The sequence below is a fragment of the Athene noctua genome, chromosome 26 (genome assembly GCF_965140245.1).
Source record: "Athene noctua chromosome 26, bAthNoc1.hap1.1, whole genome shotgun sequence".
Lineage (NCBI taxonomy): Eukaryota > Metazoa > Chordata > Aves > Strigiformes > Strigidae > Athene > Athene noctua.
Window position 1 is genome coordinate 1,567,217 of NC_134062.1, and position 66,986 is coordinate 1,634,202.

The window sequence follows — 66,986 nt, forward strand, 5'->3', positions numbered from 1 at the left end:
TCTTACCAGGCAGTCACGATGCACGTTTGGCTGCTTCCCTAAAACGGTACCTAGAAGAAGAGAGGAGGAACATGGCTGTCGTTCCAAACACGGATCATTCCTTTGGATATTGCTTGGCTCAATGGTTGAGGTAGATGGGGTTAATGTTTCTCCAGATACAGAGTCCCCATTTGCATTTCTGAATTTAATTTTCTAAGAATTGTGCTTCACTCCTACAAGTAGGAGATGTACCTAGTACTGCAGCTGTTGGACAAATAATAAAAGAAAGAAGGAAAGATAAAACTCAACAATGTAAGGTAACACTACCGTGCAGTCGGTGACTTCAAAACAGAATCAGCTAATGGGAGGAACAAAATTAAGTGGCAGATTCAACCAAGAAATAGTTAAAAAGCAGTAGGTTCTCTTCACTCCAAGACAAAGGATGCCACGTACCAATTTAATCAGTTTTAAGTCCTTGAAGTATGTTCCAAAAAAAAAATTGAGAAGAAAACATTGTCAATGCCCAATGACGATCACCTTAGAGAGCAGATGTCACTCTGGAGTAGCCTGTGCTTTAGGCAATTCGAATTCAAGGGAGATGCCACCAATAATAAAGGAAACAAATTTACAAGGTAACTAAGAAACAGGCAGTGTCAGACTGCTGGTAGGAAACAGGCTGTACACCTGTAGGCACTGAGGTTTCTGTAGGCACCGGAGAAGTGAGGTTAAGACATTTTTTTTTTTTTTTCCAATAAATTAGAAAGATTTCTAGAATCATTACTTTGTGCTTAAATAAAAGTGAATTAACCCATTGGCATTATTCTTCCAATCTACCAAGATCTGAGCAGGTCTTTCAACCTGCACTGGTTATCCAGCAGCCTTCATACACCTATCTAGCCAGCATCTTCAGTGCTGTAATTTTGTTCTTTATCCACAGCTTTAGTCTTTCATCAGTACGGGTCTTCCTCATCCGTGTCCTAAACAGGGAGCATGGAGAGAGAAATGGAGACCGTGTATGAAGATACAAACCAAGTTATGAGGTCAATGAAACGTTGAGCCTGCTAGGCTTCTGACAAGAGCACAACTGCTTTCCAAAATGCTGCTCTGCTCACATGAGCCGTGGGACTTGCAGTCGTGTAAGCGCTGGCAGCTAAATCTGTTTGACTTAGCACAGAGAGACAGGTGAACCGCCACTGGATAACCAACGTGAGAAGCAAAGTAGCAGCTAAAACTCAAGCAAAACACAAACCATAAAGTGCAGACAGCCATCTTTTTAAAAAGCACCACCAACCCCTACAGAGAAGGTCCGGTGCAGCACAAGTTGTTGTTTTTCAGCTACAACCAACCACATACTTTCAGATCCCCACTGTCTATTGTTTTAGCCACAGGAACCATCTGACAGCATCCCCACAACCCAGCTCTGCAGCTCTCAACTTGAAAGAAATTCAAACGTAGCAGCTCTGTAAGGCAAATCTCACTAACTTTCCAGCCATTTTAAGTCCAAACAGATTTTCACTGGCTTTGCAACTTTCATTATTTGGCATATTTAAGCATGAAAAAGTCCATTACAGAAACCTCAAAAATGTAGAATCAGTGAAGTGAGTGAGACAGGATGTTCAGAGACTCGGTAAGGTAAATATTTCAATATCAGGGAGCAAAGTATGAACAGATGACAAAATACTCAATCTGAAAGCAGCAGGATTACAGCATTCAGATTTGCCTTCTCTCAAGGGATGAGAAGACCTTTTTCAATTTTTAAAATCTCCACTGTCTGACAGCACTGGTCTGACTGAATCAGGGCTGGCAGCCTTTCCCCACCTCTCCACCTGCAGTAACACAAGGGTGCCTCCCTGCTCCCCAGCAGCCTTGCCAGCTCCCACGGCAACTCTCCCTCTTGCATAAAGCACTGTCTGCTTGCTGCACCTCTCAAAACTCTTTTTCCCCTACACTGCTGCATTGTAACTGCTGTGTCTTATGCAGAATTGTAAATATTTCATACGTAACTTGCATAATTGCTCGTTTTTCATTCTGTATCTAATAAAGCGTAAAACCATCGGCACACACCTGTCTGCATTCGGTACATTTTAAATCACTGGCATTAGAACAGTGTACCAAGCAAGACATTTGAATCCTCCTTACATACTTCCTGACCATGTATAAAAGATGTAAAGGTGTGTCTGAGGTAAGCTTGCTCTGCAGGACATCAGGAAAAAGTGAAAACACTCTCAAGTTAGGCATATTAGTGAGTTTACTCCAGAATGTGCCGCACTTACGGCTGTGGCTGCTAATGCCAGCACAGAGAACTTCAGAGGCAGATTTTACAAAACAAGTACAGCAGGTGGCAAAAACATTCAGTAGTTCCAACACAACACATCCCACTAACAGAAGCTTGCTGATAGGGTAGCAAGTGAACAAGCAGGATTAGAAGACAACCATCAGTTCACCAAACAAAACAAACAAAACGCCAGAAATAAAACAAACCACAAGAGTTTAGTGACAAAAACAGCGTAAGTAGGAGGATGTCCAAAAAGGAGGGAAGGCTGCACACTTCCACTTTAGCAAGGAACACAGCGGACTGAGGTATCACCCCCGCCCTGCCCCACCGTAGCACTGTCAAACCCCAAGCAGGTTTTGCAGAGCCCTTAAAGCAACAGCACAGCACAGTAGCCAGCACTTCAAATTCCGATTTTTCATCTTAAAACGTCAGCTTTGATTTCAATAAAGTCAAATGAAAAATCAATTTGGTGGATCTGAAGACAACCTCCCCTACCAGTAACGCAGTATTTCACAGAATCACAGAATCAGCTAGGTTGGAAAGGACCTTGAAGATCATCTAATCCAACCATTATTTCTTAGCAACACCCCCTACAGTTCTCAGCCCCTATAGCCCCTATGTGGAAAACACCAAGGAGCAGAAAGCTAACCATGTGGGGCGCTTCTCTGACATCCGAGGCGTTATGACAAGCTCTACCTGCTGCTCTTAGCACCTCCTCTGAGCACCAAAGTTGACAAAATCACTTACGAAAACACCAGCCTTCACTTACCACACAGTTCAGACACCAGCTTTTCAGTTTCCCCAAGCAGTTGTCTGTCTCTGTATGTTCAGGCCTGCAGAAAAAGCACAGGATTAGGTTGGACCTTTCCCGCAACACACATACCAGTATCCCCTACGGACCATGAACAGTACCTCTACCACCCTGAACTGAAGGCTTTTCATCACAAGGAAGAGCCTTCGACTGTCCAACAAGCCCAAAAAGAATAGAGTGTCAGGTCTGAAGGCAGACATTTCACCTCAGTGCCATGAAGAATATAACAAGAGTTGCTACTTGGCTGACAAATCTTACACCACTAATCAGAACACTGTATTAAAAACCCATTCTGCAAGAAATCGTCGTACTGAATTCCTTGCAAAACCAGGTGCAGCTGCAGCAGTAGCAGTGTTAACTTCTTGTTCTCACCACTGAACCTTTCCAGAACAGAATCCTCTCCAGTTCAGAAGGGAATTCAGTCTCCAAGGCACATTCAGGACCTGGCATCTCTGCGCAGGCCACAGGGGAACCAGTTGGCATTATTCAGTTTGTGTTGCTGTTACAGGTACTTCACCCCAAAATGCAACGCATAAAGCCCCCGTCAGCAAAATCTCTTGCTGACTTAGGCTGAAATAAATCAGATTACAGAAGTGAAAGACTGTCTAAACCTAAACTGCTTCAGTTTCATGACGTCACACTAATGGCAGAAAAAGAGGGATGTACAGCACTTAGTTTACGCTCCCACAAAGGGGTTTTTGAAAGCTTTCTGACCGCTGGCTATATTAAGCTCATGGAGAAGTAGATTTCACTGACTGAACTGCAGATGCTGAGAGCTATGAAATGAAGAACAGTGGAGAATCTGTCCTTTGGCTTGTATCGACAGGCCAAAGTAGAAATACAGGCTTTAGGTTCCAGCCAGAACTTACTCATCAGACACTTCGATGGAGGATTTCTTACAGCCAGATTTTTTTTTCTCCTTTAGCACACCAAATTTCCTTCCCATCCTGACCAACAGCAGAACGACCACAATGATGGAAGGGAGAAACACTAAAATGGACAGCAGCACCGCTGATGTTAGCTGGAAGGAAAGGCCTGCAGGAAAGACAAAGAACAGCCCAGCTGTACCACTTGTAAAATACGGCTTTCTGTGACAAATACTCATCCAGGACACAGGTTGCCAGCCTTTTCCTATAAAGCACAGAGTTGGCAGATTTGAAACAGCTTGTCACTGAATCCGTAGGACTCCTATCACATACCCAGCACAGCAGGGTGTTTTATAGGCAAAAAACACAAAGGAAGGCAGGTCACGACACAGTTCTATCAGCATAGAACGGATATCGGAGCAGCATACCGGAGCTGCAAATCTGGGGCAGGTCTCACACGCAGGGCAGATGAGGAAATTAAATATTACTGAGAACATGTGTTTGTGATGTGACAGTTATTTTTGGACCAGTATTTCCTAAATGTTTAACTTGTTCTACTGCTGCAGTACGTGGAGACCGGAATCCCTGAGCAAATGCACACTTTTGATTTCTGTTATCACCACAGCTTCCTCTGTTCCTTCCTGCCCTCAATAAATTCTATAGCTCTCAATGTATTTAGCTCAGAAAGAAGGGCTGAGGTAAGTTGCAGAAATTCTAACGTGGAACTCCAGGGAAGCCATTTCACATGTGATGCTCAGGCTTCTAAGATTCTGAGGAAGCTGCAGCGCAGCTGCACCACCCAGACAAGGACACGCTGTTGAGATGGAGGCTTACCCCTCTCCGTAACTATCAGCACTGTCTGGGGAATGTTGTGGTACACGTCTGGAGGATTCTTCACGCTGCAGATGAACGTCCCGTTGTCACTCATCACTGGGCTTTCGATAGCAACAGAAGCATCACCCCTGGCAACATTCCCAATCCAGGATATCCTGTCTTTGAACTTTCCCACTGTTGTTGGGTATGGAACAGACTGATAGTGAAAAATCTGAAAGGAGGCAAAGACAGTAATCGCGCCAGTAAACCGCTTGTCTGAGAAATCAAACTGCTTTCTGGGCTGCAAACTTAAGCGAATACACATTAAGAAATGAGAAGGAACACTTCTTATACAGGAGACTATTGCAAGTTCCTATTTGATAATTCTGAGTCAGTCCCATCTCATTAGATCTCCAACGCTTTTATCCACCAGGCTCAGCTCTCAGATGTCACCATTACCATTCTGAGCAACTTGTTCCCTTCTGCAGTTCTTCTGCTTTTGTTTCTTGCACCTTTGCTCTTGCTGTCCTATCAGTAGAGACTTGGCAGACCTCACTTCATACAAGCATCGACCCCCCCTGTGTTCCAGATACAAGGACACTCCTAAGAATTCAAACTCATCAGGCAGCAAGTCACTTATAATCTAAAGACATGCATTTTCTGTTTCCACCTTGAATGAGAGATTTCCAGTGGGCTTTCAGACGTACATATTTATGCTTAGATTTCAAAATGCTGCCAACAAAACAGCAAGTAGCAGCCCACAAACCTTAGAGGCTGTCATCACTGTCTTCAGACTGTCATTGCACACACGTTCTTACCACTCCAAGGTGTATCAGCAGTAGACTGCACGACAGAACTACTAGGGTACAGCTGCCTTCAAGAAGGCTACCGATCAAATGCTTTACAGTCACCCTATGCATAGCTACAGAATACAATGCAGCGCTTGGGTCAAACCCCAAAGTTTATCTGCTTTATCATCACCATGCTATTACGCATTTACAGAGAGTATTTTTTGCCCAAAGAATACTAATGCAATTTCACATGGGAAAGGCAGCAATGATGAGAGTCCCAAACCCCAAAGCGATGAAGAAGCACGGCAAGGCAAACAGAAAAAATATCATCAGATTTTCTGCCTGCACAGAGGCCTGGGCAATCTCCCCTAGAAAAGGACTCCCCATTTCACTTACTGTTTCCATCTGACCACCTGTGAGCGGCCGGTATGTCCAGTCCACCGTCAGGCTCTCAGTGATGGGAGAACTGGATTTGAATGAGCATTTCAGTGATACCTGTTCACCAATGAAAGCTCGCACTTTAGGACTGGCTTTAATTTCCAGGGAGAGAGCATTGCAGACACCTGATGGAAGAGGCACAAAAGGCAAGGATTAGACTCCTGTTAGCTGTGAGGTGCAGGAGTGATGATGTCCCAAAGGTATCGATGCATGTACAGCTCAATCACAGCCCAAAGACTGAAGCACAGCAGTGACTACCTCCCCCCTAAAGAAATGTAAAGAAACGCAGACAACTTCCCTGACCTATTCTCTGTGGGATTTCAAGTAGCCCCAATTAAATTATTTATCTGGAAAATACCACCCAGAGCCTACAGATATCTAAATATGGAAATAAAGCGATAAAAAACCAAATCAGCCGTCTCTGACAAAGTGCCAGCTTTAGACTATTTCTGGGCAGTTCTGGCTCTGCGTGTCTCGCCCCAAGCGACACAGCCAGGGCACACGTGCCGGGTCGGGTCACCCTGCAGCACCAAGCACTCTTACTTCTCGTTTTCCACGTGTGCAACAATTTCTGTCTCATTCCCCTGCTCGATGCTCCAGCCGGGGATGGGGTGAGCCTGCCCAGCACGCAGCAGGAGCATCGCTCCGGTCCTCCCTTTCAGGAATCTCCTCGCTTATGAAGATTTATTACGGCGATATTCCGCATGAAGTTCTGCTCTACTTGTCACAGCTTACTCCTCTGCTCTTTCTATTCAGATTCGCCAGCTCCCGTGCAAGTTTCTGGCGCTGCACACCTGCTCCGCGGCTGCCAGTGCGAAATGCAGGACTCCCCACACCACACTCCTTGCTGCCACCGCAAAGTCCTGAAACCTCGAGCGCAGCTGGCTGGCCCTGGGCAAAGCCGAGCCGGGAGGAAGGGACCCGAGGGCGAGCGGAGCGAGGGAAGGCGCTGCCAGCTGCCCGCCGTGCCCGGCTGCCGGGGCTCCCTCCCGCTCCCCCGCACTGACCCGCCCCGGCTCGCCCCGGCGCCCGCACAGCCAGGCCGGGGCCCGGAGCGACCCGCGACCGGCCGCGCCCTCCCGCGCCGCTCCGGAACGGCCCTTGCCGGAGCCTCCGAGCCCGCCGCCTCCCCGCGGACCATCTTCGCCCCGGAGCCGCCTCCCGGGCGCCCGCAGCCCGGCTCCCGTGCGGGGCAGCGATCCGGACCCACCGCAAGCGGAGCGGGGCACGGCCGGGCCGCTCCCGCCCCGCCGGGCCGCTCCCGCCCCGCCGAGCCGCTCCCGTCCCACCGCTCCCCACCGCCGCGGCGGGCCCCCGAGGCGGGCGGTCCCGCACCCGGAGCTACCCCCTCGTTACCGAGCAGCAGCAGCAGGGCCCCCCGCGGAAGGAGGAGGAGGAGGAGGCCGCCGGCCGCCGCCGCCCCGCCGTCCCGCATCCCGGCTCCGCTCAGGGCCGCAACATGGCGGCTCACCTGCGGGCAGCGCAGGTGAGGGCGGGGGCAGCCCCAAGATGGCCGCCGCGCCCCGCCATGGCGACGGGTCACCTGCACCTGGGGCGGCCGCGGAGGCCCCGGCGGGGCGCGGCCCGGTCACGGCGGGGCCCCGGCCCTCCCGGCGGCCAGCAGCCGCACCCCGAAACCCCCCGGCGGCCCGTGTCCGGGCCCGCCCGCTGCTGCGGTCTGGGTAATTTCAGAGCAGTTGCCCCGTCTGAGGCAGGACTGCGCGTACCCTGCCCCGGCGCTCGTGTAACACCCTCGCTGCGCTCCACCAGGCATGTTTATTTGTGACACGCGGGATAAGAAATGAAACCATACAAACAGATAATAACGTGGCCAGCACATTACAGGTAGAGTTATAAAGTCATAAAGATACGCTTTAAACAAGCAGGCTGACGTTTTGATTTGGTGCTGGTTAAACACCGCTGCCGTCCCGGTGATTTAGGGCTGCGTTTGCCTTGCAGAGATTAAGTCTGTGGGTGGACGGGGCATGTGCCGAGCGAGCGCGTCAGACTGGGCAAGATGCACCACCGGTGCCCCGGGCAATAATCGGCACCCGGAGAAAAGTGGGATGTTGCTGCTCTCCTTGGAGGGCCGGCACACGCTGCTGCCGCACCAGGCGGCCGCGGCACCGCTCGCCCGCGGCAGCCTCTGAGCTCCAGCTGCAGCAGCCGCTGCCGGCCAAAGTTTCGGGGGACACGCAAGGGTCGGGGTGCGTGAGACCGCGGAGCGGCGGGAAGGAGCGTCCATCCCGCCTGGCAGCGGGGAGCTCCCTCGGGGAGCAGGGGAGCGGGGCTGGGGAGCCGAGGGGCAAGGACGGCAGCGCCGGGACGCGCGGGCAGAGCGGGAGGGGAAAGGAGGGGACCTGCCCGCGCGCTCCGCAGCAGGAGGCCGTGTCCTCAGCTACCGTGGTTACAAAGCCTACAAAAGGTGCAAGAGATCAGTATGAAAAACACACCCACTGGTAAATTTTCCCTAATAAGAAACAGCATCCATTCCCCAACTGCAATACTTCCCATCTAAAGTAGCCAAGAGATACAAAGTACGTTGTAGCGACCAGCTGCTCCTCTGATCCCCATGTAGTCAGTCTTCCTTTTCGTGGTGTCAGAGGAGTTTGAGGGAGGAAAAATATGGCAACACATATGCACCTTGTGGCTTTTAAGGTGCAAGAGTGCATCTGCTCAAGACACTTTGAATCTCTCTCTTCAGTCAGCTATCTTTGCATTTTGTTCAAGTCTTTTGGCATTTTTTCATCTTCAGAGCAGCTTCTTCACATTCAGCAGGTGTGAAGATTAAGGCAAGTTCCTTGTTCATGGGGCAAGTTCCCCCTGCTTTGCTTCAGTGAAGGAAATACACAATTCATGCTAATGTCATCCTCTTTCCTTGCAAGAATTTCAGGTTGAGCAGGGATACCACACTCACAGCATGAGGCGTCTGTAATTCAGCTTTGTTTTAACATACAAAATTACAAGCTTTCACCATCTGTTTTAGAAGTACCTAAGAAGAAAGATTGTAAGAAAAACAAACCAGATTAATTACTCAGAATTATTGTTGAAAACACAAACAGCAGAGGCAACTGCTGACCTCAGAAACTGAGTGAGTGAAAATTATGCTGAAACATTTCAGCAAAGCCAGCAAATCTGGAAACAGTTTCAGTCTTCCTGTAGCAATTTTAAAACAATAATGCATCAAAAAGCAGATTCAAAACTGGTGAAAGGAAATGAATTCATTCCTCTATCCACAGAGCAGGCATGTCACGGAAAGCAGCAACAATGCCTTTCCTACCAATGATGCTCAACACGAGGTGGAGAAATCTCTTCTACAGTTAAGAGGTAGTTCTGTCTCCACTGCCTGTTCAGTTGGCAGTCTGTCTGAAGGCTCTGCAAGAGCCAAGTGTGACTCTGGTCTCAGTTGTTTCCATCTGCAGCTACCATGGCCATAGAAATGAAATACCTAAGTAAAACTTCTTGGAAAGTCTGCAGTAATTAGAGAATGTCTGAATGGATACCTGCATTGTATAGACCACTGAAGACCTCTAGTCTTCTAATGAACTGGCTTCCTTTTCTTCTCTAATCTTCAGATTCTCCTTTTCTCTACTGTTACAAAAAAGGAAAAAAAAAAAGAAAAAAAAAACAAATCAGCATCAGATATTCTGAGCAGCAGAGTCACCTTCTAAGTTACATCTAACATACATAACATATAAAAAGAAGTTATATGAGAATAAGCATGCTACATGCATGGCAACCACAGTGTCAGGCTCAGGGAGAAAAGAACAGAGTGATCATCTGCCAACTACCACCACAACAGCTGGATCCTTCTCTGAGTGAGGAGCCACTGCGAAGGGCAAGAGCAAAACGAGGACTCCAAAGCTTGCTCATCCCGCGGCTCTGTTCTGACTGCAAGTAAGCAGCCAATTACTGCTAATTGCGCTGGCAGTTTTGCATTGTAGACGCTTAGTGCAGGGTCCAAGCCAATGAGTCAGAATAGCTACAAAGACCCATTTGACAAGCTTTCCCAGAAGCCTTGCTCTCTCTCCTTCTGTCCTTACAGTTCAGTGTCTGCCACCTCGATCCTCTTCACTTGCACTTTCTTCCGATGGTGTCGACAGATAATCACAACTGTCACCACAATGATCATCAGAACACAAGCAGACCCAATGGCCACTGCCAGGAAATGGATTTCTGAAAAATGCACTGCATGAAGAGAAACAGATAAATGAGTAAGAGGGGCACACAGAAGGCTCTTGGTATGAGGCTGAGAACCTGTACCCGTGAACATAACCTTTCCTCAGGCTCCTTTTTAACTTGTATCCATTAACAACCCTCGTGCTTTCTCTTTATAATCCCTTTTCTTCCATGTATTTTCCCAAATGTGGAGGAAGACCTGCCAATGCTTCACACTGGCTAAATTCCCATGACCTCTGGTGGGGTTCTCGACCTCTCACCTTTCTGCACAACTCTGAGTCGCACTTCACCAATTGTGCCATCAACATCTGGTGGGTTCTTCACCTGGCAGGTGAACGTCCCGTTGTCAGTGGGCTGCAAATTCCAGATAATGATGGAAACATCATTACGCTCAATATTCCCATCCCAGGTGACTCGCTCTTTAAACCGTCCAGCAGACAGCTTGTAGGGCTCCTTCAGATAATAAAATACCTACAAGAAAGAGAGGAAGCTGTCATTCCCACGTGCTGGGCAGTCAGTGTGATAGCAGCAGCGTGTGAAAGTGGCGTGGCACCAGCTGAGGCACGTGGCCTAAGCTGGGGAGGGCTGTGTTGGCCCAGTCGCTCTCAGATGAACTCTGAGGCCATTTCAAAAGACGGTGCCTCGTGCATTTCAGCTGTGCCCGTACCCACACCCGGAATTTCTGCAGTCACTGGGCTTACCCAGTGCTGGACCTTGGGACTGGTTTGTTTGGGCAAGCGTGCATCAGTGAAATAGAGCGTGAAGGTCTCACTCACCGGCTCATGAGAGCTCAGGTCCTCGGGCTGGAAGTTCCAAGTCACTGATAGGTGCTGGCTAATAGGGCTGCTGCTGGAAAAGGTGCATTTTAGCCGCAGGTTAGTGCCGTTCACAGCATCCACCTCCCTGGAAGTGTGAACTTCCACGGCTGCCGCAGGCCACAGTGCTGCAGGGAAAACAGCAGGGGTTAGAGGTCAAGAAAACTACTGTCTAGGAGTAAGCTCATCACTTCTCCTTATCTGCATTTAGTCTATGCAGGAGCCTGCCTTATCTATCCCTGTCAGTGTTTAAGCCACAGTCACAAGCAGAGAGTTGTAATTACTGAGGGGGCTGGTGCTGGGTATCCAGAATCCAAGAGATCCCTCGTGCTTCACAGATGCTGTCAGTGGATGTGCAAGCTGCACACTGCTGGTTTCAAGGGAGTCTGCATTGATCTGAACTCCCGGTACAGTGCTTTCTTTGTGGTTTTGTGGCTGAGCAGTTAAATCCTTACAGATCTGAGAAAGGACCACTGCAAGGACTTGCCTATAGAGACGATAGACTTTGTCTTGGCGGGGAAATGTCCCCCTTCAGCCACGAGCAAACTTGACATCTAGGAGTTGCAATGCTGTTGTAGATGCAGCCCCTCCTTAAATACACACTTGCTCCTGACTGGCACTAAAGATGCCATATAACTTTTCACGTGCTTGTCCTGGTCACGTTTTCACAAGTGACTACACTCTACTGCACTCAATTCCCCAAGCAGATTTCTTCAGAAAAGCAGTCCTGCCATTTCAAGTAGGACTGCTGAACCTCAATGAACAATTGCTATTGCCCATGCTAGAACTTTCCTTTATACACATCTTGTGTTATAAGCCTGAGTGTCATGCACACCGTGATGAAAACTGCTCTTGCTGATATAAGAAGTGTCTGCAACAAGGTTAACAGCCCAGCTAGACAGCTACAATCAAATATAGTCAGGTTGAGGAACTCTGCAGGAAATCCTCAAGGTAAAGCTGTAAGCATTTGTTTGCCAAAGAAACATCCTCTGTTAACCAAACCACCACAGCTGCCGCTTTAAAACTAAGTTACACCGCTAACTTGATGCTACCCTGAGAGAGAGACAATCAGCAAGAGAGCAAGCATGAAGGCACAGAAAGAAGAAAAGTGAAAACAGGAAACCCAAAGGGTTGCTGGTGAGGATGATGCTCACGCTTGAGCTCCAGTTGTCCTCTGGCTTGCCCTGCCATTCCAGACAGCGTTCAATTGTTCTGGCAGATTGGTGGTGCTCTTAAATTCTTGCTTTTTTTTTTCCCTGCAATCACTGTGTTGCTTGCCTGACTGCTTTAGCTCTCCGAGGTAGTGGGTTAGTTTCTGCAAAACAGCAGTGCTGAGCCTAAAATCTTGCTGCTGCTGAAAGGGACAGTCTTCCCTGTTCCTGGTCATGTGCTCCCATTATTTTCCTTTCCTCACTGGTCAGACTAACCCCGCAGAAAAAGAAAATATTAATAATTTCCTTTCACTTTAGGAAGATGAGTTAACTCATCCCACTGTGATGCAAGAATAAAAAAAAAAAAACAAAACAACCTCATCTGGAGCTGTAAAATATGGCGTTATAACAAAGACAATCAATACATTTCCTGTGTTTGAAAATAATTTATAATCAGAGAACTCCTTGCCAAATAATTTATTTTCTCAAAGGAGAAAATATTTCAAATGCCAAAACATTGAAGGTGTTTACATTTCAGAAACTTCACGGACAGAAATCACGTTTCTCATCCAAAGACTCAGCGTCAGATCTTTTAATTTTAAACTCCTTTAAAAGAACAACTGTGGGAAAGAAGTGTAAAATACTTTTTTCAGGACAGATTACCGAGTGTGGCCATGTGCTGATGGATTTGGGAAAGGAGGCCGTGGTGTTCTTGGATTCCAGCTCTATTGATATAAACCACTGAGGGTTCAAGTGAGTTTATTGTCAGCCTGGAATCGTTGCCGTGTGAAGGATCTAAACCCGGAGCTGCTTAACAATCTCTGATTGTCTAGTAACAAAGATAGTGAAAAAACCATCTAGGAGTAAAGTCCAGATTCCTGGCAGGAGAGGAAAAGAAGCGTAACCAGAGCTCAGAATGAGATCAGTGTTCTTCCTCCGCTTGAACACACCTAAACCTGTTTGTCGGAGAAATTCAATCAATCCGTGTGACTTGCAGCAAAGCCCGGACTGAAAGAATCGCAGCAATCGTCCACAACAAGTATCCGAGACTCCTATAAATAAAGTCACTGCCTTAATGAGGACGATAATTAAGGGATTAGAAGAGGAAAGTCAAGATGGCAACGGAGGGCAGGCAGTGCCCGGTTCCCTTACCTCGGAGCTGCACCCCGAGGAGGAGCACAGCGCCCAGCACGTCGGGGCCCTGCATCGGGAAGGCGGGTCGGTTGAGCAGTGCTCGAAAGAGAAATTTGTTTCAGGTTCTCGATAACCGGATGAAAGACGAGTCTCCCGAAGCCTTCCCAGCACAGTAGAGCAGATTCTTTCTCTCAGCTTGGCCTGCGAGGCAATGCGAGTTCTTCCTGCTTGAGTCAGGGAGCACCGACAGGCAAGGTGGGGCCAGCGCAGCTCTGTGGGCAAACCAGGGAGATTTTCAAGGTAAGATTAATTTCTGCTGCTTCCCATATTCCTTTGCTCTTTTGTGTTGCAATCATCCCTCCTCCCAGATTCCACTTGAAACCACTCCCCTCTTTGTGGGAGGTAATTTTGCTCCTAAAAGAAACTTTGCCTGAAGGTGTTTATAGATAGCCTGAAGCAAGGAGGGCCATTTGTTTGGCAACACCCTGCAAAGAATCCAAAAAAAGCCATGCAGAACAGCCAGTCTGGAAGCAGTGCGGACACACCTCCAGAGGATGGAGACGTTCTAGTGAAACACCGATAGCTACGGTGCAGTGAAGTGATCCTTATAATGTGACTTGGCTGCAGCCATCCCGCTGAAGAACTGGGAGACTGCATCGGCTGGTGCTTGGAAAGTTCTTGGAAAAGACAAACGACAATTAACACTGGAGATGAGTCCAGCTTGGTTGTAGTCCAGGCCCAGCTGGGGAAACCCCACGGTGCTTAACAAGCAGCACAAAGCTCAGTGTGACACCAAATATTTTTCTGGTGGCACGTTGTGAGAGCATGAAACCGAGTTGTGCGTGTGTGTTGGCAAAATAAGGAAGTTTGCATTTGAAGACCATAAATCACTTTAACACCAGAATCTGCTGCTGGCTGTGGCTGTGTTTGTGTCTGGTCCTGGTCTAGTTCCAAGAAGTCATCCCAGGTGATAAGCTTTCATTGTGACTAATGTTAATTTTCCTTGCAGTGCTGCTAAGGCAGGGACGGGGAGGATGCCCTAATCTCTGGGTGTTTTAAAGGGCTCCCTTCAGCTCTGAGCTGAGGAGTGGAGGGTGGGCACGCTGGCTGGGCAGCAGTGTGGGCTCCCATTGGGAGGGTTTGGATCACGGACACACTGAGAGGATGTTAGAACCGGCCAGGACACAGTTTTGGTGGACAGAGGACAGCAGTGGGACTGTCAGGCTTCCTGCTAATGAGCACCCATGTGGATGTCTCTGCTCCCGTTTGCTGTTGTAACATCCTTGTGGCAATTTCTGAAGAGTGCTGAATTTATTTTTAACTTCTAAACTCCAAGGTACAAATCTGGCAAGGTCAAAAAGCACTGAGGCCATCAGTCTCACAGATTGCCCACAGAGTGGCACAGAGAATCTTGTCTCTGCTGATAGCTCTGAGATGTCAGATATCTCTATTTTCACAGGAATAACTGCCCTCTGTTAACCCTTCATCACTGCATCCCCCCCCATTTCCCCTCAGTTACATTTCCAAAACATCATCTCCATTTCTTTCATCGCCACCATCAATATTTATCAGGCTGGGGTTTTTTATTTGTTTGTTTTGCAAACAGAGGATACTTTTGCCTTCTCCAATTTTATTTCAAGTATCTGTAAGGCAGTGCTCAACAACTGTTTTTCTGCCACCTCCTAAAATTGTCTTTCTTCAGAGCGGCAACTTCTTATCCTCCGGCAGCCCGCGCAGAGTCCAGCAGGACACGTGTGTTTCTTGCTGTAACGCCCTTTGGCCGCTCTGACCATGTAGCGATGCTACCGGCTCGCACGTAAGACCACACGTGTGCAACGCACGGGACTGGGGCGAGGGTCTGTTCTGAGCTTTAATTGGAGACTTTTACTAACCTGCAATATCTTGTTTCAAAATAGGTTGACTCTAAAGAGAAGGCCATGTCCCTGACACCCTTATTAGTAACATAAATGCTCTCGTTTTTCATTTTGAAACAGAAATGAGTAAAAGAGAGGTCTGACAGCTAAGGAGAGCACCTCGATAAATGAAATAAGAGCCCGCAAGATTGTGCTTAGCCATGGCACTGGACGGTGGAAGGGGCAAGAAGGCAGGTGCATCCTTCAGGTGCCTGAGAGGGGTCCCCCGGGGTGCGTGCGGCGGGTGCCCAAGGGCCGCCGGGGAAGGAGGGAGCCCGGGCTGGCTTTGCCACGTCCGCTCCGGACACGCGCCCTCGGTCCCCCCATGCCCGCAGCGGAGGAGCCGCTCTGCATCCCGCAGGCTTCGAGCGGAGGCGCGGGAAGGGAAAGGCGGCGGGATCCCGCCGGGCCCCGGCAGCCCCGCGGGGAGCCAGGCCCGGGGAGCCAGGCCCGGAGAGCCAGGCCCGGGGAGCCTGGCCGGGCCCACGGCGGGCGGGAGGCCTCTGTCCGCCGCAGCACGAGCTCCGGGGAGCAGCGGGACACGAGGGAAGGGCAGGAGCCCCCTCTAGCGGGGCCGGGCCACGGCCACTCGTGTCGGCAAACGCGGGGACGGGGCGCGCAGAGGAGGCCCCGCGCAGCCCCGGGGCCGGCGGCGGATCGGGGCGCAGGGTCCGCGCTCTCCTGCCTGCGCCGGCTTCGCTCCTCCGCGGTCCCTTCTGCGGTCGGCAGCTTGTGCGAGAGGCTCTCAGCAGACAGCCTCCCCCCAGCACCTGCCTCCTGGGACCTCTGCTAGACTGGGGGCAGGCAGCCATAAATGGGATTTAAAGAAAGCAAGCTGATTTTATTGCAGGTGCAATTTGTAACGCGAGTACGGGTGCTGCATGAAAAATGTGGAATTGCTTTTGCAGTCTCGTCCTGAAACTGAAGAGAAACAGCAGCGCCGCTGAGCGAGTTCCCTCCTGTCCGGGGAGCACGTCACGGCTGTCCGCGGGAGCGGAGCAGCAGGTTCGGGTCAGGGGTTGCTGTACTTAGCCACTGCTTTCCCTCGCCCTCAGTGTGTCCGACTGGCACATGCCACTTCTGAAGAGGCAGCAGGAATGAAGAGATTGTGTCAGGGCAAAATAACAAAAGTAGAGTCCAGATTGCATCATCGGTGACTAAAACCCCCCGGTTTTACAGCCTGGAACTCACAGGCTCCTTTCTGCTGCTGTACAGGGTCTCCGGGTGTTCTTGTAGTGTTTCTGCCCCCTTTGTTCCCTCCAAGGTTAAGGTGCTTGCAGTAGTTTGAACTTGAGAAACACCAGCTTCGAAAAGTTGTGAGAAAGGTCCCGATGGCAAATCTACTTCCGGCTTGTTTCTCTCTCCTCCTGCTCCTGGGGCAGCTACAACAGGTCTGCGAGGCTTGGGCCGGGCTGGGGCAGAGCAGCCACCCCTTGCTGTCAGTGACGCCCCGTGAAGACGTTTGAGCCTCCGCACTTCCTGGCACGGGCTTATTTTATCACACGTGTTCTGTGTCTTGGCTGCTCGCAGGTATCGCTGGAAACAGTGAGTCTCCCCAGCATGGCTCATTTCGTTGCCGAACACAATTCTAGGAAAAAATCTTGGGCCTCTTTCTTGTAAGCGACAACTTGAACAGCCAGTGTGTCCTTTCCTCCCTCGCAGGCGGCCTCGCCGGTGCCAGTCTGATGTGAGAGAGAAGAGAGGAGGAGGAAGACGAGGATGAGGCTGGAGCGGGCCTTGCCTCTCCTGGGACTCCTGCTCTGTGGGGGTGAGTTCTGCTGGCCAGGAGCCCCGGGGACACAAAGGGGGGTGCCCAGGGGCCGCAGGGGGGAGGCACAGGGCGGGCAACTGGGTGTGCAGAGTGCCGGCAGCCTCATCGTCTGCGGCTGGCGTGTACGGGGCCCACGGCGCTGTGGCATTCGGGGGAAGCGTTCCCCCGAGTGCAGGCTGCAGGGACGGAGAAATGGGAATCCCATCCTCTCGAGCCGGAGAAAAGAACCGAAGGTCCCTGGTGAATTTTTGCTCACGGGCTGAGTCACTAAGACAGCTGGTCTCCAAACTTCACACAGCAGGGTTGGAGCCTGACGCACTCACTGTTTCCTGCAGCAGTGTGAACTATAAGGTTCTGTGGGTTTAATTTTATTTTTACGCTTTATTCCCACACTTTTCTTGAGCTGTTTTGTGATCATGGGTGCATAACTTCAGATTCCCTGTACTATCACAGGAGTGTTAGCAATTTCCACATTACCAGAGTGTGAACTGACCAGCATTTAGAAATCTGGTTTATGATAAAGTGCAGAGTATCTGTAAAGACTATGAAAAAGCTGATAACTATGAGAGATAAGTTTGAAAGATAATTAAAAGATACTACAATAAGACCACAGCTACTCTGCCAATGTGCTGCAAATACTATTCTTTGAGAAGATTGAAAACATTTGGTTCAGCAACAGCCTCTTCTTTTTTCAAATTTAAATTGATCTTATATAAGGAAAAAAGCATCAGATCACGTTCTCTCCAGCCAAGTCATATCCCTGTGGAATTTCAAATCTACAGTTTGGTTTTAAGTAACTCTTACTGTAAAGCATTATCTGGGATGAGACAATAGCACTGAACACATGAATACAGGTAATTCCTTTATTTACCTATGTTACTTTTTATCGACAAATGTCTGTAAAGCAAATCACAAGTCTGATTCAGACCTCCTAAAAACTGTGTCTATAATACTCCAGCTGCAGAGGCTTCAGTGGAGCTACTTGTTTCCTACCAAGAGAGACAAATCACACGGATAAACTGCTTTACAGCGTTAAATTGAGCATCGGGGTCCAACCCTCCAGCGAGTACACTGTTGCAGAGGAGAGTTTATTTCTGCAGAAACCAGGCGTGATTCTCCAGCAGTCTTTGGTCCATGATAATAAAGCAAAATTGTTGGGTGCACAGCTTACAACAACTTTTTTTCTAAACTGGGTCAGAAAATTGTTCGATTTCCATTCTGCATTAGTCCGTGTTAAAAATGGCTTCCAGGGGCCAAGACTTCATTTCAAAGCAACATCCTGTCTCAGCTAACAGAACGTTTCTAATGCCTTTGGCACAAACACAGGAGTACAAACATCTCTCTCAAGCAGCCGAGTTCAGAAGAGACATCCTTGAAGTAGGAAAGGCGTCTGGTATCAGCAGCTAAATTACTTAACACTTACTTTTCTTTCTTTTGTAGTTGGAACCGCAGCTCAGCAGGGTAAGTGTATTTTACCAGTCTTCTTAACTATTTATTATGATAAAAAGACCAACTATGCCTCACAAGTGAGGACTAAAGGTCAAATAGAAATATTTGAATTTTGCAAACGTTGCAGGATAGGAAAAATTCCCTGTTCATTAACTGTTAGTGATCTCGCTGATTTGAAAATCTGGCTGTCACGAATTGTCCCTGGTTATCGCTAGCAATCCCCAAGCAGAGTTGGGTATTTTCCATCAGCAACAAGCAGTAAGGTAATAGCAGGCTGAATTGTTAACATTTATGATTCTTCCCTTTGCAGATGATATCGAAGCACAGAAGGGTAAGTGTATTTTACTAGCATTCTTAACTATTTATCAGGATATAAAGACTGCAGATGCCTCACAGGTGAGGACTAAAAGGCAAATAGAAATATTTGAGTTCAAGTGGTATTTTAGAAGGAAAAAATTTTCTGTTTATTAGTTGCAACCGTCATCACCAATCAGAAAAATCAGCTAGGAGTTGCCCCTAATTAGTGTTAGCAGAGACCAGCAAGCAGAGGGATAAGCAGAACAGTGAATGGCAGGTGGCCAGGCTCTCTGACATGGAGTCCAACACTGTGATGGTGTTTTGATACTGGTTAGCGTTGCAAAGTATCAGTGTAAAAAACTAAAGGAAAACATGCGTGCAGAAGACACATACACAGGGAGTTTACACCACGAAGTGAAAGGTTTGGCAGAGCCAAACTGTCGTGGTGGAACCGGCCGGGCAGGGAAGGTGCCTCAGGAGCTGTTTGTAATGCTGGTTCCCCCTCTCCTCGGCCCATCTTCCCATGAAGAATTCCTGGTGGAGTTTTCTGGAACCACGGTGACAATCACATGTCCCTTGACCGAAGGCAACATATTGTGGGAGTTCAGAGGTGATAAACTCACCACTGACGAGAGGAAGTATGTTGTAGAGAATCACGACAGCTCTCCTGCCACCGTGAGCTGTTCATCAGGTGGACAGAAGTATGAAATGCACCTGCATGCCAGAGGTGAGTGAAGACGCCCTCCATCTGCGGGCTAGAGGTAAGGGCTGCACACTTCAGTGACAGGTGTGAGGAGCTGAGACCTGATGTTTAGCGCTGCTGGGCTGGGTGAACGTGGGTCTGCTGAGGCCCTTCCTGCTTTGTGTGGGCAGAAAAAGAATCCAAGAGCGCATGTTTGGCAAAAGGAATCTCCCTGCGCTCTATGCCTTTCCTTCCGCTGTCCCCAAGCTGGTGGCATGTCAATGGTTCCCACGTGTGCAGTGCACGATCTTTTTTTATGCCGCTTCTGCCATGAGACAGGGCAAGAGTTAACGTCTCACAGAGGCCAGAGGCACTTCTTGCCTTGCGGAGTGGAAACCTCCCATCTGGAGCACACAGCCTGGTTTCTGAAACCCACCGACGAGGAGGAGTTGAGCCCCACCCTGACAGAGTGATTTAAGTCTCTGAGCCATTTGAAATTTGGGCAGCTGCTCTGCATTCAGGACTTAAGACTCCAGCATAGGCGGGGGGGGGGTGGGCAATGATCTAGGAGACGTTTTGCACCCTCAGGCTCACGCCGTGCAGACAACAGAGGGTAGTGAGGGAGGTTACACACGCACCAGCCCCCTGGCCGCGTCTGTTTGCAGACCCAAACGGCAGGGCGGACAGAATGGCCTGTGCTCTCCCCTTCCCTTTTGGCTGCCCTTTCCTCCTTCCCACCCAGAAGTGCATCTTTTCTGCTGGCACTACCGGGGGGTGAGGTGGGCTTTACTTGCTGGAAAGGAGGGGTGCCTGTCTCCGAGCGCCTTCATCTCTCCTCCTGGCAGTGTGTGCGAACTGTGAGGAGCTGGATGCCTTGGCAGTGACAGGGATCATCACTGCGGATCTCCTCATCACCTTCGGGGTGCTGATTCTGGTCTATTACTTCAGCAAAGACAGGAAGGGGAGAGCGAGCGCTAGTGCTGGCAGTCGGCCACGAGGTAAGAGCTGTTTCAGGCGTCTCTGCTGATGTCTGCTAAGCGCTAAATGAAGCACCTTCCCCTGCGGAGTGCCCTCTCTTCCCCCAGATCTCCAGTATCTTGCCAGACAACGCTCCTGCTTGCTGCATCTGTGGCTCTGGGCTGCCCTCTTATATGCCCTGTGGTGTCCCAGGCTTCCTGCCCATAGGGCACATTCCACAGGCCGCAGCGCTGGGTCTGCGCCGCAGCAAAGCCCGTGTGGTGGATGCTCCCCTTGCAAGTGTGGCTGCAAACCCAGCCGGGCCCCGGCCCACTCAGCTGCTGTCTCAGGCAATAAAAGACCAAGAATTAGGCCCACACATGGACCATGTGATTAGAAATCGCGGTGTTATTAAAACTATAAATTTTAATTTCTGGCTTCTGAGGCCACGGTTTGGTGACCCAGTCGGTCCAGCAGTGGGGCTCCTGGGTTAAAAATGTGAAAGTCCCTCGTGCTGTGTTGTGTGAATTATCACCAAGGATGACCTCTCTTTGCCGCTGTTGCAGGTCAGAAGATGCAGCGTCCTCCCCCTGTTCCAAACCCCGACTATGAGGTATGGAGTACCTGCATTTTTTCCATCTCTCTTCGCTGGCTGGGGAGGGATGGCCAGAGCTGGGAATCTGTAGCATTTATCCAAATTGCTGCTTTGGGGAAGTGTCCAGTCAACCTCCAAGCTTTCCCAGGAGCAGAGGAAAAAGGTGGTGCGGGTGGAGCCCCTTCTCCTGGTGCTGCCACAGGGAGTGGGGAGCAGAACTGCAGCTTCCTGAGCCCTGTGCACCCGCCAGCGCAGCGCTGCGCCTGCTCCCTCTGTTGTGGTTTTCCCTACGTCATGTGGGGACTGGCACCCTGGCCTGGTTTGAGGGTGTGCTAATAAGGATTCCCGAGCTAACATCCCTGCTGTTCCCACAGCCCATCCGGAAAGGCCAGCGGGAAGTGTATGCGGGGCTGGAGACCAGGGGCTTCTGAACTCCCCACGGCTGGTGGGCTGGAACACGGCAGCGGAGGGGCCGAGCGCTCGTGCCCAGCTCGGTGCGGGTTCTCTGCAGGGCTGCCGAGGCCCAGGCCTTTTGGGGTGACCTACAGAGGACAGGCACCCCGCTTCCACCCGCTGTCCCACCCTGATGTGTTCCTTCGGCCTCCGGTTTGACATTAGGGAAAAGAAACAAATGAGCACTTGGCAAGAGCCGTTTTCCTTCTCATTGAAGGACTCTGCAGCCTCACCTGTGGGCCTCCTGTTCCCTCGCACTTCTCTCTCTGCTCCACTTGCATGCTCTGGTTTTCCCTCCCATTTAATTTCTGCCCTGAGTGGCTCCACGTGCTCCCTGCGCCTCCTTGGGTAGTTAGTGGGCAAAGAGTGGGCTCTTCTCAGAGTTACTGGCCTCTGACCTTGTTCTGCTCTCGTGGCCTCTTCATTTTGCTGCCCAGGATCGTAACAAAAGGAACGGGGGTGGTCAGCGTATCAAAAATAAAAATGGTACATTTTCATAAAAAAGCTAGTGCTTTGAATGAAAATATTTCAGTCACAAAGAAGAGTTTTCCTTTAAAAGAATGAGAAGCACTTCTACCAGCACATGCAGACTGACCTGGCCATCCCCAGCCCGTCTGTGGGAAGTGAGTGGGGCTGCTCCCGCGGCGCATGCAGCGACCTTTATGTTTCAGACCTTCGGCAGAACATCCTAACAGGGACACGTGAAGGTTTGGCACCTTCCCAAGCCATCTGAAAGCCTTCTCTTAGGAAGTTTAAGTGCTTGGCTTAAATCTTTATTGCTATTAAATATGGGGCTCTTAAATATTTCAGCTACGATTTGAACCCCCAATTAGCAATGAGTATCAGCTTCGCAGTCTGAGACAACACAACCGGGATTTTCATGTTTCCCAGCCTGGGACCGAGAGCCTTTGGCTCAGCCCCAGGACTAGCACTCTGCTCTGACACAGCTTGTTTGCTGGAATTGAAGTTAATCTATTGGGGCCACAGAGATAAAGCCCAGGACCTACAAAATCCAAGAGAACATCAAGCCCTTTTTCTAGGCTGTCCTCACCTTGGAGACATCCCTCTGTACTGGTATGCTACAGTGCAGTCTGGGACGGACACATTTCTTTGGGTCTGTTGTACCCTAAGGCCTGTACAAGCACATTTGCTGCTGGAGTTTCATTTTCCAGAGGTATCGCTCTTAGAGATTCTTACGATTTGTCCTTTGCTGCTGCCCTTTCTCTCCCCATTTCAGCTCTGTAACTTGAGTTCTGCCAAAGATGATGGGTTGCTCTGCCACTGGTGAAGATCCATTTTAACTTTTTTATATACATTTTAAAATTGTAATATATTAATAAAATGGGAACAGCACCCCCAGGTATGCATTGGAAAATATTTCCCCCCTTGTTTTTGTCTCTGTTAGAGAAAACCAGTTTTTGTTAAGGGGAGTTCCCAGGTCAGGAATAGTCCGAGACAGCGAGAGCTCCCGTGGGCCTGTGTTGACTCGCCTCGCAGCAGCCTGGGAGGGGTTTGGGAGACTGTGCCAGGCCTGGGGGACAACTCCACGTACAGAAATACATCGCTGTGCCTAGGAGCATTTTGGGGGGGCCTGAGAGCAGGGCAGGGGTCGGCAGGAGCTGGGCAGTGGGGCTGGGGCTGCTGTCTGGGGCCAAGCGGAACAGCTGGGGTGCCATGCACTCAGCACAGGATTTGAAATCTGCCTGATGCTAAGGGCTGTGGTTTCCAAAGCAGCAGCAACGGGACAGGTACTTAAGAAGGGCCCAAAAGATGCTGTGATGCCTGGGAACATTTCTGCTCTAACACTGGCTGAGCAAGCCACATTTCTGTTGCTCTTCAGAGCAGCAGTTCTGAAGAAAGGAAACAGCAGCAGTGATGGGGGCTGGGGGTGGTTCAGCCCTCGAGTTTCAGCATGGAGAGGTGAACACCCAGCAAGTTTTGTGCTTCAGGTTGCTGCGCTTACCCTGCAGGATGTGGTTTTAAAGGCAGCACAGCTGGGTTTACCGTACAAGGCGTTAAACATGTAGGAGGGAGATTGCAAGATACAAAGAGCACTAACCCCTGGCAGCTCTAAAAAGACTCTGGGCCACGCTTTCAGCTTCTGCAAAACATCACTGCTCCGGGGACGCTGGCCCAGGCCAGCCATACAGCCTGCTGCCACGAATGGGGTGTGAGAAACTCCCACCAGTCTGCGTCTACAAGGTCTAAAGTTTGCTTCAAGCTACACCCCGAGGCTTCTGCCACCACTTACGGGGCTGCATTTGCCCCAACCAGTGCCCTCCCCCACTGTCCTCAGTGCAGTGAGATCCGCGTCCGTCCAGGGACAACCCCTTTCTGCTCCGTGCTTACCTGCGCTGTAGAAATATTTCTTTGTCCTCCCAAGGGTGAGATGCTGAGGAGCCTCTCACAAATAAACCAGATGTAAGTGCTGCCCCTGCTGTGCCCTCCATTTGTGCAGAGCATACCCACCCACTCTGCTCCGGGCTTCTCCTGCTCTCTGGGTGTGGTTACCCACTTTGGCTCCCTGCTTCGAGATCTGATGGTGATGGAAGTGCTCTGATCTGGGCAGGCTGCTGGTCACTTTTTTACAAGGTCCTACCCGGATCGCTTTGCAGGTATTGGCATATTCTACCTGCAACAGCCATAGCAGGCTCACCCCTCACTGGAGCGGGTTAGGACAGAAGAACCACTACGGAATTATTTTGCTCCTGTGAAGAGCAAAATGTCACGTAAAGAGCTGACACGATAGGAAAGCAGGTCCCTTTCTTGTTCACCATCCGTGAGGCTGATCACACCCTGATTCCTGTAAGGGCATGTGGGGTGCACCCACAGGTCTGCACAGCCTCTGGCTTGTTTGCTGGGTCAAACGTGTCACAGATTTGTGGCCAGTTTTTACTGAGTGTTAACTCTTTTGGTGCTTACCTTATAGTAGAGTCACAAGGCAATTCACAGCCTGGTGCTCTCCAAAGCTGCCACCCAGATTCTTAGAAAAGCAGGAAAACACAACCTACAGGTGTGGGCAACTGGCACATGAAGGGTGACCTGGTTTCTGAGGTTTCTAACTGTGAGCTGATGCTGTCTGTTATCTGCCTCCCGTTTTGGCCAGTCAGACCTCGTTACCTGTTTCTGCTCAGAGCTGGGGAGCGGGGACCTTGCCAGGAGGAGCTGGGTTGGTGTGGGGAGACCAAGGACTGCTCGGTGTCTGGAAAGGTGGTCGAGCTGGAAAACGGTCTGGAAGTTAGCTCGACTGTGCCCTGTCCTCAGCACGTGGGATGGCTAGTGAGCCTGAAAGAGGGGTTGCCAACGCCTGGTCACAAAGGCGAGTCACTCTCCAGTGGGCTGCAGAGGCAGAGGAGGGCGCGGGAGCCTCCCAAGAACGTCGGAGGTGCGGGGTGTGGGCTGCCTCCGGCCTTTGCTGCCTCACCACTGCCACGTGCTTTGCACAATCTCGGCTGCAGTTTTTGTCCTCTCCCATGTTCCCATCTCCTCTTTGGGCCCAGCCCCCAGGAGCTCTTCTGGGGCGCCAGCACAGCTCGCTGCTTTGCTCCCTGAAGTGCTGAGGCAACCTGCAGGCCGGCTGGGTGCCAGGCTCCTGGCAAGCCTCTGCAGTTTGGAGACTGCGATTAGATGCCAGGCCCTGCACGTGCAGAGGAAATGTCCTCCTGGCCTCCTTCCTGCCAGCCCCCAGCTCTGTCCAGGGGACCAAGGCACGTGGGCATTTTGCAGAGGTGACACAGGCCCTGCCGAGTGTCACTGGGCTCCTGGTGTCCCCGCTGCCCGTTCTGGAAGGGGAGTTCAACCAGACAAAGGCTCTGCCAGTGTCAGGGGTGGCAGCCCCCTCCCTGCACAAGGTCCCCCATCCTCACCTTCAGCAATGGACCCCCATGTCCTTTAGGCCCTGGCACAGAGAGGTGGCACGGATGTGGGCGCCTGCCTGCGCTGGCAGCGCAGTGTCCCGGCGGGACAGGCAGGAGCCTCACGGCTCTGCGGGCACCCAGGCAGGTCGCACCCGGCGACTGCGAGGCTCCCCGGGCCTCAGCACAACCCATGGAGCAGCGAGGCTGTGGGATCGGCTCGTCTTTAATGAGGAATACAAAAGTGCAAGAGGTCGTGGCAAGAGCAGAGCGCTACAAGCAGCCCACCCTGGCAAGGAGCTGGAGGGCTTTCTAGGCAAAAACCCGCATGTCTTCTGCCAGCAGTGAGCTCAGGAAGGCAGTGCCAGGGCAGGGAACCGGAGCGCCTGGGCACTGGCGGTGGCTTTGCTGTAAAATCCCTCCCGGTGTGAAGGAGTCACACGCCCCAGCATCTTCCCACTTCACTTGCGGGCCTTGGCAGGGGTCAGCCGGCTGTACTGTCCATCCTCCCGCTCGCCAAGGGGCTAGGAGGAAAAAAAAAACCGTGAGATGAGCTACAGCTGTGTCTGTCCAGTCCCGGGAGGGAGGGTGCAGGGGAAGCTGGCCCAGTCCTCTCCTTGCCAAGCTTTTGGCAAGCTTTCCCTCCCTGCCCCCAGAGCCTGACAATCCCAAAGAGTAAGAGGCAGGGGGGGCTGTGAATGCCCCAGCAGGGAGTGATCCCCAGCGCAGCTCAGTGCATTGAGGCACCGAGCAGCCCCCAGCAGCCCCCCAGCACCCATGCTCACCTGGTAGAGCTGCTCGTTGGCAATCAGGTTCTGCCTGTCAGAAGCTAAATGAAGAAAGAAGGTGGTCAGGGATCAGGGGAGTTGTAGGCAGGGTGGTGAACATTTGCCAACAAACCCAAGCAGCCAGCTGGTTTCAGCCCTCTGCTTTTACTTCCTCAGGGAGGTTTGGTGGAAACCCCCCGCGAGGCCTCAGATGTCCCCGTGCCACCAGCTGCTGTCCCTGGGATGATGTTTTGGTTGGCCTTGTGCCTTCGCTGGCTTCTCCTGGGAAGCTGAGCTAGGGGCAGGACGGGGACACACAGCGCCCACATGGATCCCTACCCCAGACACGCTGTGTGCTGGCTGCCTGCAGTGACCGGGCTCTGCGGGCAGCGCTGGAAAGTCCCTGGGTGCACAAAGCTCCTACAGATGCCCAGGCACTTCCCATCCCCGCCCGCGGGCAGCCAGCCCTCCCCTCACCTCGTGACATGCGTCCCTTGTCCTGGCCAGTGATGCAATACACAGCAACCGCCAGGAAGACGGTGGCGACAACATCTGCAATCACGATCCCCGAGATGGTGGGAGCGTCCACTTCGATGCAGTTCTGGCACACTGGAAGCCCGAAAGGACACAGACACTGAGAGCAGGGCCATGACCAGGACCCTGCCCCACGGCCGCCTTCTCCAGGCGCTCAGACAGCTCTCCCAGTCCAGGCAGGCTCCAGTCCCAGGGCCAGAGAAACCAGGGATTAAGTCTGGCTTGCTGCGTGACCCAAAGTGGGGGCATGAGCTGCCACGTGTCCCCAGTGCTCAGGGCAGGCCACAGCAGGGCCAGCAAGTGGCCAGCAATGGGGCAGTGTGAGTGCCAGGTTATGGCACTAAACGAGCCTGGGGAGCTCTCACGGGCACACCAGATGCCGGGGAACGTGCAGCTCGGCTGCTCCCGAGGACGACCCAGCCCTGGGGCTGTCACGACTTTGCAAATCGGTGGAACCACCCTCAAACCCTGGGAAATCAGTAGTTCCCTCAAAAATTTTCTTCAGTGAAAACTCTGAGCAGTTCTGGCTCTAGAAACCAGTTTTGCAACACTTACTTCGATAGTACACCTGGAGAGCGGGGCTTTCCTTTCCACGTTCTGGTCTACATGTGTAGATGCCTCTGGGATCATCGTAAACTGCACCTAAGTCCAGCTGTGTTGTGTTTCCTACAGTATTCCCATCTCTCAGCCACGTGACTTGACCTTGGTTGGCTGTTCCACACTGCAGGAACACCTTCCCACTGGCTTCTTTCACAACTATGTTCTGTCCTGTAAGAAAAAAACAGAGCAGAGAGCTTCACAGCTGAGTTCTCAACCCTCACAGTGGTGCGGAACTCGGAGATCTCACTTGTAGAGACGGTTAGTGTAGGCAGCATCCCCTGAGCAGCAGAAGGGACACCACAAACAAAAAGCTCTGGGAAACGCAGACTATCCAGAGGAAAAGTAGTCTAGTGTTTGACTGGTGGCTCCATTAACACAGCTCTAGGTAGTTTAGAGATCCAGCTTCCCTTAGAGTGAGAACTAACCGGAATCAGGCGTCTGCCTGGGCTCCACTCAGACCGTATGTGCGTGCCCCTCATCCTGCACAGCAATTGCAGATACTGCAGTGCAACTGCAGCGAGAGACATTTCAACAGAAAGTGAAATGCTTCCAAGAGCAGGGACAGGAGCTGAGCCCAAAAAGGGGGGGGGGGGCAAAAACCCATTTGGGTTTTCACCCAACAGTAAAAAACATTTTCAGTGAAAAGCGGCAAAAAACCACACAGAATCGCTTCCTTGGCCCAAAGGCATCACCTTCAGAGCCTGCACATGGAGAGTAAATTCCCTGTCTCATTTGCTAAGTGCTGGAGCAGAGTATAGAACAGAGTCCCCTCTGCTTGCGTGTCTGTGCCGGGCACAAAGCCCGTGGCTGCTTTGGTCTAACACCACGGCGCTGCCAAGGCCAAGTTCAGAAGCTCTGTCACTGCAAGGCGGGTCTGAGCCCTCACCCAGCCGCGGAGCATCGCGCGCAGCTCCGGGTCACAGCAACGGTCTGGGGCAGCGAAGCCGTCAGCGCGATCCCGTCCTCGGGAACCGCTGCTCGGACTCGCTCCCTCTTCCCCATCACCATCTGTGAACCTCACGTCGAGGTGATGGAAAATCCCAGCAAGCCGCAGGGTCCCGCTTCCCAGGCGGTGCCCGCGGTGTCCAGCGACAGCGCCCGCTCGCCCCAGGACTTACCTCGGACGGCCCAGCTGGCCAGGGCCAGGCCGGCGAGGAGCGCCCAGGGCCGCGGGGCCCTTCCCCGCCACATGGCACAAAGCGGCGACGGCTCTTTGCTGCGCTTGGAGGGGAGGACGAGGATGTGGCGAGGGCTCCTCAGCACGACAGCGCCCGCCCCGGGGCTCCGTCAGGTGCCGGATGCTGGAGCCTCCCTCCCCCAGCAGCGGGGGTGTCGGAGGCGCCCCGGGCCTGGCTCCTCACCCCGGCCACGACGCCCACTGAAAGGCTGCTGGGCCTGAGGCGGTGGGTCCCCCCGCAGCCATGGACCCTCCAGCATCCACGGGTCCCCCTGCAGCCATGGACCCCCAGCATCCACGGGTCCCACCGCACCTGTGGACCCCCAGCATCCACGGGTCCCCCTGCAGCTATGGACCCCTAGCATCCAGGGGTCCCCCTGCAGCTGTGGACCCCCCAGCATCCACGGGTCCCACCGCACCTGTGGACCCCCAGCATCCACGGGTCCCCCTGCAGCTATGGACCCCTAGCATCCAGGGGTCCCCCTGCAGCTATGGACCCCTAGCATCCAGGGGTCCCCCCGCAGCTATGGACCCCTAGCATCCAGGGGTCCCCCTGCAGCTGTGGACCCCCCAGCATCCACGGGTCCCACCGCACCTGTGGACCCCCAGCATCCACGGGTCCCCCCGCAGCTGTGGACCCCCCAGGATCCACGGGTCCCCCTGCAGCTGTGGACCCCCCAGCATCCAGGGGTCCCCCTGCAGCTGTGGACCCCCCAGCATCCACGGGTCCCCCCGCAGCTGTGGACCCCCCAGGATCCACGGGTCCCCCTGCAGCTGTGGACCCCCCAGCATCCACGGGTCCCCCTGCAGCTGTGGACCCCCCAGCATCCACGGGTCCCCCCGCAGCTATGGACCCCCCAGCATCCACGGGTCCCCCCGCAGCTGTGGACCCCCCAGGATCCACGGGTCCCCCTGCAGCTGTGGACCCCCAGCATCCAGGTGTCCGCCCGCAGGCACAGCTTTACCCCACAGCCCCCGCGCCCCCGTCCCTGGGTCTCCCCGCAGGGCGGGAGCCGCCCCGGGCCCCTCTGTCCCTCGGCGGCCGCCGTAGCGGCTCCGCGCCGCCGCCGTCCCGTGATGCTCCGCGGCGGCGGGCGGGCGGCGGCGGCCATGGCGGCCCCGGCCATGGCGGCGCCCGCGGGGTCGCTGGTGGCGGCCGTGCTGGCGCACTCGGGCCGCCTCGACAAGGAGGACCTGGGCACCCGCATCGGGCGGCTCTCCCGCCGCGTGGAGGAGCTGAAGGCAGGGCCGGGAGCGGCGGCGGGAGGGAGGGAAGCTCCGGGGAGAGCGGGCGGGGGCCCCGGCGGCGCCGGGCTGCGCGGCTGGCGGCAGGGCCCGGCCCCGGGCGGAGCGGAGCGGAGCGGAGCGGCTGCCCCGGGCGCGGTTCTCCGGGCGGGTCCGTGCCCGCGGCCCGGCTGCCGCCTCCGGGCGGCGTTGCCCAGGCCCCGAGGGGCCTCTCGCCTCGGCCCGGGAAGGGGCGGCGGGTCCCAACGCTCCGTCCCCGCAGGGCGAGGTCTGCGCCATGATCAACAAGAAGTACCACGAGTTCCTGCCCAGCGTGCAGAGCGCCGAGGACTTGGTGTCGCAGGTGGACGGGCTGTGCAGCAACATCGACCTGCTCAGGGCGGGGATCGAAACCGAGGTGAGACACGAGGCGACCCGCGGCCCCCTCGGCCTCGCCCCGCACCTGCAGGGCCCGTCCCGGTGCGGCGCGGGGGGGCTGAGGAGGGGCCCGGGGTGATGTCACCCCTCAGACGCCCGGAGGTGACACACGCTGCAGAGGTGTGTCGCGTCGCGGCTGTAAGGGGCCGTCAGTGAGGGCTCGGCGGTGGTTCCCTCCCTGTGGGGCAGCTGGGAAGTGCCAGGCGGCTCCTCCAGGAGAGAGGAAACAGCCTCGAGTATCGGGGTGAGGTGTGACACGCGCTGGAGACTAAATTGCCTTACACCGCCTTTACAAAACCCTGTAACGTGTTAAGAGAAGCCAGTTTAGAAGCATCTTCAATGCTTGTAAGGATCTTCCTAGCAAGGAGGAAAATGGATGGAGCCTTTTTCCACCTCACCAGATTATTCTAGTACAGAAATACTTTAAATCTCACGTTGTTATCACTTTTAAGAGGAAATTTGTCTGATTAACATTTGCTTGCTGTAAATGAACTGAAAAGTTTGTTGCTTTAGGTTCAGCGAGATCTAAATGTGGCTGTTGCCGAATTTACCGAATTGAAGCAGCAGTTGGAGCGGGACACGCTGGTTCTGAGTATTCTGAAAAAGCTGCAGGAGGTGAGGAGGGGAGGTGGAGCAGTGGCTTGAAGTCATCCTCTCTGCCTCCCAGCCTATGGCATTATTCTGGGCTTCGCTTCTGAATAACTGTCTATAGCTGCCCAGCCTCTAGCTGTGGTGTTTAAAAAATTGTAGTCTAATAGCAGCTATAGAGTGACCCGTGAGTCTGTTTGGTTGTTGCAGTTTGATACAGCTATGAAAGAGTACAACAGTGCATTGCTGGAAAAGAAGTATGTTGTAGCAGCTCAGCAACTGGAAAAGGTAATAATGACTTCTTGAGCATGTGACAGTGTCGTTCGTGTATTTCCCAAGATGCTTTTCATTAGCAGGGGCAGCAGTTACCCATTGTTTTGTGTTTGGTCTTTACCACCAGGCACGAAGCTGCCTGAAGATGCTGGAATCCCGCCAGGGCTTTGAGCTGAAGATCCTGAAAGCACTAGGCACAGAGCTCACAGTGCAGACACAGAACACGCTCTACCATCTAGGAGAGGAATGGCAGAAATTGGCTGTGTGGAAGCTTCCTCCTTCAAAAGGTATTCGCCACTCTAGCTGGCGTCACTGGTTTTGCTTCGCTGCTGGAAATGCCTGGTTCCAAGCACCTACAAGATAAGAAATACAGTAATGCTGTTGAGCTGAGGTTGGTTTGAGGAGCTCTTTCTGCTGTTTGCATAACTGGGTGAATGGGAGGGACGAGTGGTCTTTGGACATCACTCTACTCCTGGAGTATTTAGGTGCTACCACAAGCAATCCGGTGTAGTCAGAAGATTTTTAAACAGAGTCTTGAAGGTTCATCTGCCTCATGTGTGGTATTTCTTAGAAAATGTTGAAGCAGAGATCAAAACAGTTACCAGCCTCAGAGTAGTTTTTTAGTTGTGTGAAACACCAGAAAAGGGATGTTCCCTTGCAGAGTTTCTGCTCCTGAGGAAGTCAGCTGGGCCAAAATTTCAGGTTACTCGTTACTGAATACCCAATTCAGCATAGTAGCTGGAAGGATTTTCTGAAATTCTTGTTCAGCCTGAACATGTCTTCCCACTAGATTAGTTTTAAGGATACTTTTACCTTCTCTGGTAGGTTTTCGGGCTGCCACTTTATTTGCAGGCAGCCAACTGCAAGAACTGCCTGAGAGTCTGTATATTGCTGTCTTCAGTGAAACACAAACTCTTCCTTTGGAAAAGGAAAAGCCTTTTCCTTTGGATCTGACCTGAAATGGGGAGAAGAGTGGAAAGAGAGCCATTATCACTGAATGTCACTAAATTGCAAGGTGACTGAAATGGCAGGTCCGGATCATTGTAAGAGACTGATTCTCGTGCCCTGCACCGTAACACAAGGAGCTCTGTAGCGTCTTCCGACGCTCTTCTGCAAGAGCTGTGTTTTGTGGAGATGGGGAGAGGTAGAACGTGGCTTTAGCTGCTGCCCGGGGAACGCAGCAGCCTCTCAGGTCTGTGTATCTCAGACCACGCTCTGACGGAGAGATGGTTCTTCTTTTTTCTTTAGAAAGCAGCAGCCTGGAGTCAGTGATGAACTCAGAATTGCACTTGCACACGGTGCCGTCAAAAGAGGAGGAGATTGCTGGGCCACCCGTTGCTTCTGTGCTGCAGGCATTTGCCGTCCTAGGAGAACTGCACACCAAGCTTAAAATTTTTGGTAAGACAGACTGTGGGTCCAGATAAACTTAGCTGTAGCAGCCCGAGAGGGTATGAGTTCAGTCTTGTTTTAAGATGGATGTCGAGATCCAGTTCACTTCAGCAGTACACTGGAAGACTCCTTTCTCTCTTGGCTCGTGTTTCCAACTGAGTTCTCTGCTTCTTAATAGGAAATTATTTATCCTTGATTTATCACATTACTTATCTGGAATTAATTATCCTTTCACGTCACTTTAGAATACTGCTCTGGTCTGTGGCCATGTGGTTTCACGATCTGATGTTTAAAGAGTTTTTCCAGTTACAGCCTCCTCATCTACCAAGAACAAGACTGATGGTTTCAGGCATTCTCAGCATTCAGGTGCTGATCAAATAAATCAGGAAGTACAGCACATACTAGGACAGGACTTCATGCTTCCAGCCATTTAAGTTGTTTTTTGCTTTACGTTAAATACGCTGCTCTTTATTAGGCCTCTGTATGTGTTTTCCATGAGTAAAATGGTCTTTAGTGAAACCAAAGCCGGCGTTTTACCTCATCACCTGGTCCCTGATACAGCTAATCAGGAGAGTGTTTCTTCCACTTCACGTGAAGAATCTCTACAGCCTCCTGCTGTTGGAAAACATTTTTTTTTTTCGTTTCTCAGGCCAGCTGTTGCTGAAATACATCCTCAAGCCACTGATTTTGTACCCGTCTCTTCAGCCATTCACAGAGGAACAGCCGGATATCTTCATCCTACGGTTTAAGTCTGAGGCGCTCACCTTGGATCAGTCCTCTCCTATAGAGGTTTTTGACAAGATCAAGCTTATTTTTGAAGTTCTCCACAAGTATCTGCTGAGTAGGTAGTTTCTCCCTTTTGGACGGTACCTTGTTGGTGTGGCCGGAGCGGAAGCTTTCCAGACCGGTTGTTAAGCAGTGTTGAATCGTGTGTGAGGTCTAAGCAGCTTTTAATGTTAACTTGCTATGCTGTGCCCGTGGCACCTTGTCAGACCAGACTTAGCAGTGACCCAGCATTCACAGAGCTGGGAAGATGAAGGAGGAGAGTTCTTTGTCTCAAAGGGATCAAGGAGTTAATTTTTTGATAAATGTTTTTTCTTGAGAACCGATCACTGCCTTTAAGATCTTTGCGTGCCACAGGTCTAACAGGTGGAAATCGTGAGGCAGTGCAGGGAGTTCCCTCAGTCAGGCTGGTCACCTGCAGGATCTGCCACGGGCTACAAAGTGCCCTGGGCTGTGCTGGCATTTCATGAAAGAAACACGCTGGGAAAGCAGGCTCAGTTTGCTCATGAATTCAGTTGTCTTTCGGTTGGGTGGGTGATTCCACAGGCCCAGGACAGGGCCTGGATAAGAAGAACACCCCCGTTACAGGGTTACGGAGCAGTTGGTAGATGCAGTTCTGACAGGAAGGACTGAATGAACTGCTGAAGGGTCTGGTCCAGGAGGCAGGAGTATTCAAATCCATTTCTGTTCTCTTGAATTCAGATGTGCCTCTTGAGCAGCCTGTGGAAGATAAAAAGGATTGCAGAGTTACGCTCGCAGAACTGCTGGGTGATATGATATGGGAAGAGTTATCAGACTGCCTCATTCAGAACTGTCTGGTGAATTCAATCCCAACCAATAGCAGCAAACTAGAGCAGTACATAGAGGTAGGTCTCACACATCTTTCGGCTCCATGTGGAAATGCCAGATGGCCAGCTTGAACAAAAAGCTGTCTTTTGCTAATCTAGAACTGTGTATTTCTCTCAGTTAAGCTGTGGCTTGTGTTTCCTGTCATGTAAAGTATGCAAGGTCTCTGATCTGTGGAACTCGGGCCATGTTTAACCAAGAGCTGGAGGCTTTCAGGGTCTGCGAGAGGTCTCTGTGAGAGGCTGAAGCTGACAGTGTGGCAGAGCCGCGTGCCCAGCTGCCTGCCTGAGGATGGATTGCTCTGTTTCTGTTGTTAATGATCACAGGGGTTTCTTGCGTAGGCCACATAATTTTTTTGTAAAGCTACATATATAAACCAGAACCTGCTGCTAGTGAAGGATGCCAAAAGCTCCTTTTCCAGGAGAGGGGGCTGTTGCAGAGAGGAGTCCTGCAATAAACCTCCCAGTCCCTTTGCTCCAGGTGGTTCAGTGTAATGAAATTTAATCACCTTGCTCCACTGGTTTTTGAATTGGGTTGCCAGCACAGTCAGGGGGGACAAACCTGCAGTTCAAACACTGTTGTTGTGTGATCACAGCCCCCAGCTGAGCCAGCTTTTCCCAAAAGATTGAAAAGGCATTGGATGGTTAGTGCCCTCTAAAACCTAGTTTCCTCCTTTGCTTTCAGCTGCGTGGAAGAGCTTATACCCAACTTTAATATTGTCCTTTGACTTCAGGAAGCTATGTTAATGTGGAATATGTGTCCGCTCTTCACAGGTGATTAAATCCACAGAGGAATTTGAAAAAGCCTTGAAGAACATGCAGTTTTTAAAAGGAGACACGACAGATTTACTAAAATACGCCCGTAATGTCAATTCCCACTTTGCTAACAAGAAGTGCCAGGATGTGATTGTGGCGGCCAGAAACCTGATGACCTCAGAAATACACAACACTGTCAAGGTGACTGTTGATGCAATACACTGGTTTTCTCTCTGGAAAAATAGCTTAGCTGTTGAGGAAAGCTTGTCTAGAACAGTTGAATCCTTTTTTTTTTTTTTTTGTGGAGCACTGAATAGTCTTGATTATTTGGTGATCTTGGCAAACAGCAGTTTCAAAACCTTTCTGAGCAGTGCTCCAGGTTATTTCACTAACAAAGTGTTTCTTAAAATACTTGAAGCTTGCTTGCACAGGCTTTTCTGGCTAGTGTTATAAGCTTAAGAAAAATTAAACAATTACTTATAGAGTTGCTTCTAGGCATGCAACACCTTATAGACTGTTGTGTGGTCTGCTGTGTTGTTCATAAGCCAGGAGACTTCCAGCAGTCTTAGGGGACTTCTGCAGCCTTGTGTTTATCTTGAGTCTTAAAACTCTGTCGTTCAATGTTTTTTAGTCTTGCCCAGTCTCCTTTCTGTGGGCTCTAAATGATATTATACCTCTCTCTTGTTTTCCCTTAGATCACACCCGATTCCTGTGTAGCCCTACCGAGCCTTCCTGATCCTGGGGCAAGAGATCACTTAAAACCACAAAAACCTTCTAATCTTGTGCGTAACGACATGGTGAATTTGGAGAATGAGACTAAACTGAGCCGGTACACGTTTTCTCTGCCCACGTGCCGCATCAGTTCATCGGTGGAGAAGCTGATGGAGTTGGCTTATCAGACGCTGTTGGAGGCTACAGCCAGCACAGATCAGTGGTAGGAGTTGTGTATCAGCGGGTAACTCTTGGGTGTCAGATACTTACTGCCTTTGGCAACACCAAATGTCTGTTGATAAATTAAAAGAACTTTAAAAGAACAGAAGATACTTGAAAATGAGAATCAGTCATTAAAGTTTGTGTTTTGGCTGGAGGATGCACCCCTGGGTTCGTGCAGTAGACTGGTACAGCAGGAAGAGCTGCAGACTCTGTTCCCTGCAATAACACGGGGTGAAGCAGCCTTTGGGAGTTCCGTTTTCAGGGAGCATTCAGGTAGACTTTATGGTATTTTAGCTATTGAAGCAGTGAAGGCGTAAACCCCTCACAGTGCACAGGTTCATGGCTTCCTCTTAGTTGGGAGAAACACTACTGCAGTGTTTGCTTCAGTGTTTTGTCATATGTGAGCTGTCACTTGTTTAGAAAAACCAAAACCATCTCTTTTTTTCAAGCCGAATGGTAACTGTGGTGGCAGCCATTCTGAGATGAGTTCTTGCTTTCTTTGTGCTGAGTGAAAGCAGAGAAAACGGTTAAACAGCATACAGTCTGCTTTAAAAAGTGGAGAGCACAACCCTGGAGGAGGAGGCTTGCCCGGGTGCTGAATGCCCTTCAGCAGACCGTGGCGGGGGGCAGACTCTCTGCACACCTGGTGGGGAAGGGACACTGTCCCCTTTGTGCCTGGGCTGTCACAGATCTCCCTTCTGACACGTGGTCTTCTCCACACTGAGCTCTCAAGGTCATCACAGCCTTTGTGAATTTTCCAGAATGTTGCCTTTGTTGCCATCACTGTAATTGAACCTGACAATCTACTCTTTGTGCCAGTACTACTAATAAAACCTCATTTGGGAGAAGGTTGAGGGGCACTTGTGAACAAGATGCTAATTTTACTGACAAACTAACGTGAACCTTATTTTCCTTGCAGCTGCATACAGCTCTTCTACTCTGTACGGAATATATTCCAGCTGTTCTATGATGTGGTGCCAACATACCACAGGTAAGTGTGTGTGTATTACCTGGGGCCCGTTTTGGAGAGAGAGATGCTCTTGGAACAGCCCCACTTGTCCCCAGTTTGTCCAGCACAGCCAGAGATTACTACGGGCTTCCTCCAGCAGCAGAAGGCCAGTACTCCTAATCGTGACGTCGTACCTGCTGCGAAGGAGGTGCTGGGGAGTGTCTGAGTTGGCGGTCAGGACAGGTAGTTGCAGTTCTTGTAACGGTTGTGTTTGAGTCCAGCCACCTAACTCTGACCCCAGGTCTGATGCACAGATTTTTCGTTGTGTTTTTCCTGTAAGAAAGAGCAGCAGTGAACATTGAAAGTCTGCAGTTCTGTCAGAGGACACTGGGGTATCACTGGAAATCTCTCTCCTTTCCTCATCATAACTTCCCTGTTTGAAAGTCCACTGCTAGAAACACTCTGGATGCAAGAGATGGTTTGAACACGGAAGGGCCTTTTCTCTGGCCATGCAGCTCCTTTCCTGTTAAGTTCTTGTGTGCCTGGGACAGGAGGTTAAATGCTTTTATTCCAACTGATGTTTTTATCAGACGTTGCCCACCGTTACTTACCTGAGACATCCGAGACAGACCGAGAGTTTCTCTAGGGTAGGCTTGATAATTGTTTTAACAGAGTCAGGTCTAAATAAAGACATTTCTTTCTTTTCTCTTCTCTTCCTCCTTCCTGGGACAGGGAGAACCTTCAGAAATTACCCCAGCTGGCAGCCATTCACCACAACAACTGCATGTATATTGCTCACCACTTGCTCACCCTGGGACACCAGTTCCGGTACCGCCTGACCAACATCCTCTGCGACGGAGCAGCTACTTTCGTAGATATGGTACCTGGTTTCAGGAGACTTGGCAAGTTTATCCTTCAGTATTGAAATACGTTGATGGATGATGTAGTAATTAATCCTAGCATTTGTTGCTGAATGATTTAACGTGTCTACTGACTGAAGCAGCAGATTGTTATTTAAGAGTTCTGGACAAGTAGCAAGGGCATTTTCTAGATTGGAAAGTCTGACAGAGGATTAGGACCCAAGCAGTAAGCTTGACTCTTTGAAACCCAGCTCCTCTTGTCCAGCACATAGTCCCAAGAGCGGTTTGATTATCCAGTGAGGTGTTGTGGCACTCAGATATTTTGGGATCTGCTGCTCAGCCCTTTCCTATGTTCTTATGGAAACAGATTCTGCGATAAGTTTGATTGAGCCCATCATCCACAGCTAATTCTGCTCCTCAGCTCTTTTTCAAAAGTGTTGTAGCAATTCAAGCTGTGTAAGAGCTTACCAAATACGTGACTGGGCCTGGTGAAATTTGCTCTGAGTCTGTTTAGAGACTGCAAATTCCTTTAAAAATAAAACACTGTAGCAAGCTCATTATTCAGCACTTAAGATGTCTAAATTGGCAGAGCAAATTTAGTAATTGCTTAATTGCTTCTCTCTGCTTGTTTGTGCTCCTAAAGGGATGGAGTGTTTTCTGGCCCAGATGCGAGTGCAGAGAGGAGAAATCCTGGAGAGGTTGTCAAGTGCCCGGAATTTTTCTAATATGGATGACGAGGAAAATTACTGTGCAGCAAACAAAGCGATAAGGCAGGTAAGCAAATATCCCCCTGTCTGTAGATGTCCTTGGGAAGGTACAGTGTGTAATCTCAGTCCTGAGAACTGTGCGGTGTTTCAGCAGGGTGGAACTTTTCCAAACAATTTTCTGGCGTGGCTTCTTTTTCCCGGGCTGTATCTTTTTGTAAAATTGAAGCATGCTGAGTTCAGTTCCTCTTGCTCCAAATTGAAATGAAAAGCTGCTTCATCTTGAACTTTTTGTTAACAGTACATTTATAATGGTTTTTCATTTTTCAAGGAAAAGATCTGTCACACTGTTGATGAGCCTTAATGCAACCTGACACGTGGCATCTTCCCCAGGAACATCTGCTCTGTGCGATAGCAGGATGCTTCGTTGCCTTGTGCTTCTTTCCGACTGGTTTCTGACCGTCTGTAGTCACCTTATTTGGTGCCTCTCTTAACGTTCTTTTTGATAAGATGTAGATAACACTTAGCTGTTACCTTCCAGGTATTGCATCAGTTGAAAAGACTGGGAAAAGTCTGGCAGGACGTCCTTCCAGTGAACGTGTACTGCAAGGCCATGGGGACGCTGCTCAACACGGCTCTCACGGAGATGGTCACTAGGATCGCTGCCCTGGAGGTAACTGCCTGAGGTGGAGGGGCCAGGAACAACTAGTGCTTGGGACCTCTCGAACTTCCTTCCAGGGTCAGGTTTCAGGGGAACAGTTTCACAGAAATTATAGTAATGATCCCGTCGATGAGAAGTGTTCAAGGTGCCACAAACAGCCCCAGCTGAGACCGTACATACTCTCACAGCAATTCCATGAATGTAGTCGAGGGCAGAGTCAGGGAAGTGGCTGTGATTTCATCCTAGTTCGGATGTAGGTGTGTCCTGCTCTAAACACTTCTGTGAACTGATCTCTTTGTTCAGGGCACGAGATTTAACTGTTGTCTTAGACTCGGGTTATTGGGATATATTTTCAGTCTGTGCATCTCTCATGACCCTCTGCATCCCACCTAGGTGCCAGAAATACCTGTGGCATTTCAGACTGGAATTCTTCTCTGCTTAAACCTCCATTTGGCTCCCAGTACTGTGTTTAAGTGATTTGTCAGGTTACCTTGGGCCAAGTACAACTATCCTATTGCGTTTCTCAAGTACAACTACCCACCCTATTACATTTCTTAATTAAAAATACGTTTTCGCAGCAAATGATAGGAATGTATTAGTGCATCTGTTCCAGTCACAATCTACATCCAGAGAGCCTTCTCATTCTGCATTAGGCCAGTAAGTTCTCTTTTCCCATAACGGGTAGTTTACAGGGCACTTAGGCTTTCATCCTGGGGCTGGCAGTGCCTGAGCACTTTCCTTGTAGACTGCTCAGAGCACTGTAACACCCCCCCTCACAGTGGAGCGTTTGCTACCACGCTGAGAGTCGCAGCTTAGAAGCACAACCAGTGTTCCGGGGCAGGTGCTGAGAACCTGCTGAAGTAGCTATTCCTGAAACAAGTCCTGTTAGCTTGAGAACATTACATGTGATCTAAACCGCTGCTTTCATCTTCACACACACAGCCACCTTTTTTCACTTCACTTACTGCTTGGCACTCCAAATACGTATCTAACTGCTCCCCTGTAAACATTTGTTCGGTTCTAGGACATCTCTGCAGAAGATGCAGATAAGCTGTACTCCCTCTGCAGGACTATGGTGGAGGAAGGGCCCCGAGTTTTCACTCCGCTACCTGAAGATGACAAAAATAAGAAATACCAAGAGGAGGTTCCAGTCTATGTGCAGAAATGGATGACGTTCAAAGAGCTGATGATCATCTTGCAAGCCAACCTCCAAGAAATAGTAGATCAGTAGGTGTCTGTCTGCCTCCTGCCTTTTCAGCTGGTCCTTTACCCCGGTAACGGGGAGTGGTCTGACAGCAGCCGGGCGCTGCACTCGGGGGACTCTCTTCACGTGAAAGGCAATCACTGTTACTAAGGATCAGGTGACTGCTCCTGGGGCTGTTTCTTGGCTGTGTGTGCTCATAGATTCAGCTGCTTCCTGCAAAGGAAAGGGCGACCCAAGGGAAAACCCGAGTGCCACGGGAGAGCCAGCCCCAGAGTGGCGGCGCGTCCCCCCGGCTCCGAGTGCAGCAGCACTTCACGGCGAGCAGCCCGGCGTTCTGCCTGCTGCTTCTGATGTGAGCTGTGCCTTGCTGCTGCACTTGTTCCACATGGTTGGCCTCTGCTTTTTAGATGCTGGTTCTTGTTCTTTTAACTTGCAAGGAGGATTCATCTGAATTATACATGAGAATTTGCATAATTACTTCTATTACTTTAGTTGGCACACGTTGTCAGGAGCTAGACATTCCCTGTTCACAGCTGCCTCACGCACACGTCTGAAGCTGCTGTCCTCAGCAGGAGAGGTACCAGCCCTGGGGAGAGCACAGGGAGGGCAGTTCCTTTGCTGCCCCCTGCTCATTGCTGCTCTTGGAACCCTGTTGGACACCAGAGGTTCCCAACTCTTACTTCTTCCTGGGCATAAACCACTTTTTTTTTTTTTTTTTAATTTCCTGTTTGGGAGGTGAATGGGAATTTTGCAGACAGGCTTTAGGCTTATTTTGGAGAAGGAAAAGGTACAGTTTGTAAGGAGTGCAAAAGTCACCTTCCAGCCTTTATAGACAGCTAAACAATTGGGGGCTCAAGCTGCAAACAGCTACTAGGCTGCTGGCTGGATTTGGTTTGCCTTCAGACTTACTACTGTAATAGGTGCTTGGAAGACTTGTTTGAACATGACATTTCTGTGCAGTTGGGTTAAATAAAGATCTTTCTCTCCCACATAGGTGGGCGGACGGGAAGGGGCCTCTTGCAGCTGAATTCTCAGCAGCTGAAGTGAAGAGTCTGATCCGAGCCTTGTTCCAGAACACAGAAAGGAGAGCAGCAGCACTGGCCAAAATTAAGTAACTGCACTTACTCCTACGTGGTGCATCTTGTGATAAAGCAAGAGCAAACTTGTCTTTCAGATGTTTTTTGGATTTGACCCTTCTTCTTTGTACTGGTATCAAAAAGCTTAGCATTAGGTAAGTGCTTCCCGGAGGCTTGACTGAGGGACAAGAAACATTTCCTAGCTCAATGTTTGTAGGCAAAGAGGATGGCTCTGGGAGTCCGGGACGAGAAGAGCAAAGGTGGGTAACACACGGACACTAAGTGCTTATGCTCCATCTGCCAGGGAGACAGAGTTTGGGCCTGAAAATTCCATCTCCCGCCATGCTCCCCCCAGAGACGTTCTGCCCCGATCCAGGTTTTCCTTCCTGAGCTGGTGGGTGTACAGTCCTGGTGAGGAAGAGATGCTTTCTGTGATGTTTGCTCATTTCCATTCTCGAGGATTTCATCTCCCTGTTAAGCCCAGCATAGGGAAATACTCCGAGTCTTGTGTCCACATCTCTGTGTGAGCACAGCCACCGCTGTCCAGTGAGCCTCTGGTGCATGGTGCTGGATGACTTCTTGAGCTTGCTTGAGGGGCTTGTAGGGGATTTCTGTTTCTCAATAGTGAATCTTATCTATGCAGTTATACAGCAGGGGGCATGTAGCCCCTTTGTGTCTTACCTCTGTCCCTCCAAATTCCACATGAAACCCACAGACTGTGATAGCTTTTGATATCCTTCTAAGAATGCTGAAGTGCCAAACTTTGCTCCTTCCCACCTCGGCTTTCCCTGGAGAGCAGAACCTCAACGGAGTGAAAATTTAGGGGGGGTGGGGGGAGAGGAGATCCTGTTCCGAGTGAACTGTTTATCAAGTCACAGGGTTTTGCACAACTGGCAAAATTCTTTGTGGCTTTATTTCTCATGGAAAATACCTTAAAACTGACTTAGAACTTTTCAATCTCACTTTACCAACTGTGGAAAGAAACCAGTTCAGCTCCTTCCTTCACCTTTTTATTATGTGTGAGCTAGGTTGTCTCTGTTGTCTTTCTGGTAGTAAATTTTCTGTTCTTTAAGAATAAAGCAAGAAATGTAAATAAATATCAAAAGGGAATGAAGTGTGCACTCAGCATTATCTTTTAAGTTACAGAAGGCTATGTCTGAGTCTTTGAGAAGGGTACATTTCTTTTGAGAAAGCATTAAAATACAGGCAGAGGGCAGGATGTGCCAGTTGTGAGGAGCCCCTTCTGTTTCTGGCTTAAACTGGCCTAGGGAGGGGGAAAAGCAGTCCAAGTGGCAGTTCCACCGAGTCCAGCACACGGGAACGCAGCAAGGGAGGGAGATACTGAAGCAAAATCTGACTGCCACTTCAAACCCTAGTCTTTTCTTCCTCCTCTAAGTAATTTATCAGAAGGCTGAGAGCGTTCCTGTAACACTTGCATCTCATGGGATCCTCTGCCCCTTTACAATCGAAAACCCCACATATTTTGAAAAACACCACTTCTCCCATGTGGATTTTCACAGAAATGTAATTTGCTATTTTCTTTAATAAACTATTTATACTGAACACATTTTCTAGTGGTGTCTGCAGACTCTGTTAGGGTTATAGTAATACGCTATGAATTAGTCCTGGACCGTTCCCCACTTACTATGTGGAAAAGGCAAAGTCTTGCTCTGTGAAGTCTCTCCTTGCCTCATTTCTAGTAGATCTAGTAAAAAAAAAAACCAAAAAGAAAACAGGAATGGTGACCGTAAGAGAGGTTGTCCCAGAGGCTCACAGGTCAGGGAGGGTTCAGAGGCCGCTGGCACCGGGATTTGTGCTGCGAGATGCGTGGCCGCGCGTCAGGCTCCCGCTCACCTCGGTGACGCGGTAAATCCAGGGCAGGAGCTGAGCCACGTTGGCGTAGACGCCGGGGCGGTTGGGCTGAGCGCAGCCCTGGCCCCAGCTCACGACGCCGACCAGGCGCCAGGCGGGGCCGTCCCGGCAGACCAGGGGGCCCCCGCTGTCGCCCTGCGGGAGCGCGGGACTGGTGCAGCAAAACCGGGGCGCGCCGGCCCCCGCTGCACGGGCAGCCCTCGCCCCCCTCTTACCTGGCAGGCATCGACTGTCCCCCGCAGGTGGCCAGCACAGAGCATCCTGGCCGTGAGCTCCCCCGCGTACACGCACGAGCTGTTGCACCTCTTGGTACCGATTAAGGGAACGAGAGCTTCCTTCAGCGTCTCGGTAACCTGCGCTGGGGAGGGAGAAAAGCCAAGAGAGGAACGAGATCTGCAGGGAGCAAGAGGAAAGGGCAGGGCACCAGCTGGAGAAGTCAGAAGATGGGAAAAACGGGATTACTTTCTGGGATTAAATAGGGCCAGGCCCAGAGGGCTGCCGGAGCAGGGGTGGGCTGAAGGCAGGACATTTGCGAGATCACAGGCGGCTCGGAAGGGGCTGGAGGGGAGCAAGGGGGAAGCCTGCAGGGCGCTGAGCGGTGGGGACGAGGTGGGAGCTTACCTTGGCCTGGTCTGGTATAGCCCCAGCCTGAGACCCAGCACTGCGTGCCCTGGAAGAGGTCCTGGTGGGAGCGGGGCAGGCACACCGCACGGATGGCATCTGGTAAGAAGGTGACGGGTGAGTGCCAGCCCAGGATGGCTTTGCTCTCTGCTGAGCAGCCGGGAAGGGGCTGCGGAGCCATCGGCCTGCAGAGCCCCAGCCTGGCGCGTGGGACCGAGAGCTCCCACAGCCTCCTTCCCTGCCACTCGCAGCTCAGGTGTGACTGAAACACAGCGCTGCCGTGCCGGGTGCCAGCTGGGTGGCCTTAAAGAGCTGCTCTGGAATGGCAGGGTTTGGCCAATCTGTCAGCTGTGGGATAAGACAACTCCACAGACGGGAGGAGGACACAACCGCGTCACAGCAGCATCTTACCTGTGAAGTTCAGGGGGACTTGGAGCTTCATGAGAGCGATGTCGTAGTCGAGACTATTGTCATTATAAAGTGGGTGGTAAATTATTTTCTTTACTGATAACCCGGCCTCCTGCTTGATCGAGCCATGGGTGATAATGCCAGCGAAAACCAGCCAGGCGGAGGCTTGAAGCTGCCTGTAGCTGAGCAGAAATACAGTGAGCTGCTTACTCCAGGGCAACACGAGCCAGGCAGCTCTGGCAAGACGCAGGTAAGAGCGGAGGCAGCGCCCGCGGCCGGGCACAGGACACCCCCGGGTACCTGTGCACGCAGTGAGCCGCCGTGACGATCCAGTCGCGTGCCAGCACGGAGCCTCCGCAGCGGTGCTGGGAGCCGTGGTACACGCTGACCTGCCAGGGCCACCGTCCCGGGGACACGTCCGTCCCCCCCACCACCCGCGCGGTGCCAGGGCGCAGCCCGCACTCTGCAGGGCACCCGGGAGCAGGAGTGAGGGGAAGCTCCAGGCACGAGATCCTCGTGCTGGAGCGTGAGGGAAGCGCGTGGAGTGGGAGCGAAGGACCTGCTGCCTGCGGGAGGAGATCCTGGGGACACGGGGGAGGAGCAAGGCACTCACCTGAGCATTTCAGAGCCACAATTCGACCTGAGTCACAGCTGCTCCTGCACAGGAATAAGCCTCCGGTCAGAATACACGTGAACCAAAATCCCCGGGGCACTAGGGCGCTCCAGGGCAGCCGCAGCAGTCCCCGGAGGGGCTGCCTACCGCACAAACCCAGGACAGTTTTCCCTGCCTGACAAAAAGGCCTCGTTTCAGCCCCACCAGCAAACTCTGCTTCCCCCAGAGCTGCCTTACCTGACCTGCCACAGGTCTTCCAGGCTGCCTTCCTGGTGGGGTCTCACCTGAACAAACTCCTGTGTGTCATTCACCTTGATGTCTGTCAGGTTCACTCCTTTCTGATGGATCATTCTGCAGAAGCAACAGTAAGTGTCCCAGGAAGGGGCTGGGGACCTGCTAGGGGATCAGGAGCGTTACCCTGCCATGGGAACAGCAGGCCACAGTCCTGCTGCTCTGGCAGCCAGGAGTGAACCTCCTTGGCAGGGATGCTCTTCTGCAGCTCCCCCGCCCCCCCGAGCCCTGCTTTCCGCCCTGCATTCACCAGGGCCCTGTGAGAGCTGGCTCTGCTGCCCTGACAAACCTCCTGGCCTTCAGGCACCTGCTCTTGCCCAATTCATTCCCCTCCGAAAAGGGTGAGTAGGGGTTGAAACAGCCGCCCCTGCCGTACCCACCTGAGATAGCCAAGCTGCCGGCAGAGCAGGGTGCCCAGGGAGAGACTCCAGCGCTCATGGCATGCCAGGAGCCAGCCAGGGCGGCCCCCCACCTGCGCTTCCAGCAAGGAGTTTGCCGTGTTTATTCTGAAAGACACTGAAGTCATTCCATTAAGGACAACCTGCAAATTCCCTTCCCTGCAGTGTTTTGCCCAGGGCCAGCGCAGTGGATGGTCGTGCACATCTAAACCGAAAAAAAATCCAAACCCCAAACTCCAGAAAAAAGCCATCTGAAGCAATTAGAAACTATACATGAAACTATTTGCATGTTCTCAGTGCCCACGTGGCAGCTCTGCCGAGTGATTACACGCGAAGGAGTCCTGCAAGAGTCGCCTCTGCAGCGAAGCCGTACTGCCGGGGGCTGCAAGGCTGAGCGAAACAACCACAACGTGCAGCCGAAAGGAGGCCGTGGATCAGCAGGAGATATTCATTATTAAAGAACATCTTTTCTGTTCTTGCTGGGCCTGGCAGGCACTGTCCTGCACAGCGCTCCACCCTCCCCACCCTCTGGCAGGCGGCAAAGGGGCAAACCTCTGCTGGGCGTCCCCCGGACCACAGGGTCTTCCTCTTCCCCGTCGCCGCACGCTGGGATCGCAGCCGGCTCCTGCAGCTGGGTGAAGTCCTGGTCTGGCTGAGGCTGCTTCAGGTGTTTCACTTCAGGAAACAGAGGAGGGGTGGAGGTGCCCTCACACAGCCTGGGCAGCACCCGCGGATGCACCACACCGGGAACAACCCCGCGCTGGCACTGGAAGGGTGATGAGCCCCTCACCGGCTGCGGGTGCAGCTCGCTGTCACAGCAACCAGCACCAGAGCACACCCCAGCCACATCCCCCGGCCCGAGCCGCAGGTCACTGGCCACGGAGCTGCCCCCCCAGCACCTCCCTGCCCGCAGCCCGGGCTCACTCGCCCCTTCGGCGCCTGGGCTCTGCCCGCAGCGGCCGGGCTGGCCCGGAGCAGACACTGACCTAGGAGCCACGTGCCGGCCGCTGTCCCCGCCAGCAGCCCCGCAACCCCGAGCAGCAGGAGCAGCCTCCTGACGGTGCAGAGAGTCTCCAGAGATGCATTAGCAGAATCTTTAAGAAACAGAGAGGGAGAGAGGATTAGCATAGTCTTGTCCGTCTCTCGCAGCACTGCCAAGCCCCTGGTGAAGCCCCCGGGTCATTATATACCTGTTTCTAGGGCTCACACGACCCCTTCCCGCAACACCAGGAGGGGGGGAGCTAAGGCCATGAATTCTGAAGGAGGTGAAGACTCGAGGGGCCCCCCCTGTTACCAAAACCCACAAACAGCTCACCCACCGTGTCCCGGGGAGGCCCGTGTCCTCCTCGCTTCCCTCCTCGGCTCGGCTGTCGGGCTCTTGTGGCTTTGCATGGCACCCCCAGCGCCAGGAGGGCTGTCAGAAAAGTGCTCAGCTAAGGCTGGGCTCTGGGAAAGCGGCGGAGTCCCGGGGAGCAGATCAGCGCCAAAGAGCGGGACTCGTGGAAGGGGCCAAGCTCCGAGCGGTGACCCCGCTGCCCAGGCTGGCTGCTACAGCAGGGGGCGAGGCAGGGAAGTGCCCCTCACCATGACACCACGGAGCCAGGCAGCTGCTGCTTTGGGCTGGTGCTGAGCCACGGGCGCCCAGCACAGGGGCGCCCAGCACACCGGGCTCCCGTGAACCAGCTCAGGTTTCCCTCCGCACGCTCCCGCCGCGACGCCGAGCACACGCACTGCACGGCGCCGGCTGAAGGGAGCCCTTGTTTCAGGGCCCCCCGCCCTCCTGCTGACAGGGCCGATGGCTCAGCCACCCTCCCCCTGCTCCCAGGATCATGCTGCCCAGGCTGGGGAGCCCCGGGGGGACGCTCCCACCCCTCCCCAGTGCTGCGCCGAGCGAGATCAGCAGCTGTCGAGCTGCCTCAGCTCCCAAACCCATCTTCCACCTGCTGCCCCCTCCCTTCCCCATTGTTTTGCTTTGCTGCCCTACGAGAAACACCAACTGAAAAGCTGCTGAGGAGCAGCGGCAGCCCCCGGGCCCGGGGGGGCTCCGAGGCACGGACAGACCCCGGCACGGGCGGCAGGAAGCTCCGGACCAACCGTTCCGTGTTAGCAGTTACGATCAAAGAGACAAGACCTGGGGGAACAACATGTCCTAAACTGGGAATAGATCAGAAAAGACAGCCTGCAGCTGCTCTTTATCCCCCTCACGGCTCACGCCAAGCGCCTGCCAGCTGCGATGTGTGAAGCACAACTTCCCTGCCCGCAGGCTGCGTTAGGCGGGCCCTGGCAAGGGGTGGTGGGCCCCCGTCACTCAGCGAGGTCCTCCCCACCCTGCGTGCGTGGAGACCTCCAGGGTCAGCCCCACCGCCCTGGGCGCTGGATTGTCCTTCTGGTCTTTTACCTCTAGCACACAAAGAGCAATAAAGGTCAACCAGCAGCTCTCGGTTCAGCTTTGGATTTTAGCCGCACCGCCTCGACTGCACCGGCAGCTCACCGGCTGCGCTGACTGTTCCTCAGGCTGACTACACCCTAACCAGAAATATTAAGACAATCTTCTCCAATTAAGGGAGTGAGAAGCCGAATGTCCCTTCAGGAGAGATGAGACTGAGTACAGCTTTCAGCGTGTCTCAAAAACAAAAGGCAGCTGAAGCAGACTTAAATAGCTGCTTCAAAGAAAGGCTTTTCTTATTTACATACTTCTCCATCCCCGAAAGATACAGCTGATGTCTTGTTGCTCAAAATATTGATGAATTTTTAATGCTGTTTACTCAAGGAAACTCCCATGAATATTTCATGACAGCCCTGTCTTGCAGGTTGAGGCGGGGGCTCTGCGCTGCCGATGAACAGCGTCATGTCGCGGGTGTCGTGCCACGGGGCGAGGCGGTGCCGGGCGCGGCCGTCGGCTCGCAGGGAGCAGACAGACAGACAGACACACACACCAGCTCCCCGGGACCCGCAGCACCGCTCAGGGCCTCCACAGAGACCCGTTACACATTCCCTGAGGTTGGGCTCCCTTGACAGCCTGGCACCTTGCAACCGCTCAGCTAGAGAGAACTAGGGAGGGAGTTGTTGTCTGGTTTGGATATTATTTTTCTCCAGGCCCCCTCTCTCATTTAGCGATTCGGCCAGAAGGCTGAGAGGCAGCAGACGAGACTGCAAATATCCCCCAAATCCCCTTGGCTCCACAGTTGACCCCTTCCTGGTCCCCGTACCCGGTGGCACTGGAGCATCTCCTCAGCCTGCGGACGACTGTAGATGGTGCTGGAGGACCAGGAGCACCGGTGGGAACGGGAGGCAGCGCCGAGGGTGCGGAGAGCAGCCCGAGGGTCCTTTGCTGGCCGCTGCCCTGCTGGGGGGCTCAGAGGAGCGGAGGGGCCCAGCCTCTCCTCCCTGCTGCCCAAGGTCACTGCCGGACCAGGTCAGGCCATGCCCCGGAGCATCCCATACCCTGGGGCTGCTGGAAAGCCAACTTCTGCCAAAGGTAGAGGAAGACACAGGCTGTGACTGCAGCTGGCAAAATGCAAACACCTTTGCCGCAAGCCAAAAAAACCAAGTAAGTACCAGTCTGGGCAAGGAAAATAATAAACCAGAGCTAATTCCAAGAAGATACATCAGTAGCAGTTAAAAAATAAGACCCATCAATCAGTCTATACTACCTCGCTACTCTGAGTCATGCTCATTTTTTTCTTTTAAAACTCACTAAAAGAAGATCAATATTTCTATCAATTCTGCTTGCCAGCAATAAGAAAATAGCGACTAAAATGAGAGTGCTTTCAAAAGTGAACATTGACACAGATGTAAAAAGTAGGAGAGAGAACAGCAGTGTAGCTTTTCCCTCCCAGCTTTCATCCTTTCTCTGTGCTTCTTTAGAAAAATAAAATAAAAAAGAAGCAGTAGTGATTACAGACACTGAGAACCGCTGAAATGCCCATGTGTTACGTGAACACCTGGTAGAGATGCTGTGGAGCATAAGACATTTCCTTTGTCATTTTTCTAACTTATTCCCGTTGAAATTCCCCTTCCCACCTGAGCAGAGCACAGCTGCAGAGCAACAAGCCAGATGTTGGTAACACCAAAGCTGATAGACTCACGGCTGCGCACGAAGATCTGGCCTGCAGTTTGTCAAACGACATATTTAGAAAAATTTTGCAATAACCAGGAAAAATTCTCTCCAGTCACTTGGTCAGTTCTGCTGAGATTAGCAAGAAAGGGTCAGGTCGCTTATCGGCAAATAAAATTGCATACTGAACACCTGACCCAAACTCAACTCAGGGGGGGCTGCGGGGCATTTCCAAGCCGGGATATGATCCAGAGCAAGCCCAGAGCCTGGCTCTCCTCCAGCCAGCCACTTCTCACCAGATGCCCTGCTCCCCAGGTCTGGCAGCCCAACAGCTTCCCAGCAGCGTCCGTAGAGCGCGGCCGGGGAAAAGGGGCTGCCTGGATGTGGGAGGGGACTTTCTGGCTGTGGACTGTGGCTGCTGCCTTTGTGGCAGCGTCACAAACTGGGCCCTTTTGTGTTGGGTGCCGGACAACTGAATCGAGAACTAGTCTCCTCCCAACAAGCTTTCACCTTCGGGTGAATTTTAGCCCATATGCCCAAAACATGAAGTTTTCAAAGCAGCTTTAACAGCCAGTTGTTGAATAGCACTTCCTTTAAGCCTTTGTTTTAGCCTGTGCTCAGATTGCTCCATCCTTTCCCATGCGAAAGGGGAAAAGTTCCTCCAGAGTTCCTCCTTGGGGGTTTAGCCAGAGGGACCCAAAGCCTCCAAAAGACGTCTAGAAAAAAAATCAGTTTCACTCATCGGGATTTAAAGCATGTCTCCTGTTGATACAGGTTCAGCCTCTTGTCTCAAGGAGCCATTTTAAAATCCGTCCTGCAGCCCCTGAGCTCTCCCATTCAGACTGTCACAGCTGGACAGCCCTGGTAAGAGCAAAACAGTATTTCAGTTCTCATCAGGGCTGGGAGCTCCCAGCAATGTTTGCTGGGTTCAGTGCCTCGGACGGCATACCCAAGCTGATGTGCTGTTGCTCACTAGGTGCCAAGCGAGCTCGCCTCCTGAAAAACAGTGTGTGAGCTTCTGTTCTGTGCTCTGAGGGGGATGCAGTAAGTTTAGGTTCTTACATAGGAAGCAGTGAAGTGTGAAGTTGCAGACTCCCAGCGCAAAACCCTGGAAGCCTGAAAAATCTGTACTTACCCCAGGGGAACCCAGGAAGAGAAGACCCAATGAAAAGCAGCCAAGTAAACATCAAGCAAGGCAGGATTCATTTGATTTAGGACAAAAGCACATTCCGTCTCATACTCCTAGACTGGTAAAGCAAAAAGCTCTGCAATAGCTAGGGGCAGGGCGTGGAGGGGAGCCGTAAATGGGAAACATTTATTGAAGCCGGTGGCTGGAGTTGAGAGGGTTTCCTACCTGTTCCATCTGGTCGGTGTAAATCGCGGCATGAAACTGTGCAAAGGGGGGGCCGGTGCGTGACAGAGCCCATCGCTGGGCAGAGGCTCTGAGCAAGAACTGTGTTTGAGGGGGGCAGCTGGGGCGTCCCCAGCGCAGCGCTGCGGCACCCCACGGGACAAAGCAGCAGCAGGAGGTTGTGCTCCTACGGATTAACCGAGGAGCGGGAGAAAATCAGATGTTCTGAGTGCAGGGGTGGAACAGCAGGGCCTCCCACCCAGCTCCCGGGGTCCGCTGGGGCAGGCGACCACCTCGGCCGCTCCCGCGCTGCCAGGACACCCACAGCAGCCTCGCAGAGGAGGTTTCACAGCTTTGAAGAACCCTGAAACGTCCCGAGCTGGGCGGGAGGGAAGGCTGGCGGCTGCCTGGCCCTGCCCAGGGCTGCTGCTCTGGCCTGCAGGTGCTTGGTGTTTCTTTGCAGGAGAGCTGACCAAAGCCCTGGGTTGCTCCCACCCTGCCCCGGGCAGGCTGTGCCCAGAGCTCTCCGGGCACTCTCGCAGGACAGAACAAGGCAACGTGGCCACCACCTCGAGACATCTCTTTGTCCAGGCCTCTTGCCCTCTGTTGGATCATTTCCTCACTTACCTCATTTCTTCTCTTTCTCCCCTTGGTCTCCTATCTAATAAAAGCGCTTCTCTGTGAGATAAGGCAGCTGCTGTAAGCCTGTAATGAGAGAAATGGCCAAAAGCAACAGCCTAAAACCTGCCTAATCCTGGCCAAATCTCATAACGGATAATGAGTCCTGGCTGTCCAGATTGTGTTTTCCCAGCAGTGATGCTATAGTCCAAAAAAAAATATTAATAATAAACTCCCAACAGCCCTCCAGCCCCCATGCCCCCCAAGCGTTTCCCAACCCTTTTTCACCACTATTTGCCTGTCCCCCATCCCCATTTATTACCACCTCTAGAAAGATTTAGATACCTCTGAAAGGAGGGTAAAACAACTTGCCCTAGACCTGCCATTGCAGTCAGTCTCAGACTCACAGAACATCACGTCACCGTAAGAAATAAGACCTGCCAGACCAGAGCTGACTAACCACCCCTCTCACCCTGCATCTTCTCTCCATGAGAGGTTGATATCCCAAACCTCATAACGGGAAATTACTCACTGAGACTCCTTTTAACCTCAGGCAGTGGGATGTACTGACACGGAGGAAGATAGTTTATGTCCTGTATACATTGACCCTGTTTAGTGGAACCACACGTCTTTCCCTATTTCATACAAACGTCCAGTCCGAGTTGGACATTTCCATGGAGTAAAAAGTTGTTACTCCAACCTGACACACTGTCAAGTGCTCACTGTAACAGTTTATTTCATGCCCTCTGTGGCTGAGCTGATCATCCCGAAGACGGCAAATAAAGTCCTGTGCAAAATTAATTAAGAAGCTGAAAACTAGCAGAGGCTGGTTCACATGACCGCTGATGCTCAGAAAGAAGAGCGGGTCGCCTCTGTCAGAGCTGCCCGTTCCCGGTGCCCACCCTGGACCACCTTGCCTAGCGGTTTGGCTCTGCTCTGAAACATGACTTGAAAGCCCAAAGGTGCTGCAGGCAGGAGAGAAAAGGGAGACCTAAAAGTTTCCATGAACGTCAGCTTAGCCCATCCCTCCCTTCCCACCCAGAGGTGTGTGCAGAGGGTCCCTTGCCGGGAGCAGGCAGGCTCTCAGGCTCGTGGGTTCTCTCCAAATGAGCGCCCCGGACTTCATTTACAGCTGCCATTTACACGCGCCCACCTCTCAGTCTTGCTCCGTTCCACCAGGACGAGGCTGATACGACTGGGCAGGGATGTGCGGCGTGTCAGCCTCACCCACTGAAAGCAGCAGAAACGGCTCTGGGGAGCCAGCGCTGCCCGCTGAGCCCTGCGCAGCCCTGCCAGCTGCCACCCAGCGCCAGACCCTCTCCTGCTGCCGCACGGGCCCCAGGCACAGGCCCCCCACCCCGGGGGCAGCCGGACCCGACGTGCCCAGTGAACCCCCACCGAAGCAGAACCCGGCTGCTGCCCTGTTCCAGCCTCTTCCCCAGGCAATTTGCTGTGTAATGATTATAGAGAAGGTAATTTCAGGAAAACGAGTTTCTCTATAGAAGGAATTGAACAGAGGAACGACTGTAATAACCCGATACAATCATTTATTTAAAAAGCAGCTGGCACCATACGCAGCCAGCAGGACAATTTAGAGGCAGTTCCCTGCAGACTGCACCACCTCCCCCAGTGCCTCGCGACGGGGGAACCAGAGGCTCTTGCTCCAGATCAGCAAATACCAAAACTTCTAAGGGAAAGGGTAACAGCTCACAAACCCTGTGAATGCACATCTGCCCTCACCACAGCCCATGTTCCCATTTCTTAGGGAACGTGAGGTCTCCTGGCTGCCATTTCCTTCTGCTTCTCGTGTAAGAACAGACATCCTGCTGGATATAAAGCAAAGGCCCAGAGATTAAGCTAAATTAAAGCCTGGAGAGGAGAAGTACAGTTACAGCACAGAAATGCAATGAGCCGGTCAGATCTGCAGCCTGTTTTCTCATCTCCTCCTTCAGAGGATTAGAGAAATGTGCCCTGGCTCCACTTGGTGCTGTGACTATGAGAAGCGGTGGGAAACTCTCAATGCTAACCTTGAGCACGGTATTTTCATTTTCTGCACCTTGCAGTTTATGACTGCCATCCTCGTAGGTGAGTTGTAAGGTGCACTGCTCCTTGATACTTGTGTTTTTGTGCTTCTTCAGAGGACTGACAGTCAGAAGAGGGCTGGGCCCTGAGTTCTCATCAATCGCCTAATAAATGTAGAATTTAAAGATGTCAGGGATAAAGTGGTTTCATTAGCTGTATCATGTTTCAGTGCAAAGATATCCCGAGGGATTTCTTCTTGGAGATGAGTCAAAGAAAAATAACTGTTAAGGAGCAATTAATATTATGCTCATTCTTTTCCATTTCCAAACACAGTTCATTTTGTCACTTGTTGGCTGACACTTGCCCTTGCAAGTTGCTGAGGATCTACTAAATCCCGGGAAAGGAAAAGGGAAAGACACCTTCAGGAGGCACAGCAGCGTCGGTTGTACCCGTACACTCTGCAGTAAATCAAAGCCTTGGTGCAGCTCCATGGAAATGACCCCGCGGGTGACCGTCAGGATGCGGGATGGGACACGGGACAGCCCCGCGGCGCCCGACTGCGGCAGGGCGGCAGAGCCCGGGGCAGCTGGGCCTGGCACACAGCTCTGATCCCGGCTTGGCTGAGCCGGGAGAGGCCCTGAACCACGCGGGCGTGGTGGGCAGAAGGGAAACGTGGAGCTGGGCTCTGCTGCACTGGTGCAATATGCAGGAACCGGCTGGAGGCTGAACCACGGTCTGGCCTGACTTCCACTCATTTTAGGCCGATTCTTGCACGTTGAACGCTACAGGGACGTGGGTATCAGCGGTTGGAAAGCCCCGTCGGCAGAGCCCTGTCGTCAGACCCCAGCCAAAGGTCAGCCAGGCGCATCAAGGACGCTTCCTGACAGCCTCTCACCTTCACAGGGGAACGGCCCAGCATCGCGATTTCCATCGGCAAGCTGCGGCGATTTGACACAGAGAGAGGGCCAGAAGGAGCCCGGGCAGAGACAAGCTGTGACCCGGGCTGGCCTCGTGTCCCAGGCAGCGGCTGCAGCCTGGCCCAGACAGGCCCTGCCACGCGCGCGGTTAAATACGGCGGCCGCTTGCTCTCTGCTCGCAGCCCAGATGAAGTCACCGCCTGATGTCATGGTGCCTAAAGCGCTGCCGGGTCTCGCCTGCTGCGGCACGGCATTGCTGTCTGGCTTCAGCAGGGAGCTGAGCCCGTTCTACCCAACTCCTTCCCCCATAAAAAAAAAAACCACAACAAAACCAGAAACAAACCCAAACCAGGAAGCACCCCAACTCTGAAGTCTGCAGCAATTTCTTAGACTTTGACTGGCCTGAGGTACACCAGGGGAAAATATCAGTAATCCTCACGTTCTGCCCTGCCAAGGTTTGCAGAAAACAACTGAAAAGGACACTCGAAAGGGTGAAATTCCCCTACAGAGCAGCTCTCTGAGAGCAATCAAGGACCCCACAGTAGGACTGGGGTTCAGCTAAGGAACCCTTTCATAGGACGGCCCTAAGAGCAGGAGGAACAGGGTGGGTTGTACAGCTGGGCATCTGCTGCTGTCCCACGAGAGGACAGCTAAGCAATCAGATATAATTCTCTAGGTCCTGAAAACACCCTTCAACATACTGTCTGCAGGTACTAGGGTTGCATATACTTTTTCTTTCCTTGTGCCTGCTATAATTTAGGATCTTGGGATCCTGCAGAACCCACCCAGCCATGGGAACCGCACGGGATCCGAGCGCCGGGTACACCCTTCCCCCTCAGAGCTTTCCAGCATGCGACACCACCCTCTTTAATCGCCCCGACGGGACGTAAGGCTTGTGATGGATCGCCTCTTGGGCTGCAGACTTGCCTGGCTTCAGGACAGAAAACCAGATACTGGGGGGACAAAATTTTCCTGAAGCACCCTGCTCACACCCTGGTCAACACGGGATTTAGTTTCAGAAACTTCTGACTGAAAAGCACCTTCTGTGTGCTCAGGTGCAGCCCTGCCTTATCTCTGCTGATCAGCATATTATCCTCCTCATGCCTTTATCAAATATCATCCTTGAATTGTTAGATTTCTGATCCCCAAGACTACAAGTTAACAAGCTGCAGCAGAGCCTTAGAGTTCCAGTGGTTCATCGTGTCCTAATTTTCTTCTCACATACGCTTTATATTGGAGTGTACTTGTCTCAGCATAGCTTTTTCCTTCAAGAATTTATTCCTCTCTGTGAAGCTTGTTCTTCTCCTTTGAGTCCTTCTAAGTGCATTTATAACCTGCAATCATTTCTCCTCTTGGCCTTCATTTACCTCAGCTAAATAAGCTACACCAGTCTTAGGGGAGACTATTCCCCCCCTTCTTTTCTAGGTCGAATCCAAGCGAGCCCCTCACTTACTGCAAACTAAATAACATGAACTATTCTTTGCTCCAATCAAAGTAATCTCCTGCATTTGTAAATGCCGTAATTTCCTTTTGAAACTCAATTGTTGAGGGAGGCAAGGGAGTATTTAGTATTTGTTTAAATCACTTAAAACACAGCTGTTACCAGTGGAAGAGATGCCCTTCACAAACCTGGAGAGTGCAGTGATCTGATAAACGGTATCCCTGGACTCTGGCACCATATGTTAAACCTGCTTGGAAAACTCTCCTTTTGGGCCAGATTTGTTCAGTGCAATTACACAACTATTAATTCCATTCCTTCCGAGTCCAGCCCTTGCCAGCACGTTGATTTTTCCACACTGATTCTCCAGTGTGAATTTCCACCCGTTTCCTTCCACAGCGAGTTCATCCCCAGCAGAAAAGTCACGAAACTGAAGCCGTTTTAAAGCAGCAAATACCTCAGCAGCAGAAACTGTGGATCGCCATTTCCAGTTTCTTCCACGCCGTTACTCAGCTGAGGAAGCAAAGCTGAGAGTTGAATCAAAACGTGTTTTGAATAACGACCAGAAAAAGGGAATAAACTTGCTCTGTGCCGGTGGGCTTTGGGACTCGGGGAGAACAGCAGGCGTAGAGGAGGGTCTCCGGCCCAGCAGCGCCGGGTCTGTCTCCATGGGCTGCTGCTTTGGTTTGGCGCCCAAGCGCAGGGAAAGGGGCACAGCCACGCAGCGAATGCGCCCACAGCTGCCCACGCTCTCCAGCAGAGGATGCCCACGGTGCCAAGCGCATTCACATTTGGGGGCTGCAACTGCCTGAACATCTTTCCCACTGCAAGAGATGCTGGAGTTCAGCGTCATTAGGCTAAAGTTCCCTTTGTCAGTTAACTGGATTTTAATTAACACAACTCATCGCTTTTGCAGTCTACAGCCGTCAGAGATGTAGAACTTCACGCCAATAAGCAGACTTCAGTCTTTCGAGAGTAATTCCATTGTGACTGACTTCTCATTCTCCCTTTCTTTCCTTTGTTTTTGGTTTGGTTTGGGGTTTTTTTGGTTTTTTTCTCCCCTCTCTGCAAAGCACGTGGCAGTTATATGCTGGCAGCGACCCCTCTCCTGGCAGTCCTGTTCCCATACCGAGACCACACAGTTCCTCAGCACCAGAAGCAGATGATGCGCGTGTGTTTTGTGTTTGTTCAGTGCCGTTTTGCAAAAAGCTTTTTCTTGCTACCAAGAGCATTTTTACTTTTGCCATTGCTACCTATGGGCTGAGCACATTTGGCTTATTCACTGTGTACTCCACGGGGCTGGCTGCTAGCTCTAGCTACAGTGGGTCCAAAGCTTTACAGACTTGCCTTTGAGAGGAGAGATGCTCCAGTCCTGCCTGTAAGATGCACAGATCTATCCCATGAAGCTGCAGGAGCAGGAAGAGAGACTCCAGTACACAGTGAAATGGATTTACTGGAAGTGAAGAAATGAAAGGTGAAGACACTTGCAGTGACCCCTTGTCACGCACGAGCTGCTCATTCCTGCTGCCCAAAGGCGCCCCCAACGCTGGGGGCCAGGGGAAGCCCAACTCCACTGGCTCGGGCCAGGGAGAGCCGCTCGCCTCGTGCCTCCACTTGCATGCCTTCCCAGGCAGACAGGTGTTTCAAAGTCTCCACTGCCTACGTGATTTCCCACTGCAGGGAACTCCACAGCCTGAACAAATTCAGCACCAAGGCACCCGCCTGGCCTGCAGAGCCCTCGGCCTGCTGGTACAGAATCTTCCACCCCATTAGTTTCTCTTCTCCCCAGGTGGCACGGGAGAGGCAAGGGCCAGCAAGATCTTAACTGGCTGTCAGAGCCTGCCGTTCCAGCCGGTGCTTTCACTGAACTTCTGCCCCTGCTTTCTTGCCTTCATTCTGTCCTGCAGAGGCTGAGCTGGGGGTGTTTCTTCCACGATTTCATCCCAGCTGTTGAACAGTCCACGTTAGTAAAGCAGGTGCCATTTCTGATTTCCTCTAGGAATAGCTCTCTCACGTGGGCTTGTTTGGAACATTCATTCAGCCTTTCCAAGGAAGGCAGTTAGCATGGGCCGTTTGTGGGCAGCAGGGCTCCCCAGAGCCAGGCTGTGCCCCCCTCACCCTCCACAGCATCCACAGAGGCTGATTAATAGTGCTCCCAGCAGCAGGGCACAGCCTTATCCCCCCCTGCTCTGCTCTTCAGCTCCCAGAGTCACTGAAGTCCATGCCAGGGGCAGCAGAATTTTCCATTTCTGGTTCTTTCTAAAGACCAAGGAGAGAAGTGTTGACTTTACAGACCCTTTTTGCATGGAGTGCTTCCCTGGGGATCCTTGGCAGGGTTTTGGGTCTATAAGGTGTAAAAGCTAGTTGTAATCAAGGTCCCGCCAGGAAGTTATCCACCTGCAAAGATATATAGGTCTCTTGGTTCTCATTAGAGCCTGCTAAACACCCGATAAAAATCAACTCTGTGCACTCAAGGGGAGCTTTCACTTTTTCTGCGCAGTTAACTTGACAGTATTCCGTGTAAATCTGTCATCGTTCAGCTCAGCAGCTTCTCACTCAGCGAGAAAAAGGTGCATCCAGCAGCAGGCAGATATTCCTGCCAGCCTTGCCTCGCAAGATGTTCGAGTTAGAGGCTACTAAAACTGATTTCCTTCTTAAGGAAAAAAAAAAAAAAGGTTTCCCCCAGCCAGCAGCACCATTTTTTCAGTACTCTCTTCCTGCCTGTATACTCAGAATAACTTTCTTCCCCTCCATAACAGACGGACACAAAGTCATGGCCAGTGCCGTCAACCAAAAACATCTGTCCTGAAGCTCACTCATACAGCCCATTTTTTAGTCCACATTATGGATCCTAATTAACTAATTATAGCTTAATGAACTGTAATTACAGTCCGTAATTATGTAAATAAACATGCTGACTGTAATTACAAAATTATGAAAAGCTGTTATGAAGTATAGATTCAGTTAAAGAGAACAACACTTCAATCCACTGAGTAACCACCAAACCAGAAAACCCAGGATACCCCCACGACTAAGAGTCAGTCCAAGCGGCCCCGCGGGAAGAAGCGAGTAGCAAGGATGAGGACAGAAGGAGAATGAGGATGGGTCCTACTACGCTCTCAGGTCTTCTGGCAGCACCAGCAGGGTCTGCTACCCTGGTCTGACCACGTGAACATTGCTGCGGGTGACAGAAATCCCAAGTCTCAAGACCTTTACATCCCTCTGGACCAGCTTGTGGGCACGCTCAGCTCTGAGCTGTGCCAGCCTGCTTTCCCTTGACCTTTCACACCCCGACATCTCCTTTCACACCAGGAATCCACTTGCCCTCTGGAGCTAGCCTGCACTTCTCCAGGCTACAGAGTGAAAAATCTCTGATGCCCCTAGACACAGAAATGAGCTCCCCCTTACGCCAGCACTGACCAATGCTAGGGCAGGCAGTGGTGCTCCAGGTCATGATATTTAGGGGAGTAAAATTTCAGAGAAGCTTTTCCTTCACCTTTCCTATTTATTTCCTCCCATAAATTCATGAGGCAGCTACTAAGCGCTCTGCTCTAAAGCAGTGGCCTTGATTCCTCCCCACAGGTTCACCTAAAACTCGGACAAAAACTTTCCCTTGTCTCTGGCTATTTTCCCTCTGCATGCAGGCAGTTTGGCAAACGCAGCCTCCCTCCGGGCAAGCAGGCTTTCTGCAGCGCTGGAATTCACAGATTTGCAGAACGGTGGCTGCCAACTGGGAAAGGAAAAAAGAAAGGGAGTTGACTTAGGAACTGCTACTATACCTAATTATTAAATCAGATGCGTATCATCCCAATTTGCTCTTCTGAAACAAGAGACTCGGCTGTTTTCCAGAAGAGAAAATACTCTTCAGAAGTCACTGCTCTCACTGAGTGCAAGAATTGAGGGAAACAAGGACATTTCTATACATGACAAAACATCTTTGGCACTGACTACTTCCACGTGCCTTTGCGGATCTTATTGCTATCTTCCTTTTTCTTGTCAGACGTCTTCCATCTTGATGGCTTCTGGATGCAGAGCCTCCCTCTGAATGGCCCATTTCTGTGCTCCTAAGCACTCATATTGCAGCAAGGAACCTGCACTGGGTATTTCCCCTGGATGCTGCGGCGCTGCCACTGCCTGTGCCAGGGGCTGCTGCGACCCTGCCCCAGAGCCACGCGTGTCACGGGTCCCGCAGCCGGCAGGACCAGCCGCAGCCAGGGGCTCAGAGGCGGCTCCCAGTGCCCTGCCCAGCAGCTGGTGCGCAGGCAGTGGCCAGAGGGTATCCGCAGCCCACTCTGCCTCCTGCTTCAGCGAAGCTGCCGCCCCCCTCGCAGAGCCGCGGAGCACCTTTGCCTTCCCTCTGCTCTGCCAGACAGTCCCCAGAGAGACTCGCCCAGTAACAGCTTGGGGAAAAAAGCAGGACCCACATTTTTGCTAGGATCAGCCCCGTTTCACATACTAATGCCCCTCATAATCCTGCAGTCATAGTCACAACCGGTTCTAGACACACACGGAAGACGGGGATTCTTCTTTCACCACACAGTTAAGAAGGGAAATTGTATCACACGGCCTGCAGAGGTAAAAAGCGCACATCGTTCTCGAAAAGGATGAGGAGCTCAAGTCTGTCAGCTGGAAACTGTTCACACAGCAAATTGGTCTGGCCTTGAAATATGTAACTAGTGGATGTGACTAATTGCTCAGCTCCAATCTGCCTTAGGTGCGTGGCCGTACCCGACGGCAGCTGAGCCCCTTTATTCCTCGCTGAAACGGCGTCTGTGTGATCGGCAATTCATCCAGGTGAGACAGGAAGAGTCAAGATGCAGATATCAGCAATAAACTACAGCCCCGGGTAAACAACTGCATGAACGTTACATGAAAAATATTTTCCAATGTTTCCAAGTTCGCCCATTTTCCAAGTTCAGGCAAGATTTTAGTTCTGATTCTTGAAGCCAATTAGTCAAGATTACGTCGGGCTGACAGAAAGGACAAGTCTTGTGCTTTAAATACCACACAGTGACAGCGTTCAGTAGGAGCAGCAAAACGTCCGGGACTTATTGTGTGGGCTGTGCACGTTACCCCGTCATCTTTCCTCACACCACTTTCTCCGTAGAACGGGAACGCATCACCTCATAAAAGGTTAATAGTTCCACGATGGATGTTTAACATTTTCCACAAATATTAGTAATGACACCACACTTATAATAAAAACCTCTGATAGATTTTAATATTCATAATTCTTCTCTATTTACTCCAAGAAGTACTGAGCTAAGGAGGAAACCAATCTACACCTGTGAGCATCAAGCATTTCCCTCTTTTTTTTTCCTGCTTGTTTGACATAATGAAGGAGCAATGATCCTAAGTGGGAGCGCTCAGCGCTGCCGCAGGACAGCTGCACTGTCCTGGCAGGACAGCTCTTGTTTGGTGCTAGCAGGGTGCCTGGCTTAACAGAGTTGCTACCTGTGACCTGCCTTTTAGGCCCTATAGTAGTCAAAAATATATATAATATTTTCGTAAGTCCCAATAATCCAGATATTGTAAATTTTTGAACTAAAGAGAGAGTTCTAAAATTCAGCGTCGCTGTACAAGCTGCTGTGCTAATGCACAGGTCATAACTGGCTTAAGCTTCCTTCTGGAGTTCTCAGGTAGCCCTGGCAGCTCTGCACTAGCCCCCGGGCCTGGCACGGGGCAGCCCTTCACACCACTTGCCTCTCTGCATCTCGCACCAGTCCAGTACGAGGTCCCAGTCCCACAGGCTCCGCACTGCCCAGCACTCATTGTTTTGAAAAGCAGCTTGCCAACAAATCACCCCGAACAAAACACTAGAACAAATTTGCCGCTATTCCAGCCTAAAGATTGTTTTTCTTACTGAATCCCCAGCATCACAAAGAGATGGTTTGCACATGCAAGAAAACATCATTTTTCCCAATGCCAGAGAAAATTTTGCTTTTGTCATCTGCGAGATTATGAGTCAGCCCCATGTTTGCAGGCACAGAAGGAAAAAAAAATTTCTTTATCCGCGCTTACAAATACTTTGGGGAGCTGCTCTTTTCTGTGGCAACGCGCAGCGGAGAGGCATGGGCGTAGATGAATTCCAGAGGCCCCCGTCCCTTGGCCACCCGAGTCGGTGTGCTGCCGCCGCGCAGCTGCTCCGGGGTCAGCCCTGACCTGGCACTCCGTGGGCAGTGAGGGTTCAGTGCCGCGCTTGGGCGCTGCCTTTACTTGTAAACAGATTCGTCCCCTTCCTTTTCACTCATGTCAATCTTTGGGAAATGAAAGGGAGGCAGCAGACAAAGACTTTTGATATTTGTCATGTTTTCCACAGACCAGAGCTGACTATTGTCCCGAGCACCCCAGGGAAAGGGGTAGCAGCTGGCGTTACAGGAACACTATCATTTTCACCCTTTGAAAAGACATTTCCATAAGGCCAGAAACCACAGCACCTAAGACTATGTATTTCTGCAAAGTCAGTTCTGCCTCCTAACAGGGAAGTACTTGTCTGTCAATAAGGTGCCTGTGGCTTTTTTTTTTTTTTTTTCCTTTTAGCATTGCTTAAAGCTTTGGAGCACCTTCTCCCCACCTCTGAGGCTGGCCCCTGAGCCCCGGGGAGGCACAGCTCCTGACAGCCCCCCACCACAGCCCCGGCCGGGGCTCCCATGCGGCAGTCGCAGCCCTCGGCCATGGGGCAGGAGGAACTTGAGGGCAGGGGTGGCAAGAGCAGGCGGGAAGCACTAAAGGGGTGGCAGGAGGCCCCGTTCCCCCCTCCCCAGTTGTCCCAGTGCAGTGTCTAGCTGAGGACCAGCAGCAGGGACTCACCCCCCAGCCCAGGCAGTGCCCACCTCAGCCCCCCAGAGCACACGCAGCCTCTGCCCTCACCCTGCCCGGGCCTGGAAGAGAGCAGGTCCTTCCCCCTCACCTCTTAAAATTCAGGTGCAGCCCCAGCTGAGGGCAATGAGCATCCCAGCAGCCCTGCCACCTGCCCTGCCCGCAGGCACCTGCTGCTCTCACCCGCCTGTCTTCCCTTCAGAAGTCAGCTTTGCTCCATTACATCCCGCCAGCAAGGCACAGATCCCCCGGGCGAGGTGGCAGGGCTCTAGTGATGATTTACGCCCTTCTTACCAAGACAGCAAAAGCCTTTGACCCTCCCTGTGCACGGCGAGAGTCTGCGGGATGCCCTGTGCCGATCTCCTCAGGAACACTGTTGTGTCACACATCTCTGTATTTGTGTCCTAAGAAGAGAGAGAGATCAGCCCCCCGGCCTAGGGGGCCAACGCACCGCCCTGAACCTGCAAAACTCCCAGCCACTGCCTTCTGCAAGACTTTTCCTGACAGCAGGCTTATCACTTCCTGCTGGCAATTTCAAAGGTGTTAATCTAATGAGTCATTAAACACAAATAAGAAATAAGAGAAAGAATTTGACTTAGCACTTCTTTCTAAAAAATACTGCAACTGGAGAATTTTAAGTAGAGTGAACCGGAGCAATTTTAATAATATTAAACTTGAATTGACAGCAAAATGAGTGAATACAAAAAAGCAACAAAAACCCAAATATATATAAACCATAAGGCATTGTGAAAAGAATATGATTAAGCTTTCAAAGTTATACATTCAGAATTTAGACAGTGCTGGGAACGAGGTCTTTTTCTTCTCTGGTGAAGAAATGCCCTCCCATATAATCACATCACAAAGACGATATGATAATTCATACAAAGGGAGCTGATGCTGCAAGCTTCAGGCTGGCTTCCGTTTGCTCTCCGGTGCCCAGCTCTGCAGCTCGAGCAGCGCCTGGGCCGGGACACGTGCACGTCTGTGCCCGCGTGTCATCACGCACACGCTCTGCCTGTCAGCTGCCGCATGTGGGCTGCAGCAACCGCTCACCCGCCTCTGCTGCCGGCAGGAGGAACGCTCCACGCCTGTGCAGGGGGCCGGCCTGAGTTCGTGGCACTGGCAGGCCCTAAGAGATTTAAATCTTTACTCACTTTGTCTAGGTACCCCCTACTCTGTGGCAATAACCCACACGAACATTTCGCTGCCCCTTTTAATTCCAACTCTCCTGTGTTCTAAAAAGCAAGTCATCAGACTGAAAATAATCAAAATGGCACTGTTGCCCTCTCCATCAGGGGGAAAAGAGACATCCATTTGCTAGAGTGTTTTATGAGGGTCTGAGGAGTAGCGGGTTCTCAGTTGCAGAGGCTCATTTACACCAGGGGACATGCAGGAGGTCATGGGGAGAAGCTGAGGGGTCTGTCTGGAAGCTCCAGAAAGTTGGTGGAGGGATCCCAGGCAGCTGCTCCATCAGGGGAGCCACCATCACCGAGTGGCTCTATTTTCTGAACAACGAATGAAACGAGGGGGTAGATGTTGCTGGATTCTCATTCCCAACCGCAGAAGGAGCAAATTCCTTCCACGGTCCGGGTGGTTCATCTTACATCTGCCAAATAGTAAATTAATTGCTGCTCAGCAGGAAAGCCAGACTCCTGAATATTGCAACAAAGTCCAAACCTTGCGAGCCAACCTCTATGTGTCCTGGCTGCTCTTTCTCAGCCTCAGGTAGAAATCACAGGTTTTACTGTAAAAATAAATGTGAAAATCCCCACGTACATTTCCTGCATTAATTTTCATCGTTATAGCAATGAAAATAACAGCAAGGATGCATGACTGTCGGATACTGATTAAACATTTTAGCAGCTCGCTGGAGCATCAGAGATACTCCACAGAGGAGTAGCTGGCTGAGGGTCTGTGTGGACTAGCAGGACCACGAGGGAATCGATGGGCACTGCTGCTCATTGCCCTCACGGCCAAGTCTCCTCATAACTCATTTCAAAGATGATGGTGGAGCGAGAAGAAGGAAGGGGCTGTGACAAATAGTCCTGTTTTTTGCACAGTCACTGCTAAATAATAAAGCAAGGTCAGTCACTAAGAGGTCTTTTCACCCTCTGTGCTTGGTGTTCACGCTTTAGAGGTCACAGTGATTCTCAGCTCTCACTAAATGTGTCTGGAGAAGGAAAGACTGCTGACGGCCCCATTAGAAAGGACTGTTAGGCCAATACTTGTATAGAAATAGAGGTTGGACTGAGCTGCTCCTGAGGGGTCAGGAGGGTTTGGCTGGATGCGTCGCCCCTCTCGGTTCCTTCTCTTTTCCCGTGATCACATTACAGAGCAGCAGCAGGGAACGCATTCCGTGAGGCAAGGTCTGTCTGGCACAACGGCCATCTTTCGCTTTTCAGAGATGAACAGAATGTCAGACCACGTCTTCGGAGCATCACTGCGTCAAAAAGAGCTTTTTAGCCTCTTATTTTATGGCAGATCGTGGCATTTCTCGTGTCTGAATGTAGCCTGCAGGAGCTTGTTGATACAGCTCCCTCACCAGTTGTTAAGGGGTTCTTAAGTTTCATTTGTAGAATAGCTGTATTGATCACAGCAGATAATTACTTGTTAATAATGGCATTCCTGATAAATTGCTCCTAGCGGGAAATTTACTGTAGTGGCTTTGTCACTTCTCTATTGGTGACATCTGCAAAGTTTGATAAATTGCTGCTTCATGTTTGAAAGTTTAACAGATTTACTTTGGATCTTTTTTTTTTTTTTTCCTTAAAGGATGGTGAAGGAAGAAGAAAACCAGAGTGTGTTTGGAGTGATCTTTCCACACAAACCATGATCGTAGATATTAAATCAGAATTCAACTCTCACTGTTTAGATGGCGGTTCAGGAGAGAGAGAGAGAGAGAAAAGTGAAGCAGGGATGTGGATTTTCTCGCACCAGCTCTCGGCACTCTGTGCCTTCAGTCCTTTGCTCTTTGAGGCAGTCACCACAACTCAGGGGGCTGCGATGGTGTGGGACCACATGCCTGTGTCCTCCCTCGTGCTGCCGGCCTTCCTGCCCGGCTCCTTCCCCAACAGCATCGCCCTGACCCTTGGTGCAGGCCCCCTCCCACTCCCAGTGTACGCGTGGATGCTCTGTTGGGTACACTGCACTGAGAGGCTGCAGGACACCGGGTGGCAAGAGAGAAAGACTGGATGTACACAATGGTAAATAAATAAGAATATGATTACTACAGTGCTAGTTTTTCACTAAGTCACATTAATAATAATAATAATAATGATACTAATAATGATAATAGCAGCACATTATTGCTAGCTACCAGGGGGATTAAATGTCAAATTAATATTTAGCAGAGTTAGGATTCAGCAGAAATAACAGCTTTGTGATTAGAGCCTGAAACTGGTGCTAATAATGACTGATTATGCTCCTGCAGAGAAAGAATTATAAGTACTTAGGGACAAATAACCTTCTAAAAGTTGTTAGCAGCATAAAGGAGAAAAGTACTGAGAAGACCAATAAACTGTCTGCTGTAATGGGGCTGCATGTTTTGTGGACGGAGCAGGAAGGTGCGGGAGGGTTTGATAGTGGTTTCCGACAGATGAAACAGCAGTTGCTGGTCTCCATGCCCACAGCTACCAAAGCTTCAGGGAAAAGTTCTAAGGAAACAAGAAAAAAAAAAAAAATCCTTCTCACGTTCCTGCTGTGCAATGGAACAAGGCAAACTCTTCTCTCTGCATGGGGCTTTTATCCCTTGTATGCAGACACGTTGTTTATTTGAAATTATTTTAACTGTAACTTGGCAAAGTCTTGCCTTTCTGCCAGTTTCCAGCTCATTAGGTTTGTCTTTATGAAGTTTGCCACCTCCTCTGGGCTCCTCTCAACAGTCTTATTTTTCTACGTGTTGTTTTCTTCAAAACTGCTATCACTTGGCAACATGCGGCAAGGCAGGAGCAGCAAATTTGTTCTCTTGTGTAAAGCTGGAAGTGAAAGAGAGACAATCCTGGGGGGAATCCCCACTGGTCGCTTGCCACAAGGTGAGAGGCACCAAGCACCTCCCAGTCCCTGCGGGACGCCAGGGCGCTGGCAGTGCTCTCCAGGGGGGTGTTTTCTCCACCACCTGACGACTCGCCCAAGGCCTGTGAAAGGTGACAGTAACCTGATGGGTGAAGGACCTTCAGGGAAGAATGTAACTGCCTGGGACTCGGACTATCTGTCTTTCATGCTACCTGTGTAGGGTGACCAGCAGCACGGTGTGGCCGGGACAGCAACGCTGTGTGCTCCGTAACACAGCTAAATAAATGAAAAAGTATTGTCCACCGTCCTCCCGAAGAAAAGGAAGAACCACGGTTTCACCAGAGCTGGAAAAGGTGAAGGGACATGATTATGGGCTGGGAGCAGTTACAAGCAAAGACAAAGATTTAGTGGGGAAGTTCCTGTGACAGAAGCCAGGAGAGACCGACTTTTCTCCGTACACTGCCTTAGACTTTTTGTATGACAGAAAAACTGTTCGTTCCTGCTTATTGCTGTACTCATGTGCATCCCGTCTTGGCTCGTCTCTTCCCTGTCTTTCAGACTGTCTC

At 51.6% G+C, this 66,986-nt stretch overlaps 6 protein-coding genes across 10 annotated transcripts; 2 read left to right on the forward strand and 4 right to left on the reverse strand.

Moving 5' to 3' along the window:
- Window positions 1-735: 735 nt before the first annotated feature.
- On the reverse strand, window positions 736-7,503 carry MPZL3 (myelin protein zero like 3). The gene is given in 8 exon segments (XM_074927425.1): window positions 736-956; window positions 3,024-3,087; window positions 3,935-4,100; window positions 4,766-4,976; window positions 5,932-6,098; window positions 7,330-7,411; window positions 7,413-7,469; window positions 7,471-7,503. Coding segments are annotated over 8 exon segments (807 nt in total). The 3' UTR covers window positions 736-929.
- Window positions 7,504-7,746: 243 nt separating this feature from the next.
- MPZL2 (myelin protein zero like 2) lies at window positions 7,747-13,521 on the reverse strand. Of its 2 annotated transcripts, none has more exons than XM_074927582.1 (6): window positions 13,271-13,521; window positions 10,929-11,095; window positions 10,413-10,623; window positions 10,017-10,161; window positions 9,477-9,561; window positions 7,747-8,965 (listed from the first exon to the last, which is right to left on the reverse strand). In XM_074927582.1, the coding sequence occupies exons 1-5, from the start codon at window positions 13,323-13,325 to the stop codon at window positions 9,504-9,506; spliced, it is 636 nt and encodes a 211-aa protein (XP_074783683.1). In that variant the 5' UTR covers window positions 13,326-13,521; the 3' UTR covers window positions 7,747-8,965; window positions 9,477-9,503. The 2 variants fall into 2 exon arrangements, with proteins under 2 accessions (XP_074783683.1, XP_074783682.1); XM_074927581.1 differs by having other exon boundaries at window positions 9,477-9,564; window positions 13,271-13,518.
- On the forward strand, window positions 13,439-22,653 carry CD3E (CD3 epsilon subunit of T-cell receptor complex). Of its 4 annotated transcripts, none has more exons than XM_074927356.1 (8): window positions 16,043-16,710; window positions 16,828-16,933; window positions 18,377-18,397; window positions 18,696-18,716; window positions 19,212-19,409; window positions 20,210-20,362; window positions 20,888-20,934; window positions 21,291-22,653. In XM_074927356.1, exons 2-8 carry the CDS (start codon window positions 16,885-16,887, stop codon window positions 21,345-21,347), a joined length of 546 nt encoding a protein of 181 aa, XP_074783457.1. In that variant the 5' UTR covers window positions 16,043-16,710; window positions 16,828-16,884; the 3' UTR covers window positions 21,348-22,653. The 4 variants fall into 4 exon arrangements, with proteins under 4 accessions (XP_074783456.1, XP_074783457.1, XP_074783455.1 ...); XM_074927354.1 differs by having other exon boundaries at window positions 16,043-16,170; window positions 16,548-16,710; window positions 20,888-21,302; XM_074927355.1 differs by lacking the exon at window positions 16,043-16,710 and adding an exon at window positions 13,439-13,552 and having other exon boundaries at window positions 20,888-21,302.
- Window positions 22,654-25,448: 2,795 nt separating this feature from the next.
- LOC141970707 (T-cell surface glycoprotein CD3 gamma chain-like) lies at window positions 25,449-28,760 on the reverse strand. Its single transcript, XM_074927497.1, has 5 exons — window positions 28,243-28,760; window positions 27,080-27,292; window positions 26,468-26,599; window positions 26,009-26,052; window positions 25,449-25,747 (listed from the first exon to the last, which is right to left on the reverse strand). Exons 1-5 carry the CDS (start codon window positions 28,313-28,315, stop codon window positions 25,685-25,687), a joined length of 525 nt encoding a protein of 174 aa, XP_074783598.1. The 5' UTR covers window positions 28,316-28,760; the 3' UTR covers window positions 25,449-25,684.
- A 639-nt stretch (window positions 28,761-29,399) lies between these two features.
- Window positions 29,400-42,547, forward strand: ZW10 (zw10 kinetochore protein). Its single transcript, XM_074927450.1, has 16 exons — window positions 29,400-29,543; window positions 29,809-29,943; window positions 30,477-30,578; window positions 30,762-30,839; window positions 30,952-31,111; window positions 32,073-32,222; window positions 32,863-33,054; window positions 33,699-33,862; window positions 34,616-34,798; window positions 35,293-35,531; window positions 36,450-36,521; window positions 37,212-37,381; window positions 37,983-38,113; window positions 38,585-38,716; window positions 39,729-39,931; window positions 40,903-42,547. The coding sequence occupies exons 1-16, from the start codon at window positions 29,412-29,414 to the stop codon at window positions 41,021-41,023; spliced, it is 2,364 nt and encodes a 787-aa protein (XP_074783551.1). The 5' UTR covers window positions 29,400-29,411; the 3' UTR covers window positions 41,024-42,547.
- TMPRSS5 (transmembrane serine protease 5) lies at window positions 33,661-46,880 on the reverse strand. Its single transcript, XM_074927451.1, has 14 exons — window positions 46,772-46,880; window positions 46,507-46,601; window positions 46,174-46,281; window positions 45,740-45,862; window positions 45,170-45,305; window positions 44,736-44,849; window positions 44,499-44,542; window positions 44,186-44,348; window positions 43,889-44,067; window positions 43,478-43,576; window positions 43,072-43,214; window positions 42,839-42,991; window positions 42,630-42,689; window positions 33,661-33,716 (listed from the first exon to the last, which is right to left on the reverse strand). The coding sequence occupies exons 2-13, from the start codon at window positions 46,577-46,579 to the stop codon at window positions 42,681-42,683; spliced, it is 1,344 nt and encodes a 447-aa protein (XP_074783552.1). The 5' UTR covers window positions 46,580-46,601; window positions 46,772-46,880; the 3' UTR covers window positions 33,661-33,716; window positions 42,630-42,680.
- Between the last annotated feature and the right edge of the window lie 20,106 nt (window positions 46,881-66,986).

Excerpts from the sequence above, each read along its gene's own strand:
- MPZL2 (XM_074927581.1), bottom strand. The coding sequence starts at position 13,325 with ATGCAGGGCCCCGACGTGCTGGGCGCTGTGCTCCTCCTCGGGGTGCAG. Across the intron at positions 10,624-10,928 it reads ACCTGAGCTCTCATGAGCCG|GTATTTTATTATCTGAAGGA; the intron begins GTGAGTGAGACC and ends TCTTTCTTGTAG. Across the intron at positions 9,565-10,016 it reads GAGGTGGCAGACACTGAACT|TAGAGAAAAGGAGAATCTGA; the intron begins GTAAGGACAGAA and ends TTTTTGTAACAG.
- CD3E (XM_074927355.1), top strand. The coding sequence starts at position 16,885 with ATGAGGCTGGAGCGGGCCTTGCCTCTCCTGGGACTCCTGCTCTGTGGG. Across the intron at positions 16,934-18,376 it reads GGGACTCCTGCTCTGTGGGG|TTGGAACCGCAGCTCAGCAG; the intron begins GTGAGTTCTGCT and ends TTTCTTTTGTAG. Across the intron at positions 20,363-20,887 it reads TGCTGGCAGTCGGCCACGAG|GTCAGAAGATGCAGCGTCCT; the intron begins GTAAGAGCTGTT and ends CCGCTGTTGCAG.
- LOC141970707 (XM_074927497.1), bottom strand. The coding sequence starts at position 28,315 with ATGTGGCGGGGAAGGGCCCCGCGGCCCTGGGCGCTCCTCGCCGGCCTG. Across the intron at positions 27,293-28,242 it reads GGCCAGCTGGGCCGTCCGAG|GACAGAACATAGTTGTGAAA; the intron begins GTAAGTCCTGGG and ends TTTTTCTTACAG. Across the intron at positions 26,600-27,079 it reads TCTCCAGGTGTACTATCGAA|TGTGCCAGAACTGCATCGAA; the intron begins GTAAGTGTTGCA and ends TCGGGCTTCCAG.
- ZW10 (XM_074927450.1), top strand. The coding sequence starts at position 29,412 with ATGGCGGCCCCGGCCATGGCGGCGCCCGCGGGGTCGCTGGTGGCGGCC. Across the intron at positions 34,799-35,292 it reads AAATACACAACACTGTCAAG|ATCACACCCGATTCCTGTGT; the intron begins GTGACTGTTGAT and ends GTTTTCCCTTAG. Across the intron at positions 39,932-40,902 it reads CTCCAAGAAATAGTAGATCA|GTGGGCGGACGGGAAGGGGC; the intron begins GTAGGTGTCTGT and ends TCTCCCACATAG.
- TMPRSS5 (XM_074927451.1), bottom strand. The coding sequence starts at position 46,579 with ATGCAAAGCCACAAGAGCCCGACAGCCGAGCCGAGGAGGGAAGCGAGG. Across the intron at positions 45,863-46,173 it reads GGCCGGCACGTGGCTCCTAG|TGAAACACCTGAAGCAGCCT; the intron begins GTCAGTGTCTGC and ends TGTTTCCTGAAG. Across the intron at positions 44,068-44,185 it reads GCGGCTCACTGCGTGCACAG|CTACAGGCAGCTTCAAGCCT; the intron begins GTACCCGGGGGT and ends ATTTCTGCTCAG.